Source organism: Salvelinus namaycush, chromosome 10, assembly GCF_016432855.1.
Source record: "Salvelinus namaycush isolate Seneca chromosome 10, SaNama_1.0, whole genome shotgun sequence".
NCBI lineage: Eukaryota > Metazoa > Chordata > Actinopteri > Salmoniformes > Salmonidae > Salvelinus > Salvelinus namaycush.
In genome coordinates, this window is record NC_052316.1 from 32,968,710 (window position 1) to 33,040,798 (window position 72,089).

Here is a 72,089-nt window from a genome sequence, read left to right on the forward strand (position 1 = left end):
AAGAACCACCAGCAGCGAGAGCGACATCATTGATGTATACAGAGAAGAGAGGCGGCCCGAGAATTGAACCCTGTGGCACCCCCATAGAGACTGCCAGAGGTCCGGACAACAGGCCCTCAGATTTGACATACTGAACTCTATCGGAGAAGTAGTTGGTGAACCAAGCGAGGCAATCATTTGAGAAACCAAGGCTGTTGAGTCTGACAATAAGAAAGTTGTGATTGACAGAGTCAAAAGCCTTAGCCAGGTCGATGAATACGGCTGCACAGTAATGTCTCTTATCGATGGCGGTTACGATATTGTTTAGGACCTTGAGCGTGGCTGAGGTGCACCCATGACCAGCTCTGAAACCAGATTATATAGCGGAGAAGGTACGGTGAGATTCGAAATGGTCGGTAATCTGTTTGTTAACTTGGCTTTCAAAGACCTTAGAAAAGCAGGGTAGAATAGATATAGGTCTGTAGCAGTTTGGGTCTAGAGTGTCTCCCCCTTTGGAGAGGGGGATGACCACGGCAGCTTTCCAATCTATGGGAATCTCAGACGATACGAAAGAGAGGTTGAACAGGCTAGTAATAGGGGTTGCAACAATTTCGGCAGATCATTTTAGAAAGAGAGAGTCCAGATTGTCTAGCCCGGCTGATTTAACAGGGGTCCAGATTTTGCAGCTCTTTCAGAACATCAGCTATCTGGATTTGGGTGAAGGAGAAGTGGGGCAGGTTTGGGCGAGTTGCTGTGGGGAGCGCAGGGCTGTTGACCGGGGTAGGGGTAACCAGGTGGAAAGCATGGTCAGCCGTAGAAAAATGCTTATTGAAATTCTCAATTATTGTGGATTTATCGGTAGTGACAGTGTTTCCTAGCCTCAGTGCAGTGGGCAGCTGGGAGGAGGTGCTCTTATTCTCCATGGACTTTACAGTGTCCCAGAACTTTTGAGTTTGTACTACAGGATGCAAATTTCTGTTTGAAAAAGCTAGCCTTAGCTTTCCTAACTGCCTGTGTATATTGGTTCCTAACTTTCCTGAAATGTTGCATATCACGGGGGCTATTCTATGCTAATGCAGAACGCCACGGGATGTTTTTGTGCTGGTCAGGGGCAGACAGGTCTGGAGAGAACCAAGGGCTATATCTATTCCTGGTTCTACATTTTTTTGAATGGAGCATGCTTATTTAAGATGGTGAGGAAGGCACTTTTAAAGAATAACCAGGAATCCTCTACTGACGGGATGAGGTCAATGTCATTCCAGGATACCCCGGCCAGGTCGATTAGAAAGGCCTGTACGCTGAAGTGTTTTAGGGAGCGTTTTACAGTGATGATGGGTGGTAGTTTGACCGCAGTCCCATTACAGATGCAGGCAATGAGGCAGTGATTGCTGAGATCTTGGATGAAAACAGCAGAGGTGTATTTGGAGGGCGAGTTAGTTAGGATGGTGTCGTGTCTTTGGCATCATTAAAACTGAAGACTTATTTATCAAATAACTCTCTGTAATTATTATTACGCAATTAAACTGATTAATCATGTAACTGTAATTAACTAGGAAGTCGGGGCACCAAGGAAAATATTCAGATTACAAAGTTATAAGTTTCCTAATATAACTTTCAGATATTTTAATATCTGATCAATTAATCTTCGAACTAATAAATTATTCTTTACCTCACGTTAGTCTCATTCCAAACGTCGTAAATTGTTGGTTATCTGCACAAACCCAGTCTTCACTATGAGTCATCCATATATCAATTGTCTTAAATTATTTATTTACTAAGTAATTAATCACAGAAATGCACACACAAACAAAGTACATATAGTTACAAGGAAATGATAGGGGAATGTGCCCTAGTGGGCTAAACCGGTATGGCGGCTTGGTGGACAAAAGACTGAGGGGCGCGAAAGATAAGACACAACAAAGTTGATAATTATAACAATTGAAATGCTAATCCTTTGCACATGAACGCTCACTCATTCGGGAATAATTGCAATCAATATATATATTTACGCTGAGTGTGTCACGTGATCTCTGTTGGAATCGTCCTTCTTTCTGTTTGAAGTTCATCCGCCCGTCTTTCGTGGTTAGAATGGATACTTCAGAGTCCCATTCAGAAATGTTGTATGAGAATAGATGTTTCGGTGGTTGTCGGTATTCGCGTTCAATGATACCGTATTCCTAGCTGCAGACTAGTAATTAATATCAAAGACTTGTTCTTATTCTGTCGGTATCGATAGTCTAAGAGTTTAACCACGTGGGATGGTTAAAAGATTCAGCAATCTACTTGAACCTTATTTCCCTCTGTGATAGAGGTACTGGTCTGGTCTCTAACCTTGGCCCTCTCATTTTCGAGGTAAGCTGGTCTGAAGATAAATTCCAAAGGTGGGGGTTTTATTCGGAGGAGCAGAAAGGGCCGGTACCATGACGCCAGATCATAGCTGTGCTCATGGGCCGGTCCTCTGGTTTAGTTAAACTCCAAAGGGAATTGGAGTTTCCTTCATTAAACAGTTTAAAATCACATTACATAATTTCACATAGTTTCATATTTACTCATTCATTTTATACAACAATTAGATGTAAGCCTCATAAGTGAGACTATTGTATAAACAGGGTTATGGTAATGTGGCTGTATTGTCTCTCATGAGTTCCACAAAATTGTACCAAATGGACCAGTTCGTAGCTCGTTACTTCACCGATCTTTTATACATTCTCCAGAACATGAATGTCGTTCGGTTCTCCAGTTCTGTGAGGTGGAAGAAATTCCTTTGTTCTCTCTATGAAAACTCACTCTGTCTTATACTCTGGCCATGAGGAGAGGATCTCCTCCAGGAATTTATGACCTGTCTAACAGAGCCTGGTGTAAGGAGTAGGGAGAGGGGGATGGTGCTCTCTGTACCCAAATAGGGCAACGTCATGACAATGGTATCTATGAGGGTGCCCTTGTTTATGGATTCTGGGTTGTACCTGGTAGGTTCATTGATAATTTGTGTGAGATTGAGGGCATCAAGCTGAGATTGTAGGATGGCCGGGGTGTTAAGCATGTCCCAGTTTAGGTCACCTAGCAGCACGAACTCAGAAGATAGATGGGGGGCAATCAATTCACATATGTGTCCAGGGCACAGCTGGGGGCAGAGGGTGGTCTATAGCAAGTGGCAACGGTGAGAGACTTGTTTCAGGAAAGGTGAATTTTTAGAAGTAGAAGCTCGAATTTTGGTGAAGACCTGGATAGTAAGACAGAACTATGCAGGCTATCTCTGCAGTAGATTGCAACACCGCCCCCTTTGGCAGTTCTATGTTGGCGGGAAAATGTTAGAGTTAGGGATGGAAATTTCTGGGTTTTTGGTGGTTTACCTAAGCCAGGATTCAGACACGGCTAAGACATCCGGGTTGGCAGAATGTGCTAGAGCAGTGAATAAAGCAAACTTAGTGAGTAGGCTTCTAATGTTAACATGCATGAAACCAAGGCTTTTACGGTTACAGAAGTCAACAAATGAGAGCACCTGGGGAGTAGGAGTGGAGCTAGGCACTGCAGGTCCTGGATTAACCTCTACATCACCAGAGGAACAGAGGAGAAGTAGGATAAGGGTACGGCTAAAGGCTATAAGAACTGGCCGTCTAGCACATTCGGAACAGAGAGTAAAAGGAGCAGGTTTCTGGGCACGATAGCATAGATTCAAGGCATAATGTACAAAGGTATGGTAGGAAAAGAGTACATTGGAGGTAAACCTAGGCATTGAGTAATGATGAGAGAGATATTGTCTCTTGAGACATTTAAACCAGGTGATGTCATCGCATATGTGGGAGGTGGAACAACATGGTTGGTTAATGCATATTGAGCAGGGCTAGAGGCTCTACAGTGAAATAAGACAGTAATCACTAACCAGGACAGTAATGGACAAGGCATATTGATATTAGGGAGAGGCATGCGCAGCCAAGTGAATAGTATGGGTCCAGTGAGTGGTTGGGCTGGCTGGGGACACGGCGATTCAGACAGTTAGCAGGGCTAGCAAGCTAGCAGTTAGCAGGCTGGGGGTAGCAAGTTAGCAGAAGGGCCTTAGAGGGACATCGCGATGGGGGAAAGTCTGTTTTTGCCTCCTCGTGCGGTGACGTCGATAGACCAGTCGTGGAATTAGTAGGGTTCCAAGTAGCAGAGGGGTCCAAGTCCAATTGGCAAAATGGGTATAGTGGTCCAAGAAACTGGCCGATGGATCAGCTAACAGTCCAATATGCTCTAGATAGCTAGAAGGCCGCGGTTAGCAGAATGGGCCTTCAGGGGACGTCACGCCTGAGGGGCCTGTTGAAATCCTCGGGCAGATTATGTCGGTACTCCAGTCGTGAAGGATCGGCGGGGTTCCGTGCCCCGTACCGGCAGTAGAAGGGGTCCGGATATTGTAGCCGAGGAGTGGGCTTCAGGAGTAGCCCAGGAGCCCTCGCCGGGAGATGGGCATAGCATGGGCTAGCTCCAGGCTTATTGGTGCTTGCTCCGGGACGGAAACGTTATCCAGGAGTAGTCAACCCGGGTTGCGGTTAGCTAGCTGCGATGGTCCAGATGAAAAGGTTCAGAGTTTGCGGTAGGAATCCGGGGATATGGAGAGAAAAATAGGTCCGGTATGCTCTGGTTTTAAACGCCTTGTACGAACTGGCGAGAGCTTTCCGAGCTAAAGGTTAGCTGATGATCGCTAGCAGTGGTTAGATGACTGATAGCTGGTAGCTTGTAGCTAGTTAGCTAGCTAGCTTCAGTTGAGGAATTCCAGTTCCGATTTTAAGTAGAAATACTTTAGAAAAAAACAGATCCACACCACATTAGGTGAGGCGGATTGCAGGAGAGTATTTAAGTTGATGTTTAGGAAAAATATTAAAAAGAATGCGAATAAAAGATATAAAAAGATATGTACATGGGACAAGACAAAGACGTCTGACTGCTATGCCATCTTGAAACCTACTTGGAACCACAACACTAGACCTGTCCCTCTCTCCCAGTTAGAACCACAACACCACACCTGTCCCTCTCTCCCAGTTAGAACCACAACACTAGACCTGTCCCTCTCTCCCAGTTAGAACCACAACACTACACCAGTCCCTCTCTCCCAGTTAGAACCACAACACTACACCAGTCCCTCTCTCCCAGTTAGAACCACAACACCACACCTGTCCCTCTCTCCCAGTTAGAACCACAACACTAGACCAGTCCTCCTCTCCCAGTTAGAACCACAACACTACACCTGTCCCTCTCTCCCAGTTAGAACCACAACACTAGACCTGTCCCTCTCTCCCAGTTAGAACCACAACACCACACCTGTCCCTCTCTCCCAGTTAGAACCACAACACTAGACCAGTCCTCCTCTCCCAATTAGAACCACAACACTAGACATGTCCCTCTGTTACGTGAATTATGTTATCAATGTTCATAAACTGAATTTCAATTAAACTGCTCAGACTGCAACCCAGAATTTGTAAGATTATAGTTGAATGAAACAGACAGAGTCCCAGCTACAATAGCCAAAATGTTTATTCACGAGGACGTCCCCCTCCGTTGTACAAAACCATCCATTTTATACTGGCTCCTTACGCACATACCTTCACACACAAACAGCAGGTATCCTACGCACATACTGTATCACTACCCAGCCGACAAAGATTAGGGAGACCGTGAGAAGTACTCCCTGTCCTCCCCCAAGATTAGGGAGACCGTGAGAAGTACTCCCTGTCCTCCCCCAAGATTAGGGACCGTGAGAAGTACTCCCTGTCCTCCCCCAAGATTAGGGACCGTGAGAAGTACTCCCTGCCCTCTCCCAAATCTCTCATAGCCAGGTCGGCACCAAATTTTGCTCAGGCAGTCTGTGTAAGATACTATAAAGATATATTGTACAGATATATTGTTTTACCCTAATTCTGACTAAAACTACACACATCATTAATTATAATTTTACGGACTATAATCAATTTCATACAATTATATGGTTTCAGGGTGGAATATTCTAATCATTAATTTAAACATAAATTCCATTATCACCCTCACTCCCAGTTAGAACCACAGCACTATACCAGTCCCCCTCTCCCAGTTAGAACCAAAACACTAGACCTGTCCCTCTCTCCCAGTTAGAACCACAACACTACACCAGTCCCTCTCTCCCAGTTAGAACCAAAATACTAGACCTGTCCCTCTCTCCTAGTTAGAACCACAACACCACACCTGTTCCTCTCTCCCAGTCAGAACCAAAACACTAGACCTGTCCCTCTCTCCCAGTTAGAACCACAACACTAGACCAGTCCTCCTCTCCCAATTAGAACCACAACACTAGACATGTCCCTCTGTTACGTGAATTATGTTATCAATGTTCATAAACTGAATTTCAATTAAACTGCTCAGACTGCAACCCAGAATTTGTAAGATTATAGTTGAATGAAACAGACAGAGTCCCAGCTACAATAGCCAAAATGTTTATTCACGAGGACGTCCCCCTCCGTTGTACAAAACCATCCATTTTATACTGGCTCCTTACGCACATACCTTCACACACAAACAGCAGGTATCCTACGCACATACTGTATCACTACCCAGCCGACAAAGATTAGGGAGACCGTGAGAAGTACTCCCTGTCCTCCCCCAAGATTAGGGAGACCGTGAGAAGTACTCCCTGTTCTCCCCCAAGATTAGGGAGACCGTGAGAAGTACTCCCTGTCCTCCCCCAAGATTAGGGACCGTGAGAAGTACTCCCTGTCCTCCCCCAAGATTAGGGACCGTGAGAAGTACTCCCTGTCCTCCCCCAAGATTAGGGAGACCGTGAGAAGTACTCCCTGTCCTCCCCCAAGATTAGGGACCGTGAGAAGTACTCCCTGTCCTCCCCCAAGATTAGGGACCGTGAGAAGTACTCCCTGCCCTCTCCCAAATCTCTCATAGCCAGGTCGGCACCAAATTTTGCTCAGGCAGTCTGTGTAAGATACTATAAAGATATATTGTACAGATATATTGTTTTACCCTAATTCTGACTAAAACTACACACATCATTAATTATAATTTTACGGACTATAATCAATTTCATACAATTATATGGTTTCAGGGTGGAATATTCTAATCATTAATTTAAACATAAATTCCATTATCACCCTCACTCCCAGTTAGAACCACAGCACTATACCAGTCCCCCTCTCCCAGTTAGAACCAAAACACTAGACCTGTCCCTCTCTCCCAGTTAGAACCACAACACTACACCAGTCCCTCTCTCCCAGTTAGAACCAAAATACTAGACCTGTCCCTCTCTCCTAGTTAGAACCACAACACCACACCTGTTCCTCTCTCCCAGTCAGAACCAAAACACTAGACCTGTCCCTCTCTCCCAGTTAGAACCACAACACTAGACCAGTCCTCCTCTCCCAATTAGAACCACAACACTAGACATGTCCCTCTGTTACGTGAATTATGTTATCAATGTTCATAAACTGAATTTCAATTAAACTGCTCAGACTGCAACCCAGAATTTGTAAGATTATAGTTGAATGAAACAGACAGAGTCCCAGCTACAATAGCCAAAATGTTTATTCACGAGGACGTCCCCCTCCGTTGTACAAAACCATCCATTTTATACTGGCTCCTTACGCACATACCTTCACACACAAACAGCAGGTATCCTACGCACATACTGTATCACTACCCAGCCGACAAAGATTAGGGAGACCGTGAGAAGTACTCCCTGTCCTCCCCCAAGATTAGGGAGACCGTGAGAAGTACTCCCTGTTCTCCCCCAAGATTAGGGAGACCGTGAGAAGTACTCCCTGTCCTCCCCCAAGATTAGGGACCGTGAGAAGTACTCCCTGTCCTCCCCCAAGATTAGGGACCGTGAGAAGTACTCCCTGTCCTCCCCCAAGATTAGGGAGACCGTGAGAAGTACTCCCTGTCCTCCCCCAAGATTAGGGACCGTGAGAAGTACTCCCTGTCCTCCCCCAAGATTAGGGACCGTGAGAAGTACTCCCTGCCCTCTCCCAAATCTCTCATAGCCAGGTCGGCACCAAATTTTGCTCAGGCAGTCTGTGTAAGATACTATAAAGATATATTGTACAGATATATTGTTTTACCCTAATTCTGACTAAAACTACACACATCATTAATTATAATTTTACGGACTATAATCAATTTCATACAATTATATGGTTTCAGGGTGGAATATTCTAATCATTAATTTAAACATAAATTCCATTATCACCCTCTCTCCCAGTTAGAACCACAGCACTATACCAGTCCCCCTCTCCCAGTTAGAACCAAAACACTAGACCTGTCCCTCTCTCCCAGTTAGAACCACAACACTACACCAGTCCCTCTCTCCCAGTTAGAACCAAAATACTAGACCTGTCCCTCTCTCCTAGTTAGAACCACAACACCACACCTGTTCCTCTCTCCCAGTCAGAACCAAAACACTAGACCTGTCCCTCTCTCCCAGTTAGAACCACAACACTAGACCTGTCCCTCTCTCCCAGTTAGAACCACAACACTAGACCTGTCCCTCTCTCCCAATTAGAACCACAACACTAGATATGTCCCTATCTCCCAGCCCTCTCTCCCAGTCAGAGCCACAACCCAACCTCACCCAAGCCTTTCTCCCAGTCAGAACCACAACTCAACCTCACCCAGCCCTCTCTCCCACACAGAACCACAACCCAACCTCACCCAGGCCTCTCTCCCACACAGAACCACAACCCAACCTCACCCAGCCCTATCTAGCAGCAGACATGTTGAGTCTGGAGGGACTGAAGGACGTGATTGAGATGGGTTTGACTAGAGACTATTGCCGCTGCTTCCCTGAAGGAAGGTTAGCTAGGTTACTGAACATGTATGTTTGGTAGCCCCCCCCCCCCCCCCCCCCCACACACACACACACACACATACACAAACACACACACCACACACATACACAAACACACAATACATGTTTGGTTTTTTGTATTTTATATGGCTCTCTTGTGGAGTGTTTTAGGTTTCTTAACATTTCAATGCTTTTTTGATCTGCCCTAGCTTGGTCCCAGATCTGTTTGTGCTCTCTTGCCAACTTCGTAGGAATTACCTATACAGCACAAACAGATCTGGGACCAGGCTCTATCAATCCTACATCTGCAAAAAGAGATCCCAGTAGTCTCAGCTCCGTCTGTGTCAGGAGGAAAGCCATCTCCAAGAACAGATTTAGCTGCTCAAAACAAAAGATAGAACAGCCTTCTGTTTTGGTACCTTACCTGCCTGTACAGTTTTTTACCTCGCAGGCATCCCTGCACCCATTCCTGTCCCGCTGTGTTTTCAGTTCTCTGAACAGCCTCTGTTTCATCACTCCTACCTCATCATTTGCCTCTGATACAGCTGATATCTCTTATCTCTTTTCACTCCTATTACAAAACAATATTCCTGTGACCAGTGTCGGACATATTACCCATCTGTGTGTCAACTGCAAACAGTCTAACACTGTTTTTGTAACTAGTTTATTAAGGCTTTTATTGCAGATAATTGTTTTTGTAACTAGTTTATTAAGGCTTTTATTCCAGATAACTGTTTTTACAAATAGTTTATTGAGGCTTTTATTCCAGATAACTGTTTTTACAAATAGTTTATTGAGGCTTTTATTCCAGATCACTGTTTTTGTAACTAGTTCATTGAGACTTTTTTATTGCAGATAATTGTTTTTGTTTGTTTTTGTAAGTTTATTAACCTCTCTAGGGTACGTGAGACGGTAGCATCCCACCTCTTCAACAGCCAGTGAAACTGCAGGGCGCCAAATTCAAAACAGAAATCCCATACTTAAAATTCCTCAAACATACATGTATTTTACACCATTTTAAAGATACACTTGTTGTAAATCCAGCCACAGTGTCCGATTTCAAATAGGCTTTACGACGAAAGCAAACCAAACGATTATGTTAGGTGAGTGCCTATTCACAGAATAACACAGCCATTTTTCCAGCCAAAGAGAGGATTCACAAAAAGCATAAATATAGATAAAATGAATCACTAACCTTTGATGATCTTCATCAGATGACACTCATAGGACTTCATGTTACACAATACATGTATGTTTTGTTCGGTAAAGTTCTTATTTATATCCAAAAATCTGAGTTTACATTGGCGCCTTACGTTCAGAAGTTCCAAAACATTCTTTGATTTTGCAGAGAGCCACATCAATTTACAGGAATACTCATAATAAACATTGCTAAAAGATACAACTGTTATGCATGGAATTTTAGATGCACTTCTCCTTAATGCAACCGCTGTGTCAGATTTCAAAAAATCTTTACGAAAAAAGCAAACCATGCAATAATCTGAGTCGGCGCTCAGAGCCCAATCAAGACACAAATATATCCGCCATATTATGCAGTCAACAGAAGTCAGAAGTAACATTATAAACATTCCCTTACCTTTGATGATCTTCATCAGAATGCACTCCCAGGAATCCCAGTTCCACAATAAATGTTGTTTTGTTCGATAATGTCCATTTTTGTCCAAATTCCTCCTTGTTGTTCTAGTGTTCAGTACACTTTCCAAACTCACAACGCGCGGGCAAGTCCAGCGGAAAGTACGGACGAAAAGTTTAAAGTTATATTACAGTCCGTAAAAACATGACAAACGAAGTATTGAATCAATCTTTAGGATTTTTTAAACATAATTCTTCAATAATGTTCCAACCGGAGTATTCCATTGTCTTCAGAAGTGCGATGGAACAGAGCTCGCTCTCACGTGAACGCGCATGGTCAGGGCATGTTCAGGTCATGATAGACCTGACTCATTCCTCTCTCCTTCGGCCCCACTTCACAGTAGACGCATCAGACAAAGTTCTAACGAGTGTTGACATCTAGTGAAAGCCTTAGGAAGTGCAACATTATCAATATCCCACTGTATCTTCAATAGGAGCTGAGTTGAATATCGACCAACCTCAATTTCCCACTTCCTGGTTGGATTTTTTCAGGCTTTTGCCTGCCATATGAGTTCAGTTATACTCACAGACATCATTCAAACAGTTTTAGAAACTTCAGAGTGTTTTCCATCCAAATCTACTAATAATATGCATATTCTAGCTTTTATGGCTTTGTAGCAGGCCGTTTACTCTGGGCATGCTTTTCATCCGGACGTGAAAATACTGCCCCCTACCCCAAAGAAGTTTAAGGCTTTTATTCCAGATAACTGTTTTTGTAACTAGTTTATTAAGGCTTTTATTCCAGATCCTTTACTTGCAAGTAAAGAAGAATCAATTTCCAATTTGAAAAGACAGCCTATCATTAAATGTCCTGTCACTCATACATGAGTATGAGTACATTTTTTCCTCTTTTTTTCTACCTGCAGCCTGTAGATGGGGTTCAGAAGATCATCCTCTAGTACCTCTCGCTCACCCTCACCCATAACCTAGGTCTCCAGAGCCTCCACAGCTTGTGTATGAGGTGAGTGTGTATAAGGCAGTTTAGAATGTATTTATATTGTACATTATATTTCAGCTAGGACTGTTTGGGGTTTATTCTTAGTTTGACAGATCTTCATCATCAAGGTTGGGGTCAACTCTCTACTACCGCATGGCAAGCGGTACCGGAGTGCCAAGTCTAGGTCCAAAAGGCTCCTTAACAGCTTCTACCCCCAAGCCATACGACTGCTGAACAATTAATCAAATGCCCACCCGGATTATTTACATTGACACCCCACCCCTTTGTTTTTACACTGCTGCTACTCGCTGTTTATTATCTATGCATAGTCACTTTACCCCTACCTACATGTACAAATGACCTTGACTGACCTTTACCCCTGCACATTGACCCGGTACCGGTACCCCCTGTATATAGCCTCGTGATTGTTATTTTATTGTTACTTTTTATTTAATTTTTTACTTTTGTTTATTTAGTAAATATTTTCTTAACTCTATTTCTTGAACTGCGTTGTTGGTTAAGGGCTTGTAAGTAAGCATTTCACGGTAAGGTAATACCATTTGTATTCGGCGCATGTGACAAATACAATTTGATTTGATTCCATTGCAATTCAGTCATTCGGTAAACTGAAATCCCAATTTAGTGTAATTGACCCCAACCCGATTTATCACCTTCAACATTCTATATACGTCTCTGAGAATCTAACAAAAATGGTATTAATGCCCAAAAAAATAAGTCACCACCGCCATGGGCACTGTGTAAATTGTGACGGCCTTGTTAGTTTTTCAGTCTGGTCATTCAGGCCTAACTCTAACTTCACCATCTGTGTGTGGATTTAATCTGGCAGAAACATACACACAACAAAACAACTAAAACCCCAATGGGAAGTTTACATTACAGTATAACTTTTTAATAATCCTTTAGTTTTGGTATAGTATGCTTTCAAATGAGCTGCTGTGTCAGATGTCAGACAGGCCCAGGTTCATTTTGTCCATTGTTTGAAGCAGGAGTCAGTTGGAGTACTAATTGTGAGAATTATCTGAACAGATCAATAATTTGCAGCTCAGCAGAGGCTTTTTCCTTGTGGGACTTCCACAGCCTCTCCATTCATTCACTACTCCTGACACTTCAGCATGGTGGTTACAAGCGTTGTTGTTGAGGACTAGGCCAACTGAGGTTATGCTTTCCTTTCCTTCCTCCTTACCACAAATTGCCTTAAGCAGAGATCTGTATATAATGATGAGATGCTCATGTCTCCACCCAAACAATTGGAGTCGTTGTCCTAAAGGCGGGAAGACAGGCGACAAGCTTAGGTTGCATATTAAGCCCATAGAAATGCATACTTTGGACCGATTTTGGCGAGAGTGAAGCCTCTCACTTCGTCTTCCTCTCTGCCTTAAATCACATTTCCCTTTACCTCAGACCACCCCTACCTAGACCCACTTTCTGCCCACAAAGTAACTGTCTGGTGAGGATCGGATTGGCATTGCGGTAAACACAGAGAAATGTGGGAATGTAGATCAGAAGGATAGTATTTTTACTATGAAAGTTGTGGGTGCGTGGGCTGGGATGTGCTGCCTGCCTCCACTCCGCTGTGGGCGAAGCGTTTGAGTCACGTGTGTCTGTGTGGAGGCGCTGACATTCTCACCCCTCAGGCCTCTGGAGCTAACCAACCATCTCTGGCCACTACCCTGAAAATGGGACTAAGAATCTGAGTTCAGTTTCACTCCATTTCAGCGACCATACTGGATTTCATCACTTCTCTCAGTGCCACTGCCTTAACTAAAAGTTGTTAAACAGTCCTAGGATGCGTCTCAAATGGCACCCTGTTTCCTGTAGTGCACTACTAAGAGCCCTGGTCAAAAGTAGTCCACTATAGGGAATAGTGCCATTTGGGACTCACACAGATACACACAGATACACACACACACACACACACACACACACACACACACACACACACACACACACACACAGACACACACACACACACACACACACACACACACACACACACACACACACACACACACACAAACACACACACACACACTGTGTCTTGTACAGAGTGTGGCAGCTCTCTCAGATGGATGTCAGGCTGGATAAGTGGTTATGGACACAGACCTGACCATTCATCTCCTCAGACCTTAAAGAGACAGTAACGGTGCACACTGAATCTCATCACACACAGTAGACAGTCACTGAGCCTCATTGGCCAGTCAGTGGATGGTTACTGTATATCAATGGATTTGCCATGCTAATAATCATGAAGTTTAATGAGTGCCTGGTCTTGGTCTTGTGATTAAGGCTGCTATCTACAGAACAGGTACAATCCCCAGCTGGCGTCAAATATCTCCTTCGTTCATACCTGTCTCCATAAAAACAAGATAAAAAGGTGTTTAACAAGCAATAAGTGGGCAGCAGTGGAATGTGTAGTGACAGGCTCTCTATCTCTAACACTCGTTTGTACTGTATGTTCCTGGTGGGCTCAGCACTATGTGAAGAGCTGGTAAGAGAGAAACTTTGCCATGTTGCCTTGTGATGTTCAGAGAGCTTGTCTAACTGCTGTGACTGGAGCCATGGTGGGTTACACACAGACACACACACACACCAACATCCTCAACTCATTTTCTATTTCAGTGCCTGACAGGAAGTCCCAACAGGAAGTCAATCCAAACATGATGAAATGAGCGGGTCATCTTTATTGAATAACAGTCCTTTATGGAAGGCGTGTTCAGGAGGACAGTGTGGATACAGACAGATGTAGCAGTGTAATCAGGTCTGGTAATTGAGTGAGTGGCTGCATCCCTATTCTCTACCCGTCTCCTGACGTGTGTACTTGCAGTCCACATCATGGATTTAAAAGCATTGGATTAGTATAGTGTTGGCTGGAAGGAGTTTCCACCATTGTAAATCCATGACAGGGAGTGTGCAAGGGCACACTTCGAGAATAGGGTCAAAAGTGGGACAAAGCCAGTGTCTTTCCCTCCTGCCCCCCTCAAGGAGGGGACAGCTAGCTGAAGCTGGTTCTCCTGGGCTGGGCTATGTGTGACTCCAGGGCTGCTCTCGAGTTGCCTCCCCTGAGTACACCACTCTGGAGCGCAGCCTACTAACATTACTGTTGGTGCTGCTGTTCTGGAGCACCTGGCTGCTGCCAAAATCTGTTGCATAATTTGGGGTTCCCCCTCCATCGATAGCCAAGTAGTGGTGTAAGGAACAGTAGTAGTCTACACACACTAGATTTGATCAAAGGTGTAAATGTCTTAACACATTTTGAAGATAATAAACAGTGTTCCATTGTCCATAATGTCATTATGAAACTGAATCGTGAAATTATGAATGACAAGATGTACAGTGTTTTAGGAACTATGTGGCTGTATGCGTTGTGAGAGAAAGACGAATGGCTCACAAATAACATGTCTCATAAGAGCTGCAATAACTGTTGTTCCACAGACTGTGATTTTGAATGATGAGATAGTTGGTGAAACACTGTATGTGTTGAGAAAGAGAAGTAGACAGAAAGAGAAAGGACTAAAATAAGAGATCATAAGATCTATAATAAATATTGTTTTTAAGTGTGTGTGTGTGTGTGTGTGTGTGTGTGTGTGTGTGTGTGTGTGTGTGTGTGTGTGTGTGTGTGTGTGTGTGTGTGTTGATGCGCAGATTGATTAATAGCCCGCAGTCCCCGCAGATACCGTGGGATGGATGGGTTTATGGTCATTAAATATTGTGTGGATGAAGGGCAGGTTTAGGGTCATTAAATATTGTGTGGATGAAGGGCAGGTTTAGGGTCATTAAATATTGTGTGGATGAAGGGCAGGTTTAGGGTCATTAAATATTGTGTGGATGAAGGGCAGGTTTACGGTCATTAAATATTGTGTGGATGAAGGGCAGGTTTAGGGTCATTAAATATTGTGTGGATGAAGGGCAGGTGGTTTGAATAAAGAGAAAACAAAACCTTTAGAAAATCCATAAATGTAGCCTATCATTTTTGTGCAATTTATAGTTATAGGCTGCATTGAGGTTTTGCTTTCATTATTTTAGGCTATCTGGTATTAGTGCATAAGCCTAAACTTCAGTGTACTTGTGCCAAATAGCCTACAGGCCAATTGACAAATAATGCTTTTGGGAACAGGCAGAAATAGTTAATGTCAATCCGCGTAGGCAAAAAGGATATTGTCAAAGTTTAATTCAATAAGACAAAAGCTGCAAAGGAGAGTTGAAAAAGAGAAGGGAGGGACAGAAAAGTCATGTTTGGGAAAAATTTGCTGAAGTGGTAAAAGAGGATGATAGCAGTGCTGGCAATGTTGTGTGGGATGATTGTGAGGCGCTATACAAATTCCACAGTCACAAGACGGACTTCAAATAGGCCTATGGCACGTCAAGGGAACTGTAGCCTACTGTTTAGATGGGTTAAATAGAAACTGAAATCTGGACACTGACTGTAGGTCTATAACCTCTCACATAGACTTAATATTAATTAACTCCTGCAGAATAAAGCATTTCTTGCAGTAAAATGATAGTACAAATGATACACCAAATTTGCACTTCGGAACAGGAGCGGAGAAATATGATTTATTTATTTCTGCATCTTGAGATGCTGTCAGCATCATAAAAGCGAATAGTATTTTAACTACATAAAATATGCATCGAAGCTGAACTGGAATCAGAAACATTTTGGGTCATTTTCACAGGTTTCTATTTCCTTAACTAGTCAAACTGATTTCATTTGGACAATTTTCAAAGAATCTTTCCCGTTTTTTTTTGTTGCCGTTATTGCATTTTCTCCACAGTCCCTAAACGTCTTTGCTCCGCGAAAGAAGATGACAGAGAACTTTACAGATGTCAACTAGATTGAAGCATTCATTCTATTGATCTATTACATTATTTTGTAATATAATTGTCACGCCCTGGCCTTAGTTATCTTTGTTTTCTTTATTATTTTAGTTAGGTCAGGGTGTGACATGGGGGATGTATGTGTTTTTGTATTGTCTAGGGGTTTTTGTATGTTTATGGGGGCAGTGTCTAGTATAGGTGTTTGTATGTCTATGGCTGCCTAGATTGGTTCTCAATTAGAGGCAGCTGTTGTTCATTGTCTCTGATTGAGAGCCATATTTAGGCAGCCATATTCATTGGGTATTTCGTGGGTAATTGTCTATGTCTATGTTGCATGTTAGCACTTAGTTTGTATAGCTTCACGTTCGTCGGTTTGTTGTTTTGTTAGTTTGTATAAGTATTTGTTTCCTCTTCATTTTATTAAAGAAGATGTATTTATATCACGCTGCGCCTTGGTCCACTCTTTCACGTAACGACGATCGTGACAGAATTACCCACCATACCAGGACCAAGCAGCGTGATAAGCAGCAGCAGGAGCAGCGAACACAGGATTCATGGACTTGGGAAGAAATACTGGACGGTAAGGGACCTTGGGCACAACCGGGAGAATATCGCCGCCCTCGTGAAGAGCTGGAGGCAGCTAAAGCCGAGAGGCGGCGGTATGAGGAGGCAGCACGGAAGCGAGGCTGGAAGCCTGAGAGTCAAGCCCAAAAATGTCTTGGGGGGGGCTACAAGGGAGTGTGGCGAAGTCAGGTAGGAGACTAGCGCCAACTCCCCGTGCTTACCGTGGAGAGCGAGAGTACGGGCAGACACCGTGTTATGCGGTAGAGCGCACGGTGTCTCCTGTACGTGTGCATAGCCCGGTGCGGTACATTCCAGCTCCTCGTATCGGCCGGGCTAGATTGGGCATTGAGCCAGGTGCCATGAAGCCGGCTCAACGCGTCTGATCTCCAGTGCGTCTCCTCGGGCCGGCATACATGGCACCAGCCTTACGCATGGTGTCCCCGGTTCGCCAACACAGCCCAGTGCGGGTTATTCCACCTCCCCGCACTGGTCGGGCTACGGGGAGCATTCAACCAGGTAAGGTTGGGCAGGCTCGATGCTCAAGGGAGCCAGTACGCCTGCACGGTCCGGTATATCCGGCGCCACCTCCCCGCCCCAGCCCAGTACCACCAGTGCCAACACCACGCACCAGGCTTCCAATGTGTCTCCAGAGCCCTGTTCCTCCTCCACGCATTCGCCCTATGGTGCGTGTCTCCAGCCCAGTACCACCAGTTCCGGCACCACGCACCAAGCCTCCTGTGCGTCTCCAGAGTCCTGTGCGCCCTGTTGCTGCTCCCCGCACTAGCCTTGAGGTGCGTGTCCTTAGCCCGGTACCTCCAGTTCCGGCACCACGCACCAGGCCTACTGTGCGCCTCAGCCGGCCAGAGTCTGCCGTCTGCCCAGCGCTATCTGAGCTGCCTGCCTGCCCAGAGCCATCTGAGCTGCCTGCCTGCCCAGAGCCATCTGAGCTGCCTGCCTGCCCAGAGCCATCTGAGCTGCCTGCCTGCCAAGCGCCGCCTGCGCTGCCCGTCTGCCCAGCACCGTCTGAGCTGCCCGTCTGTCCTGAGCCTTCAAAGCCGCCCGTCTGTCCTGAGCCTTAAAAGCCGCCCGTCTGTCCTGAGCCTTAAAAGCCGCCCGTCTGTCCTGAGCCGCTAGAGCCGTCCGTCAGTCAGGAGCCGCTAGAGCCGCCCGCCAGTCAGGAGCAGCCAGAGCCGCCCGCCAGTCAGGAGCAGCCAGAGCCGCCCGCCAGTCAGGAGCAGCCAGAGCCGCCCGCCAGTCAGGATCTGCCAGAGCCGCTCCCGCCAGTCAGGATCTGCCAGAGCCGCTCCCGCCAGTCAGGATCTGCCAGAGCCGCTCCCGCCAGTCAGGATCTGCCAGAGCCGCTCCCGCCAGTCAGGATCTGCCAGAGCCGCTCCCGCCAGTCAGGATCTGCCAGAGCCGCCCGCCAGTCAGGATCTGCCAGAGCCGCCCGCCAGCCAGGATCTGCCAGAGCCGCTCGCCAGCCAGGATCTGCCAGAGCCCGCCCGCCAGCCAGGATCTGCCAGAGCCGCCCGCCAGCCAGGATCTGCCAGAGCCCGCCCGCCAGCCAGGATCTGCCAGAGCCCGCCCGCCAGTCAGGATCTGCCAGAGCCCGCCCGCCAGCCAGGATCTGCCAGAGCCCGCCCGCCAGCCAGGATCTGCCAGAGCCCGCCCGCCAGCCAGGATCTGCCAGAGCCCGCCCGCCAGCCAGGATCTGCCAGAGCCCGCCCGCCAGCCAGGATCTGCCAGAGCCGCCCGTCAGCCAGGATCTGCCAGAGCCCGCCCGCCAGCCAGGATCTGCCAGAGCCCGCCCGCCAGCCAGGATCTGCCAGAGCCGCCCGCCAGCCAGGATCTGCCAGAGCCGTCAGTCAGCCAGGAGCCGCCCGCCAGTCAGGAGCTGCCAGAGCCGCCCGCCAGTCAGGAGCTGCCAGAGCCGCCCCTCAGTCCGGAGCTGCCCCTCAGTCCGGAGCTACCCCTCAGTCCGGAGCTGCCCCTCAGTCCAGTGGCGCCCTCTAGGATGGTCTTCAGTCCGGGACTCGCTGAAAGGGTCGCCGCTCCAGAGGCGCCACCAAAGCGGGTTTTGACTATGGTGGAGTGGGGTCCACGTCCCGCACCCGAGCCGCCGCCGTAAGAAGGCCCACCCGGACCCTCCCCTTCTGTGTCAGGTTTTGCGGCCGGAGTCCGCACCTTTGGGGGGGGGGGGGGTACTGTCACGCCCTGGCCTTAGTTATCTTTGTTTTCTTTATTATTTTAGTTAGGGTGTGACATGGGGGATGTATGTGTTTTTGTATTGTCTAGGGGTTTTTGTATGTTTATGGGGGCAGTGTCTAGTATAGGTGTTTGTATGTCTATGGCTGCCTAGATTGGTTCTCAATTAGAGGCAGCTGTTGTTCATTGTCTCTGATTGAGAGCCATATTTAGGCAGCCATATTCATTGGGTATTTCGTGGGTAATTGTCTATGTCTATGTTGCATGTTAGCACTTAGTTTGTATAGCTTCACGTTCGTCGGTTTGTTGTTTTGTTAGTTTGTATAAGTATTTGTTTCCTCTTCATTTTATTAAAGAAGATGTATTTATATCACGCTGCGCCTTGGTCCACTCTTTCACGTAACGACGATCGTGACAATAATGACAAAAGAGAAGCAGCATGTATCTAATTATAGGCAAGTTGACTAATAAATAGCCAACCAAAATGTCAGAAATTATAAGCAGAAACATATCTAAATCAGGGAACCAAAGAAATCCTGCACCCCTGTGAAAAAAACCCTCTGTAGTCTTTGACTGTAGCCTGTGGTGCATTTTCTATATTTTCGGTTTATGGGTGCGGGCCTCAGATTGAAACTTTATCCCATATCAAGTCAAATCAAATTTTATTGGTCACATACACATGTTTAGCAGATGTTATTGCGGGTGTAGCGAAATGCTTGTGTTCCTAGCTCCAACAGTGCAGTAATATCTCATTCACAACAATACACACACATCTAAAGTAAAATAATATATAAATATTAGGACGAGCAATGTCGGAGTGGCATTGACAAAAAATACAGTAGAATAGAATACAGTATATACAGATGAGATGAGTAAAGCAGTATAAACATTATTAAAGTGACTAGTGTTCTATTATAAAAGTGACTAGTGATTCCATGCATATGTATATAGGGCAGCAGCCTCTAAGGTGAAGGGTTGAGTAGCCGCCTAGTGATGGCTATATAACAGTCTGATGGTCTTGAGATAGAAGATGATTTTCAGTCTCTCGGTTGCAGCTTAGATGCACCTTTACTGACCTCGCCTTCTGGATGGTAGCAGTCAGGCGGTTGCAGCTTAGATGCACCTTTACTGACCTCGCCTTCTGGACGGTAGCAGTCAGGCGGTTGCAGCTTAGATGCACCTTTACTGCCTCGCCTTCTGGATGGTAGCAGTCAGGCGGTTGCAGCTTAGATGCACCTTTACTGACCTCACCTTCTGGATGGTAGCAGTCAGGCGGTTGCAGCTTAGATGCACCTTTACTGACCTCGCCTTCTGGATGGTAGCAGTCAGGCGGTTGCAGCTTAGATGCACCTTTACTGACCTCACCTTCTGGATGGTAGCAGTCAGGCGGTTGCAGCTTAGATGCACCTTTACTGACCTCACCTTCTGGATGGTAGCAGTCAGGCGGTTGCAGCTTAGATGCACCTTTACTGCCTCGCCTTCTGGATGGTAGCAGTCAGGCGGTTGCAGCTTAGATGCACCTTTACTGACCTCACCTTCTGGATGGTAGCAGTCAGGCGGTTGCAGCTTAGATGCACCTTTACTGACCTCGCCTTCTGGATGGTAGCAGTCAGGCGGTTGCAGCTTAGATGCACCTTTACTGACCTCGCCTTCTGGACGGTAGCAGTCAGGCGGTTGCAGCTTAGATGCACCTTTACTGACCTCGCCTTCTGGATGGTAGCAGTCAGGCGGTTGCAGCTTAGATGCACCTTTACTGACCTCGCCTTCTGGATGGTAGCAGTCAGGCGGTTGCAGATGTGTTATTAGCAATTGCGTGCGGGTGACACAGCTGACCTGCGCAGCAATAGTGTGTCTGTCTGTGTGTGTGATGTGAGGGAGAGGAAAGAGAAAAGTCTCTAAAAGAAGAGAACAGTTAATAATCTTGTTCTATCCAGACTGTACAGAATGCTGTGACTCTGCTGTGTGGCAGTGAACAGTTGCAGGGCAGTCTCCCGGAGGTCAAGTGGGCTAACCAGACGGTGGTGCTGGCTACAGAGCTGCAAGACCAGTGTCTGTCTGTCACACCCACAGCCTTAAATGGGTAAGAGAAGAGGACACACACAACATACGACACACACACACATGACAGACACACACAACATACGATACATACACACACAACATATGACAGACACACACAAAATATGACCGGCACACACAACGTACGACAGACACACACAACGTACGACAGACACACACACAGCATCCGACAGACAAACACACACCATACGACACACACACACACCATATGACACACACACACACCATATGACAGACACACACAACATACGATACATACACACACAACATACGATACATACACACACAACATACGATACATACACACACAACATACGACACGCACACAGACAACATGCAACAGACACACACAACATATGACCGACACACACACCATAAGGCAGACACACACACACAATATACAACACACACAACATATGACACACACAACATACGATACATACACACACAACATATGACAGACACACACAACATACGACACGCACACAGACAGCATACAACAGACACACACAACATACGACCGACACACACATCCTATGACAGACACACACACAACATACGACAGACACAACATACGACAGACACAACATACGACAGACACAACATACGACAGACACAGCATGCGACAGACACAGCATGCGACAGACACAGCATGCGACAGACACAGCATGCGACAGACACACACACACCATACGACAGACACACACACAACATGCGACAGACACACACACAACATGCGACAGACACACACACAACATGCGACAGACGCACACACAACATACGACAGACGCACACACAACATACGACAGACGCACACACAGCATACGACAGGCGCACACACAGCATACGACAGACGCACACACAGCATACGACAGGCGCACACACAGCATACGACAGGCGCACACACAGCATACGACAGGCGCACACACAGCATACGACAGGCGCACACACAGCATACGACAGGCGCACACACAACATACGACAGGCGCACACACAGCATACGACAGGCGCACACACAGCATACGACAGGCGCACACACAGCATACGACAGGCGCACACACAACATACGACAGGCGCACACACAACATACGACAGACATATACGCAAACACACACAGAGACAGAAAGAGAGAAATGACTCTCGTTCTATCAGTTGTAGACGGTCCATTGAGGCTAATGCTATGCATGAAAACTTCCCAGTAAACATCCTGCTGCATGCTGAGACAGCACTAGATGTTCTAGGTGCAGTCCCAGTCACAGATATTTGTATCATTGGTATCTGCATATATGATTTAAGTGTTCTATTTAATTCAGTGGGTGTCTGTCCTCATAATATGCCAACTTACTGTGTCTGACTGCCCTGATAGGAATACACATTACAATCCCTTTGCCTCTAGAATCATTCCACACTGTTATAACAGTCACAGTTCATGTATACAGCTGTGGTGACAATGAGTTTCCTAAAGGATGATCCTAATCAGCCTCTGAAATTGGTCTGATTTAGTTAATGTGGGAGTCTGAGATGTGATTATAATCTAGCTGAATGCAGTGTTGCCCCTAGGAGTTTTTTCAGCAGTGGTGGCAAGGGTAGTGGGGGTAACGCTAGTAACGCTAGTGCGTTACTACTAGCATTGACTGATTGATAATAATTGTTGGTTATAGTTGTTTTTCAAGATTTGTTATGATCTGCATGGTGTAAAAAGTGTTCTACTTAATCAATTTAATAGAAATAAGGCACCTCAGGGGTTTGTGGTATATCGCCTATATACCACGGCTAAGGGCTGTGCCTATGTACAGTCCTTAGCAGTGGTATATTGGCCATATACCACACCTCCTCGGGCCTTATTGCTTAATTATAAACTGGCTACCAACGTAATTAGAGCAGTAATAATACATGTTTTGTCATACCCGTGGTATACGCTCTGATATACCACGGCTGTCAGCCAATCAGCATTCAGGGCTCGAACCACCCAGTTTGTCACGCCCTGACCTGAGATATCTCTGTTTTCTTTATATTTTGGTTAGGTCAGGGTGTGACTAGGGTGGATACGCTAGTTTTTGTATTGTCTAGGGGTTTTGTATTGTCTAGGGGTTTTGTATTGTCTAGGGGTTTTGTATTGTCTAGGGGTTTTGTATTGTCTAGTGGTTTTGTATGTTTATGGTGGCCTGATATGGTTCCCAATCAGAGGCAGCTGTTTATCGTTGTCTCTGATTGGGGATCATATTTAGGTAGCCATTTCCCTTTGGTGTTTGTGGGTTCTTGTCTATGTGTAGTTGCCTGTCAGCATTTATTTGTATAGCTTCACGTGTCGTTTTGTTATTTTGGTTAGTTTGTTCAGTGTTCATTCTTATTATAATAAAGAATGTACGCATACCACGCTGCGCCTTGGTCCGATTCATACGACGAATGTGACAGTTTATAATGTGTAATAATTGTTGTTTGTAGCTGGGGGTTTCTCTGCCTCTGGCCAGTATTCACAAAGAGTCTCGGAGTATGAATACTGATATAGGATAAGTTTTGCCTTCTAGAGATCATAATGAAAAATTATATATGGAAAGGGAACCTTATCCTAGATCAGTTATCTTTTGAATACAGGTGTAAGGCCATGATCATTAAAAAAAACATTGTCCTCTTTCATCTTAAACGGCACCGACCCCCATTGCCTGCTATGCTCTCTTCCAAATCTCACACATACATTGGGTAAAAGGGAGGTGATTCTTACGCTATATATACAAACGTATGTGAACACCCCTTCAAATTAGTGGATTCGGCTATTTCAGCCACCCGTTACTGACAGGTGTATAAAATCGAGCACAAAGCCATGCAATCTCCATAGACAAACATTGGCAGTAGAATGACCTTACTGAAGAGCTCAGTGATTTTCAACGTGGCACCGTCATAGGATGCCACCTTTCCAACAAGTCAGTTTGTAAAATTTCTGCCCTGCCAGAGCTGCCCCCAGTCAGTAAGTGCTGTTATTGTGAAGTGGAAACATCTAGGAGCAACAACGGCTCAGCTGTTAAGCGGTAGGCCACACAAGCTCACAGAACGAGACCCCCGAGTGCTGAAGCTGGTAGCATGTAAAAAATAGTCTGTCCTCAGTTGCAACCCTCACTACCGAGTTCCAAACTGCATCTGGAAGCAACGTCAGCACAAGAACTGTTCGTCGGGAGCTTCATGAAATGGGTTTCAATGGCCGAGCAGCTGCACACATGCCTAAGATCCCCATGCGCAATGCCAAGCGTCGGCTGGAGTGGTGTAAAGCTTGCCGCCATTGAATTCTGGAGCAGTGGAAACTCGTTCTCTGGAGTGATGACTCATGCTTCACTGTCTGGCAGTCTGACGGACGAATCTGGGTTTGGCGGATGCCAGGAGAACGCTTCCTGCCCGAATGCATTGTGCCAACTGTAAAGTTTGGTGGAGGACGAATAACAGTCTGGGGCTGTTTTTCATGGTTCGGGCTAGGCCCCTTCCAGCGAAGGGAAATCATAACGGTACAGCATACAATAACATTCTAGATGATTCTATGCTTCCAACTTTGTGGCAACAGTTTGGGGAAGGCCCTTTCCTGTTTCAGCATGACAATGCCCCTGTGCACAAAGAGAGGGCCATACAAAAATGGTTTGTTGAGATTGGTGTGGAAGAACTTGACTGGCCTTCACAGAGCCCTGACCTCAACCACATCGAACACCTTTGGAATGAATTAGAACGCCAACTGCGAGCCAGGTCTAATCGCCCAACATCGGGGCCCGACCTCACTAATGCTCTTGTGGCTAAATGGAAACAAGTCCCTGCAGCAATGTTCCAACATCTAGTGAAAAGCCTTCCCAGAAGAGTGGAGGCTGTTATAGCAGCAAAGGGGGGACCAACTCCATATTAATGGCCATGATTTTGGAATGAGATGTTCGGCGAGCAGGTGTCCAAATACTTTTGGTCATGTAGTGTAGTTCCAGAGCCCCGTTATGCCTATGTAATTACTCCCAGGGGAGTGTGACACCGCTAAAGGCTGCAGACTGTAGACAGCATGGCTTGGTTAGAGCTGTATAGGCTGCAGGCAGGGTTAGGCAGTCTGGGTTAAATCATACATCCCTACAGGGAATATGGGAGGATGGATTAGAGAGAGAGAGACAGACAGAGAGAGAAAGCATGATGAGGCATGGGAGTGGCCTTCTCTAATCTGTCTCTGTGTTACTTGTGGCCAGTAGTCAGAGGGGATGAGAGCCAGAGAGTGGGAGAGGAAGGGAGAGAGTGAGTGAGCGTAATGTTTACTGTTCATTTTGTTTATTTCACTTTTGTATATAATCTACTTCACTTGCGTTGGCAATGTTAACATATGTTTCCCATGCAAATAAAGCGCCTTGAAGTGAATTGAGTGAGGACGGGAGGGAGGATTTGTGTATGAAAAAGAGCTTCTCCCTACCCTCCAGCTCTGTTTTTTTTATAAACATTGAGGCGATGTGGAGGTAGGAGTAGCCTCAGCTGATGACATCATCCATTTAGCTCAAGGGAGCTCAAGTGGATTCTGCAAGAGAGCGGGAGAGTGATAGGGGAAGGAGGGGTGGTTACCATGGTGATGGGTCCTTTTAAGCAGCTGCTGATTTGCTCGAGCTCTCTCCCTCTCTTCCCCCTCCCTCCCTCCCTCTCCTCCTCCTCTCTCTCCTCTCCTCTCTCAACCAGCCATTTAGGCGAGAGATTGGTACTCTGCGCGCTAGGCTGTGGACCTTCCTGCTCCAGTCATTCTACTCTGTCTGCCACATGCGGGGATGGGAGACCCTGCCCTCCAAGCACAGAGAGAGGATACTGGCAGGTAAGAGAAGGGAGGACATCTTTATTCTACGGGGCTTTAGCTGTAGTTGGGAGGTGATCTGATCTGTCTCTCACTGCAGAAGACAGCCAGAGCTCTGTTTCTCTAAGCTCAGATGGGATATTACAGATATGTTCAATGTGTTTGATCTTGCTTGGCATGACAATGACCATAGGAAATGGCAAGAGACAGCACAAACAGATCTGGGACCGGGCTACAGTGATGAAGCACAGGCTCTGTCTCTGCATGATTCGAGAGGAAGGAACCAAAGCCCATGAAGCATATGTTACTGCTGCTGCCTCTGGGTAACATCAGACATTAAATGGCTGCTTTCAGCACAGCTGCAGAACAAAACAGAGCACAAACAGACACGACCTGAGGTCCATCTGTTTGGACGAGGAAGAGGGTCAGTCAGTCACTCATCCCATTTTCAGCCAATTTGTAACTAGCAACTAGGCTAAAACTGCACCATGTTCTCTTCTGTATTGTAATAAAGGGCTGGGGTGGAGGGTTGAATTTGTGGATTTTACACATAATTAGATACATTTGCTGAGAAACAAATAATGCACTGCTTTGTTTTGACTGTATAGCTTTGATCCATTGAAATGCACAGCATGAATTATTTATTGAACTTGGTTTTAAAATTTCACTGACATTCCAAACTGAAATCTCTCTCTGTCACTAACATAGCTCACACGTACGCATGCACATACTCACGACAAGGCACATAGAATGAATATGCATAGTTGCATAAGGTAATGTAGTCACACATACACATCCAACACAGTCACACAGTCACACACACACTCAACTACATTCCGGTGCATCGGTTTGGTCTTTATTTGGAGTATCTCTGGGGAAATGGAAGGATGTGCTGTGAAGTCTTTTCTTGGTCAGAAGTCAGTTGACTGATGTTTCATTGATTTAAATGAAAGCCTCTCCACGTTGTTTCACCTTCTGTATCTCATTTAAATCAAAATCAGGAAGCCTTAGGTGGAATAGCCTCGTTGCAGTATCGTCTCTTCAATGGACATGTCATGGATTTGATATCTTAGGGACATGTTGGTACAATTCACATGGAAAATACCCATCAAATTGAATGCTCCTTGTGTTGAGAATGCAAGACAGAACCAGGTCAATGTGTCTTGAAAGATGTTTGTGGAGACCTGTTTTTTGGATGAGTACTGTGCTTTGAAGGTTTTTGAATGTGATTATAATTTAACCAAATTGTGTTAATTTAATTATGCCTCTCCCATAGCTTGTCACGTTCCTGACCTGTTTTCCTTTTTTCTTGTATTTATTTAGTTGGTCAGGGCGTGAGTTGGGTGGGTTGGTCTATGTGTGTTTTTCTATGTTGGGGTTTTTGTGTTCGGCCTGGTATGATTCTCAGTCAGAGGCAGCTGTAGATCGTTTGTCCCTGATTGAGAATCATACTAAGGCAGCCGGGGTTTCACGTGTGTTTTGTGGGTGGTTGTGTCGCTGTGTCTGTGTTTATTGCACCACACGGTACTGTCTCGTCTCATTCGTTCGTTCGTTCTTTCCTGTTCGTGCGTTCTTCATTTTATGTAGTTTGCATGTTCAGGTCAGTCTACGTTGTCTGTTTGTTATTTTGTATTTATCAAGTATAGTTCGGTTCAGTGTTCGTCTTGTCTAATAAATTCATGATGTCTACATACCTCGCTGCACATTGGTCTTCTGATCCCTCTCTCCTCTCCTCGTCTGAGGAGGAGGAATATGACGACTATCGTTACATAGCTGCTCTTGATAAAAGAGACAGTAGAAGACTGTATTCACCAGCTCACAGGTAATGCATGATAAAAGCTTATTTATTATTTAATTTACTAGCTATTGTTTTATTACTCTCTTGTATTGTAAAAACTTGTGTGACATGTTCCCATCTATAACAGATACACCTATGTAATGATTATGATATGTGGTTATGATGCCTATTTAGTTGCATGCACTGATTATACTTTACTCTGGATGAGAGCATCTAAGTGCTCAATGACTCAAATGTAAATGTAACGGTGTGATTATGATCTAGGATGGTGACTTTTAAAAGCCTGTAATTACTGCACACTGACTCAGAAATGTGAATGGTCGAAACACTGGAGTGGGCCTCACGCACACGCACACACACACTGATTCTGCTGCTGATGACTGTAGTTTCATCCTTGACACAGAAAGCAATTACCTTTCAGCCCCTCAGAGTGATAAACACACAGACCTTGTGCTGTATCAGACTTATGAACAGTAACACAAGGCAGACAGAACCTAGAAAGATGTGATGAGGGTTGCTTTTGTTTTACAAGCCTGGGTGTACAGTACAGCTCAGTCACATGCAGGCATCCTCACCAGTATTATTCAATCCTATTGAATTAACATTTGCTTTTGGGAATTTAGAAGATGCTCTTATTGCAATTAACTTACATTAGTTGAATCAATGCACTAATTGTATGTAAACCAACATCATGAAAAACCTTTTTAGCCGCTATCTGCAAAATCAGTGCATCACTTTCTCTCACAGGTTAATTATAGGTAATTACAGGTTAGATCGAACTTGCTTCATCCCAGTCTTTAGTTGTTGAATCAAGTATGTAGGCTACTACTAAATGATGTTGTGTGATCTGATCTTTCCATTCAAACCTCTCCCCTCTCTCTCTCTAGCAGCCGAGGGGTGTAAGATGCCCTTGAGTTCCTGCAGCTCCTTGTGAGAGACCTCTTGTCCACAGGACCATTTGGGTCATCAGGAACACAGGGAAAGGAAGTTGCACTGCAGTTACATCATCAGCCACTATGAAGTCAGACGGTCTGGGGACGCCAGGCCTCCCATCCACCGCAGGGAGAGGGACTGGTGCTACCAAGCCTGGAGACACTGGCCCATTCAGGGCAAAGAACGTCAAGACCAAGCAGCCAGGCGACCACCAGAGCACCACGGCTAAAGCCAAGACTACAACCTCCGCATCAGCCAAACCAGTGCTCAACGGTACGGCTGGCCCAGGGGGGGCTAGGAAGGAGGTAGCCACCCCTAACGGACCCAGGGGGTCCCCAACAGGGGGGAAGGGGACTAAGGACCAGGACAGGAGGCCTAACCCAAACCCTGGAGCCAGGCCCAAGACCTCTCCCCCAGGCACCACCTCCACAGCTCAGGCCAGGCCAGGGAAACTGCAGAAGAATACAGCAGGGAAGGGTGACTCTCTTCAGGGGGCAGACAGCAGCACGGCCCACCCAGCCACTACCACCCCCTCCACATCAGGCAGTGCCTCTCCTGACAACAGTTCCGGAAGCCCACGCAACTGCCCCACCATGCCAGGTCTGGTCTAACATCCAACATAATTAACTTGCTCCCCAGTGGGCAAAACTGGTTGAAAATATATTATAATGACTTTGTAATGATTATTCAACTCATTTTGCCAGCTGGGAAACTGTATTTCCCTTGTCTAACATCCAATGTTATTAAGTTGCCTCCCAGTAGGGAAAAAACTGTTGAAAAGACATAATGATGTTGTAATTACATTGTAATGACGTTGTGATAATGACGCTGTAATGACGTCATTCTAAACAGTTTTGACGCTGGGTTAATTCACTCATTGTTATGATGACATTAATTTGATTTTATGGCAGAAAGTTAGTGTCTGAAAAATTTGCTTGATTCAGAAATGAATGGTAGCAGGTTTTATGAAGAATAAGTAGCAGAGTGATTTACATGAGTTATGCTTTATCCCAGAGGGGCGGCAGGTAGCCTAGTGGTTAGAGCATTGGACTAGTAACCGAAAGGTTGCAAGATCAAATCCCTGAGCTGACAAGGTAAAAATCTGTTGTTCTGCCCCTGAACAAGGCAGTTAACCCACTGTTCCTAGGCCGTCATTGAAAATAAGAATTTGTTCTTAACTGACTTGCCTAGTTAAATAAAGGTAAAATAAATAAAATAGGGAGACGGGAGAGAATACATTGAAGTAGAAACGCATTGCAGTAGTGGTGTGTATAAAGATGAATCAGAAAGCACTCCTTTCTTTCATACGTATTAATCAGTTCAATGGTAGCACCACGGAAATGAACATCCATATAGGTAGCACAGCCTGTGTGGCAACAGACACCCAAAAAAGCCTCACACACAGGGGTGTGACCAATTGTTTCTCCACCGCAAGTCTGGTCCTAGCTCCTGTAGTGACGGTGTATGCTAGTTTGTAGACGAAAATCTAAGTTTATTGGTTGTATACACAGTTACACAAATGTTATATCAGGTGCAGCGAAAGTCAAAATATTTTTTTTAATCTAGAAAAATCGGAAACAAATCCAAATTACAATCCAAATAACACTATAACAATAATCCCAAAAACTATCTGTGCGTATGTGCATGGGATTAATGTACACAAAGATATACTATGAATGATATGTACAACAATATATATATTAGTGCGCTATGTCAAGTATACAATATATACATACACAGTGGGTCTAAACAGTAGAGAAATGGGAAGCATTGATTGTTCAATGTGTACATGCATGGGACAGCAGCGTAGTGTGTGTGTGGGTGTACAGTGCCTTGGGAAAGTAATCAGACAACTTGACTTTTTCCATATTCTGTTACGTTACAGGCTTATTTTAATATGTATTAAATAAAACTTTTCCCTCAATCTATACACAATTACCTGTCAATTACAAAGCGAAAACAGATTTTTTTAGATTTTTTTTGTAACGTATTAAAAATAAAAAACAGAAATACCTTATTTACATGAATATTCAGACCCTTTGCTATTAGCATCAAAATTGAGCTCAGGTACATCCTGTTTAAATGTACCATCCTTTAGATGGTTCTACAACTTGATTGGAGTCCACCTGTGGTAAATTCAATTGATTGGACATGATTTGGAAAGGCACACACCTGTCTATATAAGGTCCCACAGTTGACAGTGCATGTCAGAGCAAAAACCAAGCCATGAGGTCGAAGGAATTGTCCGTAGAGCTCCGAGACAGGATTGTGTCAAGGAACAGATCTGGGGAAGGGTACCAAAACATTTCTGCAGCATTGAAGCTCCCCAGGTACACAGAGTCCTCCATCATTCTTAATTGGAAGAAGTTTGGAACCCCCAAGACTCTTCCTAGAGCTGACCACCCGGCCAAACTGAGCAATCGGGGGACAAGGGCCTTGGTCAGGGAGGTGACCAAGAACCCGATGGTCACTCTGAAATACCTCCAGAGTTCCTCTATGGAGATGGGACAACTTTCCAGAAGGACAACCATCTCTGCAGCACTCCACCAATCAGGCCTTTATGGTAGAGTGGCCAGACGGGAGCCACTCCTCAGTAAAAGGCACATGACAGCCCGCTTGGAGTTTGCCAAAAGGCACCTGAAGACTCTCACACCATGAGAAACCAGATTCTCTGGTCTGATGAAACCAAAATTGATCTCTTTGGCCTGAATGCCAAGTGTCACAACTGGAGGAAACCTGGCACCATCCCTACGATGAAACATGGTGGTGGCAGCATCACCGGACTTGACCCCGTTCTAACATTTCGGGAGAGACCTGAAAATAGCTGTGCAGCGATGCTCCCCATCCAACCTGACAGAGCTTGACAGAATCTGCAGAGTAAAATAGGAGAAACTCCCTAAATACAGGTGTGCCAAGTTTGTAGTGTTATACCCAAGAAGACTTGAGGCTGCAATCGCTTCCAAAGGTGCTTCAACAAAGTACTGAGTAAAGGGTCAGAATTTTTATTTTTAATACATTTGCAAACATTTCTAAAAACATGTTTTTGCTTTGTCATTATGGGGTATTTATTGTGTGTAGATTGATGAGGGAAGAAAACTATTTAACCCATTTTAGAATAAGGCTGTAACGTAACAAAATGTATAAAAACTTTCCGAATGCACTGTATGTGTGCGAAAAGGACTCAAGGTGCAGATCAGAGTATAGGGCCTCAGCCGGTCTGTCCCTCCTTTTCATGCAACAGAGAAAGGGAGAGACTCAGGGTGCCATATTCTCTCCCTCTCTCTAACCAGCCCAGTCATCCCATTTATCTACTCCAGCTCTATGTTATTGGCTCTGATTGTGCAATATTTTGGCTTTGTGCAGTACTATTATCAGTTCCTAGCCTCTAGCTCTCACATCCTTGTTAGCTCTCCTTATAATGGAATCATCTCTGTACTTTGTTTGAGGATTTCATGAATTCAATTAGTATTTCTCCCCTCAAAACTGTCTGTTTATTGTTGCTCTATTTGTCCCCAGTAAGCTGTATAAATTAATTCTGCCCCTTAATCCCTCATTCTAAGTGAGCAGTTTCCAACAATAAATATCAGTGTTTGGTTAAACACACTATAACGATCCTCTGTGTTTTAGATCTTAAGACAAAAACCCAGGCTAAAGTTCTGACCAAATCTCCACTGACCAAACCCCCCCAGGAAACAGACACCACAAAGACCAACAGGTAAGCAGCACTGCACCCGAAATCAGAACATCCAATTTAGGTAGACCATCCCTGAGAAATGCGAGAAATAACTCTGCTGCCCCCCACTGTTATATAGTGGTAATTGCTAGTCCATACAGAGATGGGTGAAACGATACATTGCAGTACTTGTTAATGCCATGGTCTTTTGAGGTTTATGCGCTTTCATCCCTTAGTGTTATCAGACCCTGTGATTTTGTATCCATTATTGAATGATTGTTGTTATTGTCCTAAATTAAACATATTTTTAAGCAATTAAAATGGCTTTCATTTTGTGAGTGTCAGGATTAATTTTCTGTTCTCCGGTGCTGTTCTTTTGATTTGATGTTTTTTTCATCTCCCTGATCAGCCCTACCAATAAGCCCAGCACCAGAGAGGCCAATAAAGCCAAGCTCCCCACTACAGGAAGAACAACAACTGTAGGAACAGGAGCCAGAGCAGACACAAAGGGGATGAGCACACCAACAGGCTCAGCTGAGAACCATGGTGAGAGGCAGAACCGTGTGTGTGCAGGTGCGTGTGTGTGGACATGTGTGTTTCTTCCAATACAAATCCTAACATCTCACTGTGGGCCAAAGTATTGAAATATGTTTCTCCTCTCATGCAGTCTCTAGATCTGGGTCATCCCTGAGTGCCAGAAAGCCTGCGTCTCCCAGGAAAGAGGAGGATAAGGATGGCTCCAAAGTCTCAGCAGACAAAGCAGCCAGGAAGACCACAAAAACCACCCCAGCTACCGCAGCCACGGCCAAATCTACTTCTAAACCAGTCAAAGCCATCTCCAGCTCCTCTCCTTCCAAACAGCCTCCACTAGCAACGGCCAAACCTGGACCAAAGCAGAATGCTACCTCTGAATCTCCTACAGAGAAAGACTCACCCAAGTCAGCGGGGCCAGTTAAAAACGTATCCTCTGTCGTTTCATCCAAAAAGCCTGCAGCTAAAGAGAAAGAGGGATCTAATGGTAAAACCTCTGCAGAGACCCAGCAGGCTAATGACACTGGTTCTGGAGCAGAGAGGGTCTCCTCACATTCAGATCCCAGAGAGGCCTCAGAGCCAGTAGCAACATCCACAGAGCAGAGTCCAGCTCATAACATCCCACTACCACCAGGCCCCCAGGGCCACAGTGGAGGAGGGGACTCCCTCTCCTTACCCCTGAACGCCAGCCCTACGCTAAGTCCTCAGAAGTCTGCCAAACAACCAGGTAAACCTAACTGCACAAGAGGAGTCAGGGCTCTGTCCAGTCAGCCACCAGCAATCAACCACATATTTAATGGGAATGACCTCGTAAATGGAGAGCCTGCTAAGCACACAGAGGGGACACACACATGTAAACACACTCCTGGCTCAGCCACAGACCTTCCGCTGGACACCCCAACCCCAGGCAGCCCTATGGAGGACTCGTGGAGCAGCCTGCACCACCAGGTCAGCCCCGAGTCAGAATCCGGCAGTGCCACCACCTCATCAGACGACATCAAGCCTCGCTCTGAGGACTACGACGCCGGGGGCTCCCAGGACGATGTGGATGACTGCTGTTCCAACGACCGCGGCGAATCCAAGGGGGGCGGCACCATGCGTTGCCATGACTTCCTGGGTCGCAGTAGTAGTGACACGAGTACGCCTGAGGAGCTGAAGATGCTGGATGGTGGGCTGCGGGTCGAGGTGAGGCTGAAGGGGTGCGAGGTAGAGACCACCAGCGAGGAGGAAGGGGTGAAGCAACGGCCGCGCTCCTGGCTGAGTAGGGACAGAGACGAGGTCCCTGTTGAGGAGGAGGTGCAGGCCAATATTACGGTGAAGCAGGTCCCCGACAGCCAGCTCTTCTCCTCTGAGGAGTCCGAGGAGTCTGAGGAAGAGGATGAGAGGTCAGAGGTGGAGGTTCTTCCTGTTCATCAGGCCCCTCTGCCTCCTGCCGACCCCTCTTCTCAGTTCCAGGGCATTGTGAACATGGCCTTCGAGGATGGAGGTGACCCTGGTCAAGACAACAAACAGCAGCAGCAACTGGACTACCAATCAGCCTCTAACTTCCGCCGCTCTGTTCTGATCTCTGTTGACGAGTGTGAGGAGCTGGGATCAGAGGAGTGCGGGGTGCAGACTCCGCCCCAGCAACAGCCTGATGACCCCCTCATGCCCTGCGACGTCTTCGGGAGCGACCCTTCTCCGGCCCCTCAGTCAGTCCCCAACTTTGTCTCTCACTCTGGGGGGCACCTGGCATCGGACTTTCCCAAAAGCACACCTCAGCAGCAGCAGGAACAAGGCAAAGAGCACGAGTCCAACAACAACAAACCCAACAAACCCATTGTTTTTCTCACTGAGATCCAGGATCCTCTGGTAGATGACCATAACCCCACCAAAGTGGAGGAAGTAGAGCCCAGCCCTGGTTGCCCTTCTCTGGACCATGACCCCACTGTCCTGCCTCCCCAGGAGCGAGAGAGACCCTGCCACCTAGACCTTCGGCCTGCTGAACAGTACAGCAATGGAGGATCACCACGCAAGAACCCCTCAACCAAGCCTAGCCAAGCATCTGTACCTGTGCATATAGACAACAAGAGATCAGACTTACATACATACTTAAATGACCCTCAGCAGAAAGGGGGCTCTCCTGTACATGCAGCTATCCCACAATCCCCAGCAGGTAATGTATAATGATCTACATCTAGGAACCCACCTAATTTAAACCCTGTAGGCAAACCCCTCACCAATTCTCCCTCCCCACCCAGCCAAACTCCATTAGTCAAGGCATAGTTAGTTAATTAGTTCTCCCTTTGTATCTTGCAATCTCCTCTGTCTGATATAACATGATGCTCAGACTATTCATTTGCATTATGACACGTACACTTATCCCCTTCCTCTCAAAATGAATATAATACAGATTACTTAACTAGTTCAAATTCAAATTGGATAAGGGGGTCGTTTTTTGATATGCCCATATACTGTAGCCGAAAGCTTGTTATAAATACACAAAACATCTGTGTACCAGTCCCTTGATTTTAATTGGTAACACCAATATCCGTTTAAAAAATGGAGATTGGTCAATCAAGAAACGTGCAGAAATAGCTTAGCTATAATCCTCTTATAACAACTCAACTACCTTTTTTCAGAGGCATTCTGACCTTGACTACTTAGATTACTTATGGAGAAAAAAAAAGCAATGTTGATTTCAATGAGAACTGATTCTAAAGTATTAAGTTTGAGTCCTAAATGGCACCCTATTCCCTTTTATAAGGCACTACTTTTGACCACGGCCAATAGGGTCAAAAGTAGTGCACTGTAAGGAATAGGGTTCCATTTGGAATGCAAACTTAGTGTGTCATGTGTTGGTTAGAAACCCCCTGCCTTCTGACAAGGTGTGGCGGACTGATGTAGGCCTAGTTGTATGAATGCACTTTGATGTACATAAAAATGCAAATATTCAATGATTTTTCATTGTTTCTTTTAGTGAATGCAACAAAATCCAACACGAAATCCAACAGCTCCTGGCCATTTTTAAGCCACAGCTGATGATATTATTTATTAGATTGATGTTTCCATAATTTGTATTTCATGCAGAAGACGTGCAACCAAGATATGATTTTTTAAAATCAAATTACACAATAATATGCAAAGTGGCCAGTTGATTTGGAGGGTAAATCCACAAATACTAAGCTGTCATTACGACCAGATTGCTTTTGAGAAAGATGTCAATCTTTGTTTTACTTACCTACAGGGACTCTTGCCTACCCAGGATCGGCTTGTTTTTGTTATTTATTGTCAGACCCTTCTAACATGTATCTTCTCATCAGTCTGCTTATCTATAAAGACTGCATGATAGTAGTACATGCCATTTGTTGTGTATTTTTATTTATTCCACCCAATATGTTTGTTTTTACTTCATTATTTTTTTTACCTTGTTTTGGTTTGGTTCAATAGACGCCTGGTAGTTTTCTGTATGTGGTGTGTCTAGAACAATCTTTATATTCCATGTCTCTCTTTTTTCACTCTCATGTGATACAGCAAAGCTATTACTTAGTTAGGGGTCACGTCTGAAATGGCACCCTATTCCTCATATAGTGCACTACACAGGGGATATGGTGGCATTTGGGATGCATCCTAGTTAGGGTCTATCCCAGTGCAAAACATATCAATCTTGTTTTTGCTGTCAACAGCAATAAGTGGTCAATTGTATTATCCATTGCCAGCATGGATCTGTTATTTACAGGGATATGGAAGCAGTGTTAATAACAGAAAGAAACTGTACATAAAACCAGATGGGAAATGTTAGATTAACCTATGTACTTCCCTTTTTGCTGCAAAGTAAATCATTTCTGCCTGAATTTAGGTTTTTGTGACAGTATTATAATCATATCTGTACAATACAATAGTTATATTCATTAGTTAAAGATACCTGCACGGTTATATTTCCTCAAACATATCACTGGTGCCTGAGCAAACTGAGTTATGCAGAGTTAACTAACCAGCGCTGGCAATGCAATGGAATGAATGGCTTCCTGTGTTTTTTACTGCTGGATAAAAGAGACACATCCAGACAACTACATCCCTCTGTGCTTGACCTTTAAGGCAGCTGTCCATCCTATCTGTCACCCACAGTCCAGGTCAGTGACTACTCATGACTTATGCATATGATAGAATTCTACATTATATCAACAATTTCATATTATAATCCATTGGTCTGTAACTAGGTACCAACAATGGTGAAATGAGGGCCTCCCGCCTCTCTCCTAGTGGAATAGAGGACAGGTTATTGACTCAACATCCATTAATAATCAAATGACAGGATAAGAGGACACAGTTGCATTAAGGGTGAAAATGTAGTAATCTAAATGTTGGGATAATAACGGAAAGAAGTGACCTGCAGGATACCTTTGTAATGACTATGGACTTATGGAAAGATGAATCGTTATGTCATTGTCAACTGTTTTTAGGGGACATTGAAGGACAATGAGACAGACTGGATCAAACAACAACCCCAACCTGTACACATGACTTGACGCCCTTCCAAAGCCCTCTCTACCAACTACGAACTGAACGTGAGACAAGCTTTTGAGCACCTCAGCTCCTCTGACAACAGGAGCAGGAGGAGCACAGTGGGGCAGGAGGAGGAGAACGACAAAGAGGAAGATTACAATGAAGAGAGTGGTAAGTTTGCGGAGCATGCTGAAGCAACTCCTCTCGGACCAGGAGTCCAGTCTTGGCGTCATAAACCCAGTCCCTGAGGACCTAAACCTAGCCCAGTATCTCATCAAGTAGACCCTGTCCGTCTCCCGGGACTGCCTGGACACCCAGCAAACCTTCCTGCTCCACTAGAAGGAGACATTTAAACGCTGGGCAGAGCTCATATCACCCCTGGAGGACTCCACAACCAGCATCACTGTGACCAGCTTCTCGCCCGAGGATGCTGCCTCTCCACAGGGGTAGTGGACCATCGTGGAGCTAGAAACGTATCACTGACAAAGCCTATACAGAATTAAGGACTAATGAATCATCTTGGAGTTAGAAACACATCACTTGATTGACAGTGTCTCGTTAGTCCTTAACATAGGTTTAACTTCTTTCTGGATTAATCAACCTTCTATCTGGATTCATTAACTAAACAACACTTCTTCTGAGACAGACACTACAACAGTACTATCTATCAGCAGGACCTGTTACACTTTCTCTCTGGACTTCTGCAACATGTCTTCAGTTTACTGACATCTACAGTACCACAATTATTCTGTCTTTTTTAATTTTTTAATTTTTATTTATTTTATCAATTATTCTGTCTTGATGTTTGAGTCATCCTCTATTTATTGGTTGACTGTCTCATGCTTTTTATGCTACTTTTTATGAGTTTTTTCGGGCTCTCAAACTGAGCTTGTTTGTTTGCATTCAGTCCCCTTCACAGTGCTTGACTTGGACTGAAATAGGTTCCAGTACTAATTTTGGGTGCCGGTACTGTTTATTTTTAGGTAAAGGAGCTCCACAATACCTTTCGATAAGAGGAACAGGAGCTCAAGCCGTAGAACATTTTAGGTGCCGGAACTCAGCTCCAGTGAGCTCCTGCCCAGTCAAGCACTGCCACTTCATCATCTTCAGTTATATCCTTAATACTTAATGGACTGAGAGTTTAAACACAAATTAGCTGTTGTGCATGTGGACATTTGTGTATGTTTAACTGTTTACTTGGTGTTTGCAACCTTTTAGAAAGAAGAAAATAAAAATAAAATGTCTTTCTCATGGCTCTCTACTCATGATGATGGTTAAACAGTGGAGTTTCACAGAAACTAGAGAACATGTTGGTATGTTGGCTTTATATTCATTGTGTATATGAAAATTAAAATGTTTGGTTCTAAATACAATGGTTTAATATTTTGGGGGGTTTGGTGATAGTGAATACAATAGTAGATAATTTTTTTAAATAAACAGAATTTGTGAAATGATATAGATTTTTATTGTACATGTCAGGTTAAAATGAGGGATACACTTGGGCGTTTGTTGCTGTACGTGAAATGACCTAAATGGCGTCACCTTTTAAGGGTCCCGTGACGTCATTGCTCACACCTCCTTCGCGTGCCTCCTTGATCTCGTTAGATTCCATTCAACTCAGCACCGCTCATTCGGGCAAACAGACTTGTTTTGTTATCCAACTTCGCACCCTATCTTATTTTGGGTGAATACAGTTAGCTACATACCATCACCTATAATGACTACCAACGGTAATGACAGGACAACTCAATGGAAAACAACAATTATAGTCAGCACATCACTTCAGGTAACACCACAAATGGCTAGCCAAAGAAGTTGCTAGCTAGCTAGCTTGGGCAGAAATTGACAATTTCTGTTGTATAATTGAGTTCTTCCCGATATTGATATGAAGTCACAATATTGACAATTTGATTATGACAGCTTATTAGATTTCATCAAGAAATTAACGTTACCCATCTAAAACATTACCCTACTAAAACACAGAATCATGACACATCCAGGATGCTTCTTGCACAGCACCATCGGATCCGATTCTCAGACGCTGTCAAGTCGGGATCCATTGTTTTCCCGCAGTCAGGTAATCATCAATTTGACATTACGTTATTTGATTCACGCTTCAAAGGTACAGTATATATGCCTATACTAGAGATCCGCAGTTGGTGTCTTTAGGCTATCACATTGCCGATGCCAAGAAGACCATGTCACAGTGCCATCTACCACTTGTTGTAAGGGGGTTCCCGCCATACACACTGTCCCCTGGGCCTGTCATGACATCAGATACCTTTCAGCTAATGTGGTCGTAACTTCAAAAACTGCAGGATTTTGCTCCCATTAAAAGGCTGCAGAAGACTTCTGTAGGGTATTACCTAGATATTTTGTGATAGCCCATTGACTCCCTCAGAATCTAGCAAATAAAGCACATAAGCCCAAGGCCAGTCTGCAAAACCAAAGTTGTGTTATAAATGTATGTATATGTGGGTTGTCCAGGTATTGCATTCCTCATAATAAACCCACAAGAACTACCAGAGAACCTTGAGGAAGCAGGACTGTTTGACAAGATCAAGAAGTTTGTGACGGTTCACCGCAATAGTTTCCTTCTCCTGCAAGCCCCTTTTTATGGGAAGAAGGAACTGGACATCATGTCAGTGATACAGCACAGGTATAGTTATTTTATTATACTTTATAGCAGACCATTTTATTCCTGTCTGGAACAATTCTAACATGTGCAAATGTTATACATTATAGGCCAATGTGGACTAGTGTAGTTTCACAGTAATGATCACTCCTCTAAACGATTATCCTACTGTACTGACCCAAATACATTCAAATGACCAGTAGTTTTGAATGATGCAACAATATTTCCGGTCACATGGATATGTTAGTGCTGTGCTTTCATTGTAACTGAGGGATCCTGTGGTCTATTGCAGATTCCTTGGCAGCAATCTCAGAGTTCTACCTGTACGTAACAACACAGAGATAGTCAAGGGGATGCTGACTATAGCCAAAGTAAGGATGAAAGAAGACAGACACCCCTAAGTCCTCACACATTATATTGACATGGATATTAAGTAATAATAATACTGAAAAACAAAAATTAAGATACTTGGCATTAGTTGATAAAAAATCGAATCAAAATCAAATGTTATTTTGTAACATGCGCCGAATACAACAGGTGTACCGTGTACCTTACCGTGAAATGCTTACTTACAGGCCCTTAACCAACAATGCAGTTCAAGAAATTAAAAATATTTACTAAATAAAATAAAGTAAAAAATAAAATAAAAAGTAACACAATAAAATAACAATACCAAGGCTATATACAGGGGAAACTGGTACTGAGTCAATGTGCGGGGGTAAAGGTCAGTCAAGGTCATTTGTACATGTAGGTAGGGGTAAAGTGACTATGCATAGATAAGATATAGTCAATACAAATATTGTTTAAAATGATAAAGTTGATACAAAGTTAGGCTACTTTACTTTGCTAGGTTCATCAGGGACAATGCACATTAATAAACATTTCTGTCAATGTGCCAGGTTTTTGCCAGCCGGCTAAAGTTGAGAGTTCATCAAGTTTTCCCCCTGTGATAATGAAAGTGATCTCATCTTCCAGGCCACCAGTAAGCCCCATGTTGACAGCGTGCGGGATCGGATGTCTCTGGCCAGGGCCCACATTATAGAGAGCAGCTCTGTCTGGGAGATGCTCAGGGACATAAAGCTGGGGTGAGCAGCTGGTGCAGAGTGGGGATGCCAGGTCCCCTCAAACCTACCTGTTCATGATAGGTTAGTGACTCTAATGATTGATTTATGCTAGGTCTGGCATCCGCTGTGTTTACGGTCACAAGCACAGAATGGCTTTAACCCAACTGGCATGTGTTTAGTGTGCTTGATATACTGAATGCATCCAATCCTGTATCCAGCAGAATACTATTACTGTATAGATTCAGTAGAAAGTCAATAGAAAATCCAGCATTGCAAATAAGTGAAATGAGGCTTAAATAAAGAAAAAGAAAAATGTAGATTGTGTATTTATTATTTATTATTAGCCTGAAACAATAATTTTTAAAAGCATAAGACTGAGCCATCTCTGTTGTTAGACAGCAGTCCCAGTTCTCACTTTCTCCTCTGATATCTCCTCAATATGGATCACTAGACTCTCCATCAGGTCAAAGGTCACCAGAGCACACTGCAGTACCTGTGAAGTCCAAATAACTCAGTGCCAATTCAAATTATTAAATTCAATGTGACAAGCAAGCAAAAACAGCAGGGGTAACGTGGCTGTCGTTACCTGATACTGCATCTCTGGGGTCATATCTGATACCATCTTGTTCTTCACAGTCATAGTCTGAACTAATGCACCTCTAGCCTCTCTGGCTTCTGTTAGTGGATGAGAATCACAATAATACATTGATTTGTGTACACAGTATATCACATGTTGTACATTGTTCCCAGAATAATACACAGTATTTACATATAATACATTTTAATAGATGGAGTACTGTAGTGTAGAGAGATCTGCTTTCTTACCCTGTGCTTGAATCTTCTTGTCCTCTCTCATGTTCTTAACCTGCCCTGCGTAGTAGGCTCTAGAGAGGGCCAGACACACCCTCAGCATCTTCAGGTAGTCCTCTTTGATCTTGAACAGCTCCGGCCATATACTTGACTGAAAACATCAGCGTTAGACCATCACCATGCTGTCTTGTCTTAACCACGTCAACTGACTAGTAGCGAGGTTTAATCTTCTGAGTTATATGAATGTGTCAAAAACACTCACTGTCTGCTGCCAGTCCATGTCCCGCATATGCAGGTATCGTAACAGATTGAGAGACTCCATTACTCTAAGGTAGAGATGGACAAAGAATACTATACTGAACAAAAATATAAACGCAACATACAACAATTTCAAAGATTTTACTGCATTACAGTTCATATAAGGAAATCAGTGAATTTAAATAAATTCATTAGGCTCTAATATATGGATTTCACATGACTGGGAAAACAGAAATGCATCTGTTGGTCACAGATACCTTCTCGTCACAGATCTCGTCACGGTATCTCTGTGTATTCAAATTACCATCGATAAAATGCAGTTGTGTTCGTTGTCCTTAGTTTATGCCTGCCCATACCATAACCCTTCCGCCACCATGGGGCGCTCTGTTCACAACGATGACATCAGCAAACCGCTCGCCCACACAACGCCATACACATGGTATGAGGTTGTGAGGCCGTGGTCGTGGATTCTCTAAAACGACGTTGGAGGCAGCTTATGGTAGATACATTTACATAAAATTCTCTGGCAACAGCTCTGGTGGACATTCCTGCCGGCAGCATGCCAATTGCACGCTGCCTCAAAACTTGACACATCTGTGGCATTGTGTTGTGTGACAAAACTGAGCATTTTAGAGTGGCCTTTTATTGTCCCCGGCACAAGGTGCACCTGTGGAATGATCGTGCTGTTTAATCAGCTTCTTGATATGCCACAACTTTCAGGTGGATGGATTATCTTGGCAAAGGAGAAATGCTCACTAACAGGGATTTAAACAAATTTGTGCACAACATTTTTTATAAATAAGCTTTTTGTGCGTATGGTACATTTCTGGGGTCTTTTTATTTCAGCTCATGAAACATGGGACCAACATTAAATAAATAAAAATGTTACATGTTGCGTTTATATTTTTGTTCAGTGTATATTATATTGTCTGTGTTTCAATCGGGCATTACAAGTTGACAACAGTCAGCTGATGTTGACCTGTTTACTACTGTCTATGTTTTAAACTGGATGGAGAGTTGATTAATCAATTATATCTTGTTGGCTAAGAATGCTATCTCCATTGTTAGAAAGAAAGGGATTCTAGGAATGAAACCTGAACTTCATTAGAGAATAGATCTGTGCCGTAGTCCATGTTCCATCTGCCTTATGCTGGGCACCAGATATATGTGCTCTCTACTGCAGTATTAATGACCAGATAAGGGAACAGTCACAGCTTGTAGAGGGGCAAGGCAGGCTCACCAGTCCAGGGTTTGTATTTTAGACTACAGAGAGGTATCAGGATTGCTTAGACAGATCCTATGGGCCAGTTTCCCAGACACAGATTAAGCCTAGTCCTAGAAAAAGTATGCACACTGCTCTCCATTGACAGTGTTTTTTATTCTAGGACTAGGTTTAATCTGTATCCAGGTAACCGGCCATAAATTTAGGGAGAGGACAAACGGTACTAACCTGTCCATACTGTTCAGCAGGTCTGTTTCTGGGCCCCGTGGGAAACAGAGAACCAGTCTCAGTAGGGGCAGAACCTGGGTTCCCATAAACCATTCATTCTCATGACCTGGCTAGAGATAACAAGGAGAATAACACAATTATAGGTTGCACTGTATACACCTTTTCTAATGCAATGAAATGGAGCTACTGTCCTGTTTATCAAAATGTCTCCTACTACGGTGCATTCAAAAAGTATTCAGACCCCTTGACTTTTTCCACATTTTATTACATTACAGACTTATTCTAAAATGGATTCAATTGTTTTTTCCCCCCTCATCAATCTACACACAATACCTCATAATGACAAAGCAAAAACAGGTTTTTAGAAATAAAAAAAACTGAAATATTATATTTACCTAAGTATTCAGACCCTTTACTCAGTACTTTGTTGAAGCACCTTTTGCAGTGATTACAGCCTTGAGTCTTCTTGGGTATGACGCTACAAGCTTGGCACACCTGTATTTGGGGAGTTTCTCCCATTCTTCTCTGCAGATCCTCTCAAACTTTGTCAGGTTAGATGGGGAGCGTCGCTGCACAGATATTTTCAGGTCTCCAGAGATGTTCGATCGGGTTTAAGTCTGGGCTCTGGCTGGGTCACTCAAGAACATTCAGAAACTTGTCCTAAATGCTCCAGAGCATTTTTCATCAAGGATCTCTCTGTACTTTGATCCATTCATCTTTCCCTCGATCCTGACTAGTCTTCCAGTACCTGCCGCTGAAAAACATCCCCACAGCATGATGCTGCCACCACCATGCTTCACCGTAGGGATGGTACCAGGTTTCCTCCAGACGTGACGCTCTGCATTCAATCTTGGTTTCATCAGACCAGAGAATCTTGTTTCTCATGGTCTGAGAGTCTTTAGGTGCCTTTTGGCGAACTCCAAGCGGGATGTCATGTGCCTTTTACTGAGGAGTGGCTTCCGTCTGGCCACTCTACTATAAAGGCCTGATTGGTGGAGTGCTGCAGAGATGGTTGTCCTTCTGGAAGGTTCTTCCATCTCCACAGAGGAACTTTGGATCTCTGTCAGCATGACCATCGGGTTCTTGGTCACCTCCCTGACCAAGGCCCTTCTCCCCCAATTGCTGAGTTTGGCCTTGCGGCCAGCTTTAGGAAGAGTCTTGGTGGTTTCAAACTTCTTCCATTTAAAAATGTTGGAAGCCACTGTGTTCCTGGGGACCTTCAATGCTGCAGAAATGTTTTGGTACCCTTCCCCAGATCTGTGCCTCGACACAATCCTGTCTCGGAGTTCTACGGATAATTCCTTCAACCTCATGGCTTGGTTTTTGCTCTGACATGCACTGTCAAATCAAATCCAATTGTAATTGTCACGTGCGCCGAATACAACAGGTGTAGACCTTACAGTGAAATGCTTACTTACAAGCCCTTAACCAACAATGCTTTGAGAAGTTAAGAAAAAAAGGTATTTCGTAAAAAAATTGAAAATAGAAAATAAAAGTAACAAATAATTAAACAGCAGCAGTAAAATAACAAGCGAGGCTATATACAGGGGGTACCGGTACAGAGTCAATATGTGGGGACACCGGTTAGTTGAGGTAATATAGGTAATATGTACATGTAGGTAGAGTTAAAGTGACTATGCATAGATTATAACAGAGAGTAGCAGCAGTGTAAAAGAGGGGTCTGGATAGCCCTTTGATTAGCTGTTCAGGAGTATTATGGCTTGGGGGTAGAAGCTGTTAAGAAACCTTTTGGACCTTGACTTGGCCCTCCGGGACCGCTTGCCGTGCGGTAGCAGAGAGAACACTCTATGACTAGGTCCTCTTCCTAGGTTTTGGCCTTTCTAGGGAGTTTTTCCTAGCCACCGTGCTTCTACACCTGCATTGCTTGCTGTTTGGGGTTTTAGGCTGGGTGTCTGTACAGCACTTTGAGATATCAGCTGATGTAAGAAGGGCTATATACAGTGGGGCAAAAAAGTATTTAGTCAGCCACCAATTGTGCAAGTTCTCCCACTTAAAAAGATGAGAGAGGCCTGTAATTTTCATCATAGGTACACTTCAACTATGACAGACAAAATGAGGGGGAAAAATCCAGAAAATCACATTGTAGGATTTTTTATGAATTTATTTGCAAATTATGGTGGAAAATAAGTATTTGGTCACCTACAAACAAGCAAGATGTCTGGCTCTCACAGACCTGTAACTTCTTCTTTAAGAGGCTCCTCTGTCCTCCACTCGTTACCTGTATTAATGGCACCTGTTTGAACTTGTTATCAGTATAAAAGACACCTGTCCACAACCTCAAACAGTCACACTCCAAACTCCACTATGGCCAAGACCAAAGAGCTGTCAAAGGACACCAGAAACAAAATTGTAGACCTGCAACAGGCTGGGAAGACTGAATCTGCAATAGGTAAGCAGCTTGGTTTGAAGAAATCAACTGTGGGAGCAATTATTAGGAAATGGAAAACATACAAGACCACTGATAATCTCCCTCGATCTGGGGCTCCACGCAAGATCTCACCCCGTGGGGTCAAAATGATCACAAGAACGGTGAGCAAAAATCCCAGAACCACACGGGGGGACCTAGTGAATGACCTGCAGAGAGCTGGGACCAAAGTAACAAAGCCTACCATCAGTAACACACTACGCCGCCAGGGACTCAAATCCTGCAGTGCCAGACGTGTCCCCCTGCTTAAGCCAGTACATGTCCAGGCCCGTCTGAAGTTTGCTAGAGAGCATTTGGATGATCCAGAAGAAGATTGGGAGAATGTCATATGGTCAGATGAAACCAAAATAGAACTTTTTGGTAAAAACTCAACTCGTCGTGTTTGGAGGACAAAGAATGCTGAGTTGCATCCAAAGAACACCATACCTACTGTGAAGCATGGGGGTGGAAACATCATGCTTTGGGGCTGTTTTTCTGCAAAGGGACCAGGACGACTGATCCGTGTAAAGGAAAGAATGAATGGGGCCATGTATCGTGAGATTTTGAGTGAAAACCTCCTTCCATCAGCAAGGGCATTGAAGATGAAACGTGGCTGGGTCTTTCAGCATGACAATGATCCCAAACACACCGCCCGGGCAACGAAGGAGTGGCTTCGTAAGAAGCATTTCAAGGTCCTGGAGTGGCCTAGCCAGTCTCCAGATCTCAACCCCATAGAAAATCTTTGGAGGGAGTTGAAAGTCCGTGTTGCCCAGCAACAGCCCCAAAACATCACTGCTCTAGAGGAGATCTGCATGGAGGAATGGGCCAAAATACCAGCAACAGTGTGTGAAAACCTTGTGAAGACTTACAGAAAACGTTTGACCTCTGTCATTGCCAACAAAGGGTATATAACAAAGTATTGAGATAAACTTTTGTTATTGACCAAATACTTATTTTCCACCATAATTTGCAAATAAATTAATTGAAAATCCTACAATGTGATTTTCTGGATTTTTTTTTCTAATTTTGTCTGTCATAGTTGAAGTGTACCTATGATGAAAATTACAGGCCTCTCTCATATTTTTAAGTGGGAGAACTTGCACAATTGGTGGCTGACTAAATACTTTTTTGCCCCACTGTAAATACATTTGATTTGATTTGGCTGGAGTCTTTGACAATTTTTAGGGCCTTCCTCTGACACTGCCTGATATAGAGGTCCTGGATGGCAGGAAGCTTGGCCCCAGTGATGTACTGAGCCGTACTCACTACCCTCTGTCGTGCCTTGCGGTCGGAGGCCGAGCAGTTGCCATACCAGGCAGTGATGCAACCAGTCAGGATGCTCTCGATGGTGCAGCTGTAGAACCTTTTGAGGATCTGAGGACCCATGACAAATCATTTCAGTCTCCTGAGGGAGAATAGGCTTTGTCGTGCCCTCTTCACGACTGTCTTAGTGTGTTTGGACCATGATAGTTTGTTGGTGATGTGGACACCAAGGAATTTGAAGCTCTCAACCTGTTCCACTACAGCCCCGTCGATGAGAATGGGGGCGTGCTCGGTCCTCCTTTTCCTGTAGTCCACAATCATCTCCTTTGTCTTGATCATGTTGAGGGAGTGGGACCTCTTCAACTGTGGGACCTTATATAGACAGGTGTGTGCCTTTCCAAATCACATCCAATCAATTGAATATACCACATGTGGACTCCAATCAAGTTTAGAAACATCTCAAGGATGATCAATGGAAACAGGATGCACCTGAACTCAATTTAGAGTCTCATTGCAAAGGGTCTGAATACGTATGTAAATAAGGTATTTCAGTTTTTTATTTTTAATAAATTAGCAAAAAACTCTAAACCTGTTTTCACTTTGTCATTATTGGGTATTGTGTGTAGATTGAGGAATAGTTCTTAATTAATCCATTTTAGAATAAGGCTGCAACGTAACAAAATGTGGAAAAATGGAAGGGGTCTGAATACTTTCCGAATGCACTGTATATCTTACCTTTAAGGAGAGCTCAATCTGATTTTTGATGTTCTTTATAATGTAACCCTCTACTCCGGCATGGCAACTGGTTTTTATCATACACCTATGATAAGAAATCAGGATATTCAAGTTGTTTGTAATACCATGTGGTCCTGAGGCCCTCCCTGGATGCACGTTTTGGTTTTTGCCCTAGCACTACACAGCTGATTCAAATAAACAAAGCTTGATGATGAGTTGGTTAATTAAATCAGCTGTGTAGTGCTAGGGCAAAAAACAAACATGCACGGGGGGTACTGCTATAGAGTACTACAGATTAATCCATTGCGGACGACATATAGGCTATACAGTATTCTCACCTGAAGAATTTGTGCTTAGCCTCAGGTCCCAATTTATCTATGAAGAGCTGTAACACTTTAAACCCTCGTTCTCTCTGGTAATGGGAGAAAGGAGTTATTAGGCTAGCAGGTACATAGACCCAAAATTATTTCAATTGGTTTTATTCATTCAGGAGTTTTATTCAATTACCAAACGCTGAATTGGACACACAGTCAGGATCTGCACCAAATGCTGCATTTCCACACAACAACAAAAACACAAATCACAAATTATTATTATTACGTTTGTTACATATGCATCTGTTTAGCTGTTTCTGGTATGTAGTTAGACTCACCTGTGGAACACTGTAAAATGACTTTAGGTCCTGCAGTTCAACTGGGAGGCTGTTATCCTCCACTCTCTCCAAGCTTTTTGTATATAATTCCTGAATGATAGAGCATGGAGAAGAATACTTAGCAATACTTACTACTCAGAGATTTCACTCAATATAGTATTGGGAAGATTTGAAATCAATTTATCCTTACCAGGCCTTTGAGTAGGAACGATTCTTCCTTTCTATTTTAGGAAAGCAAACATCTTGTTTAGAGGAACACACTATATCTTAAACCAATGTTTTATTATCATGTAAGAACAGTATAGCTCTGAAAACATACCTACTCAGGAGGAGGTCAATATATTCCATATTACACTGCAGGACAAACACAGGGCTGAGAGATCAACAAAATAATATTAATACTATTATATGTTTCAAATATAGTTATCACCCCATATCTTCAATGATACGGTTATTCAGAACCTTTCTACTGTGTTTCACCTGAAAACTGCTGGAAAGCTCTCGATGGTGATGAGCTGGACAAAGAGCAGGTATGCCAGACAGGCCCGTGACTCCTGGGCTTCAGTACTGTCTGTCAGGAGGCCAGACTCCTCCCTCTTCTTCAGAGCCTTGTAGAACAGGAGGCCTGGGAGAGGCTCCTGGATGGCTGGTAGGGTGGCCTAGGATCAAAAACACAATGTAGTCTTGTTTTAGCTAGGTTCTTATTAAAATTGTCTCTATGAGGTTGATTGCCTTGTTTGGTAGTCTCGCTGGACTTGCTGGAAGATGCAGTAGAAAAAGAGCTAACCCTTAGTGTAGTGTGCAGAGCCATTTCAAAAGGCCATCCCTCAACCAAGTAGGCCCGGATTACTTACCAGTATGTCTGTAGCAAAGTGCCATAGGGGAGACTGTTTATGGATGTCTATAGCCTGGTCAAGCTGTGCCTGAAGGAGTGGCTCCCTCAAGCTCCCCATGCAACTGTAGAGAGAAGAATAATATGCATTACAGATCAACAAGCCGGTGTCAGTATCTTCTACTCTCCTGATTATAACCTGGCCAATAACTACATCTGATTGATACATGTTGGTGCTCCTTTTAGCAACATTAATATCCAACAAAGCACACAGTCAGGCAGACAGACACCTACAACTTGAGAAGCTCAGTCTTTAGCTGATTGTCTGAAGCAGTGCCACCATCCTCGCTGTTGTCCCTCCTCTTCACTTCCTCCACGAATGGCTCCATGAACCTGGCCAGGGCTGAGCAGCAACGACACAGACCATACGCATCCTCCACTTCTTGCTCCTTGGTGTAAGGCACTGGCAGCCTGGACAACTGCTTCTGTAGGGCAGCCAGAGCCAGGCCTACCCAGGGAGCCTTCTCCTCACCCAGACGCAGCAGCACTAGGAGATGGACGGAGACATTCAAAAGTCACCAACATGAATAGCACTAGGAGAGGCAAGGATACATTATTAAAAAGTAATTGAAGGAATGCATTATGTATAGGTTGTTTTACTGCATTCTGATTTGCTTTGAGGTAATGTATTAATAAATATTTGGAAAGGATTGTATTATAATGGCTCTCTACTGTCATTCAATCAATTACAAGAAAAATGTGGGTTATCTAAGACTACTTAAGAAATCTTATTCAATCGCTTCAACAGAATCTGGATTAACCTAAAGCATCTAACAGTAGCATAGAACAAATACTGAAAGAAGCTGCAACGCCAAAGAAGTTGATTGCCAAGTTATATCGAGGGTTGACTGAATTTTTACCTGATGGTTCAGAAACTAAGGTAAAAATGGGAAACAGATCTCAAAGAAGAAATTGATGAGAACTATTGGTCACAGATACAGTTGAAGTTGGAAGTTTACATACACCTTAGCCAAATACATTTAAACTCAGTTTTTACAATTCTTGACATTTAATCCTAGTAAAAATTCCCTGTCTTAGGTCAGTTAGGATGACCACTTTATTTTAAGAATGTGAAATGTCAGAATAATAGTAGAGAGAATGATTTATTTCAGCTTTTATTTCTTTCATCACATTCCCAGTGGGTCAGAAGTTTACATACACTCAATTAGTATTTGGTAGCATTGCCTTAAACAATTTAAACTTGGGTCAAACGTTTCGGGTAGCCTTCCACAAGCTTCCCACAATAAGTTGGGTGAATTTTAGGCCCATTCCTCCTGACAGAGCTGGTGTAACTGAGTCAGGTTTGTAGGCCTCCTTGCTCGCACACGCTTTTTCAGTTCTGCCCACACATTTTCTATAGGAATGAGGTCAGGGCTTTGTGATGGCCACTCCAATACCTTGACTTTGTTGTCCTTACGCCATTTTGCCACAACTTTGGAAGTATGCTTGGGGTCATTGTCCATTTGGAAGACCCATTTGTGACCAAGCTTTAACTTCCTGACTGATGTCTTGAGATGTTGCTTCAATATATCCAAATAATTTTCCTACCTCATGATGCCATCTATTTTGTGACGTGCACCAGTCCCTCCTGCAGCAAAGCACCCCCACAACATAATGCTGCCACCCCCGTGCTTCACGGTTGGGATGGTGTTCTTCGTCTTGCAAGCCTCCCCCTATTTCCTCCAAACATAACGATGGTCATTATGGCCAAACAGTTCTATTTTTGTTTCATCAGACCAGAGGACATTTCTCCGAAAAGTACGATCTTTGTCCCCATGTGCAGTTGCAAACCATAGTCTGGCTTTTTTATGCCGGTTTTGGAGCAGTGGCTTCTTCCTTGCTGAGCGGCCTTTCAGGTTATGTCGATATAGGACTCATTTTACTGTGGATATAGATACTTTTGTACCTGTTTCCTCCAGCATCTACACAAGGTCCTTTGCTGTTGTTCTGGGATTGATTTGCAATTTTCGCACCAAAGTATGTTCATCTCTAGGAGACAGAACACTTCTTCTTCCAGAGCGGTATGGCGGCTGCGTGGTCCCATGGTGTTTATACTTGCATACTATTGTTTGTACAGATGAACGTGGTACCTTCAGGTGTTTGGAAATTGCTCCCAAGGATGAACCAGACTTGTGGAGGTCTACAATAATTTTTCTGAAGTCTTGGCTGATTTCTTTTGATTTTCCCATGATGTCAAGCAAAGAGGCACTGAGTTTGAAGGTAGGCCTTGAAATACATCCACAGGTACACCTCCAATTGACTTAAATTATGTCAATTAGCCTATCAGAAGCTTCTAAAGCCATGACATAATTTTCTGGAATATTCCAAGCTGTTTAAAGGCACAGTCAACTTAGCGTATGTAAACTTCTGACCCACTGGAATTGTGATACAGTGAATTATAAATTAAATAATCTGTCTGTAAACAATTGTTGGAAAAATTACTTGTGTCATGCACAAAGTATATGTCCTAACCGACTTGCCAAAACTATAGTTTGTTAACAAGAAATTTGTGGAGTGGTTGAAAAACTAGTTTTAATGACTCCAACCTAAGTGTATGTGATTTGATTTGATGTAAACTTCCGACTTCAACGGTATGTGAAAATGTTCATATTTGCTCCTACAATCTTAGCCATAAATTATTGCAATTGAAGATAATCCATAGGATTTACTACACTCCTGCTAGGATGCATGTAATGTACCCAGAAATGTCATATCACTGTTGGAGATGCAAAAAACTAAAACGAACCCTATTACATATGCTGTTGTCCTGTGAGAAATGGACACCATTTTGGGATAATGTCTGTGCCATCATATCATTGTGTCAAGGATTTTACATCCATCCATCTCCATGATTATGTCTGTTGCGGAATGTAAATATTCTTGACCAATATCACAGAAGGTTTTGTAATTTAGATCTAATTGCTGCAAAAATATGTGTAGCTATCAATTGGAAAGCATCATACACACGCATCGTCAATAACGAACTGAAGGTAGTTACATTCCATTAGATTGTGTTTTATGAAATTAAGCAAAAAAAAGACATGTTTGATATAATCTGGAAACCTCACATTGGCAATCTTGAGGAGTGTAAGATTTCCCAACATACATAACTGTGTTTGAATTTGATGTACATGTATATGTGTATTGAAATGGAAGGCTACTGTGTTTTTGTACGTTTATGGACAGGTCTGGGAATGTTGTGTTGTTTTTGTGCTCTGTTTGCATTTATAAATAAATAAAATATTGGTATAAAAAAATGAAGGGGAACGTCATCAAGATTAAGTTACAGTAAGTGTCCAGTAGAGGGAAGCAAACAACATCTGCAGGAGATAGCCTTCGCAATACCACTGCTAAGTATTACCTGTTTGAAGATGCGGGACCATAAGTTCGATGGTATCAGCGATGAGGTCCGGATGAAGGTCATCCACTTGGCCGAGAAAAATCAGCATGAGTTCCATCGGGCTGCATGTCTGAGAGACAAGATTTATACATTACTGTTAACTATGATGCCATGTCATGTGAATCTACCTGCTGTTTAGCCTCCTGCCATCCAATTCTGTCAAGGGTAATTCATAATGCTTATAGTTTACCTCGGCCAGGTGTGTGATAACGGCCTGACAGGTAGAGGTACTCTTCTTCTTCTTCAGTACCTCGGCCACCAGGGACGCAAGGAGGCCACAGCCCATAGACTCCACTATTCCCTGGGTCAGATAAAATAACCAAAAACTTCTGTGTCATGTCTACTTTTTACATTTAGAAAGAAAGCAGCAACTGATGATAAAAAACAGTTGTGCAAGTTTATGGGAGGTATACAAATTGTTGGTTGCATGTGGGCTATCTTGCAAATGACCACCTTGACTACCACCTCACGTCGGTCAAAAAAGCTAAGTTGATATCCTAGCGAGGTTGCTATAGACCCTGTTATGACTCCATGACATCCCAGCGTGGTAGCTGTAGACCCTGTTATGACTCCATGATGTCCTACCGAGGTAGGTATAGATCCTTGTATGACTCCATGACATCCTAGCGAGGTAGCTAGAGACACTTGTATGAGTCCATGATGTCCTAGCGAGTTAGCTATAGATCCTGTTATGACTCCATGACATCCTAGCATGGTAGCTATAGACCCTTGTATGACTCCATGACATCCTAGCGAGGTAGCTATAGACCGTTTTATGTCTCCATGATGTTCTAGTGAGGTAGCTATAGACCGTTTTATGACTCCATGATGTCCTAGCGAGGTAGCTATAGACCCTGTTATGACTCCATGACATCCTAGCGAGGTAGCTATAGACCCTTGTATGACTCCATGACATCCTAGCGAGGTAGCTATAGACCCTGTTATGACTCCATGATGTCCTAGCGTGGTAGCTATAGACCCTGTTATGACTCCATGACATCCTAGCGAGGTAGCTATAGACCCTTGTATGACTCCATGACATCCTAGCGAGGTAGCTTTAGACCGTGTTATGACTCCATGATGTCCTAGCGTGGTAGCTATAGACCCTGTTATGACTCCATGACATCCTAGCGAGGTAGCTATAGACCCTTGTATGACTCCATGACGGCCTAGCGAGGTGGCTATAAACCCTGGTATGACTCCATGACATCCTAGCGAGGTAGCTATAGACCCTTGTATGACTCCATGACATCCTAGCGTGGTAGCTATAGACCCTGTTATGACTCCATGACGTGCGAGCGAAGTAGCTATAGACCCTGTTATGATTCCATGACATCCTAGCGAGGTAGATATAGACCCTGTTATGACTCCATGACGTCCTACCGAGGTAGATATAGACCCTGTTATGACTCCATGACATCCTAGCGAGGTAGCTATAGACCCTGTTATGACTCCATGACATCCTAGCGAGGTAGCTATAGACCCTGTTATGACTCCATGACATCCTAGCGATGTAGCTACAGACCCTGTTATGACTCCATGACATCCTAGCGATGTAGCTACAGACCCTTGTCTGACTCCATGAAGTCCTAGCGAGGTACCTATAGACCCTTGTATGACTCCATGATGTCCTAGTGAGGTAAGTATAGATCCTGTTATGACTCTATGATGTCCTAGCGAGGTAGCTATGGACCCTGTTATTACTCCATGATGTCCTAGCAAGCTAGCTATGGACCCTTGTATGACTCCATGATGTCCTTGCAATGTAGCTATAGACCCTGTTATGACTCTATGATGTCCTAGCGAGGTAGATATAGACCCTGTTATGACTCCATGACATCCTAGCGTGGTAGCTGTAGACCCTTGTCTGACTCCATGACGTCCTAGCAAGGTAGATATAGACCCTGTTATGACTCCATGACATCCTAGCGAGGTAGCTATAGACCCTGTTATGACTCCATGACATTCTAGCGTGGTAGCTGTAGACCCTTGTATGACTCCATGATGTCCTAGCGAGTTAGCTATAGATCCTGTTATGACTCCATGACATCCTAGCGATGTAGCTACAGACCCTGTTATGACTCCATGACATCCTAGCGATGTAGCTACAGACCCTTGTCTGACTCCATGAAGTCCTAGCGAGGTACCTATAGACCCTTGTATGACTCCATGATGTCCTAGTGAGGTAAGTATAGACCCTGTTATGACTCTATGATGTCCTAGCGAGGTAGCTATGGACCCTGTTATTACTCCATGATGTCCTAGCAAGCTAGCTATGGACCCTGTTATGACTCCATGATGTCCTTGCAATGTAGCTATAGACCCTGTTATGACTCCATAATGTTCTAGCGAGGTAGCTATAGACCCTGTTATGACTCTATGATGTCCTAGCGAGGTAGTTATAAACCCTGTTATTACTCCATGATGTCCTAGCGAGCTAGCTATGGACCCTGTTATGACTCCATGACATCCTAGCGAGGTAGCAATAGACCCTTTTATGACTCCATGATATCCTAGCGAGGTAGCTATAAACACTTATATGACTCCGTGATGTCCTAGTGAGGTAGCTATAGACCCTAGTATGACTCCATGATGTTCTAGTGAGGTAGCTATAAACACTTATATGACTCCATGACATTCTTGCGAGGTAGCTATAGACCATTGTATGACTCCATGACATCCTAGCAAGGTAGCTATAGACCTTGTTATGACTCCATGACATCCTAGCGTGGTAGCTATAGACCCTGTTATGACTCCATGACCTCGTAGCGAGGTAGCTATAGATCCTTGTATCACTCAATGACGTCCTAACGAGGTAACTATAGACCCTGTTATGACTCCATGATGTCCTAGTGAGTTAGCTATAGACCCTTGTATGACTCCAGGTATCCTAGTGAGGTAGCTATAGACCCTTGTATGACTCCATGATGTTTTAGCGAGGTTGCTATATACCCTGTTATTACTCCATGATGTCCTAGCGAGGTAGCTATAGACCCTTGTATGACTCCATAAAGTCCTAGCGAGGTAGCTATAGACCCTTGTATGACTCCATAAAGTCCTAGCGAGGTAGCTATAGACCCTTGTATGACTCCATAAAGTCCTAGCGAGGTAGCTATAGACCCTGTTATGACTCCATGACATCCTAGTGAGGTAGCTATAGACCCTGTTATGACTCCATAAAGTCCTAGCGAGGTAGCTATAGACCCTGTTATGACTCCATGATGTCCTAGCGAGGTAGCTGTAGACCCTGTTATTACTCCATGATGTCCTAGCGAGGTAGCTATAGACCCTGTTATGACTCCATGACATCCTAGCGAGGTAGCTATAGACCCTTGTATGACTCCATGATGTCCTAGTGAGGTAGCTATAGACCCTGTTATGACTCCATGATGTCCTAGCGAGGTAGCTGTAGACCCTGTTATTACTCCATGACATCCTAGCATGGTAGCTATAGACCCTGTTATGACTCCATGACATCCTAGCGAGGTAGCTATAGACCCTTGTATGACTCCATGATGTCCTAGTGAGGTAGCTATATACCCTGTTTTGACTCCATATGTCCTAGCGAGGTAGCTATAGACCCTTGAATCACTCCATGACGTCCTAGCGAGGTAGCTATAGACTGTTGTATGACTCCATGATGTGCTAGAAAGGTAGCTATGGACCCTGTTATTACTCCATGATTTTCTAAAGATCTAGCTATGGATCCTTTTATGACTCCATGACATCCTAGTGAGGTAGCTATAGACCCTGTTATGACTCCATAAAGTCCTAGCGAGGTAGCTGTAGACCCTGTTATTACTCCATGATGTCCTAGCGAGGTAGCTATAAACCCTGTTATGACATCCTAGCATGGTAGCAATAGACCCTGTTATGACTCCATGACATCCTAGCGAGGTAGCTATAGACCCTTGTATGACTCCATGATGTCCTAGTGAGGTAGCTATATACCCTGTTTTGACTCCATATGTCCTAGCGAGGTAGCTATAGACCCTTGAATCACTCCATGACGTCCTAGCGAGGTAGCTATAGACTGTTGTATGACTCCATGATGTGCTAGAAAGGTAGCTATGGACCCTGTTATGGCATCATAGCGAGGTAGCTATAGGCCCTTGTATGACTCCATGATGTCCTAGCGAGGTAGCTATGGACCCTGTTATGGCTCCATGATGTCTTAGCGAGGTAGCTATAGACCCTTGTCTGACTCCATGATGTCCTAGCGAGGTAGCTATAGACCCTGTTATGACTCCATGACATCCTAGCGAGGTAGCTATAGACCCTTGTATGACTCCATGATATCCTAGTGAGGTAGCTATAGACCCTGTTATGATTCCATGATGTCTTACCGAGGTAGCACTGGACCCTGTTTTGACTCCATATGACCTAGCGAGGTAGCTATAGATCCTAGTATCACTCCATGACGTCCTAGCGAGGTAGCTATAGACCCTAGTATCACTCCATGATGTCCTAGCGTGGTAGCTATAGACCCTTTTATGACTCCAGGACATCCTAGCGAGGTAGTTACAGACCTTTGTCTGACTCCATGATGTCCTAGCAATGTAGCTATAAACCCTGTTATGACTCCATGACATCCTAGCGAGGTAGCTATAAACCCTGTTATGACTCCATGACATCCTATCGAGGCAGCTATAGACCCTTGTATGACTCCATGATGTCCTAGCGAGGTAGCTATGGACCCTGGTATGGCTCCATGATGTCCTAGCGAGGTAGCTATAGACCCTTGTCTGACTCCATGTCATCCTAGCGAGGTATCTATAGACCCTGTTATGACTCCATCAAAATTAACTACATTTCCATTCCATGTTTTCTTTAGTGAATATCCCTTCGCTACAGTTAGATAATACTTTTTGTCCAAGTTGAGGGTTTTCTCAGATTTTTCATTTGTGAGTCAATTCAATATCTTCCACCCATATACCTCCTGAGGCTCCTTTAGCTCCTTAAAGACTTTGAAAAACCACCCTGACACATGCTCCTGTAAGTGTAGGGTTTAGAGCAAAAGAAGGCGTGGGGAGCAGGGACAACCAAGGGCACTTAGAGAAGAGCCTTTCCAAACAGGGTCACCATCACTGGAGCGAGAAATCTGACTGAATATCGGCTGGTTCAGTCCTGACACCTTCAGGTCAACAGCCCAACAACAAGCTCTGGGTAATGGCAGAGAAGCGATCGTTATTTTATGTATACATCGCAAATGGCACCCTATTGTCTACATAGTGCACTACTTGGGATGCACACTATATGTCTATGGTGGCAATGTAGCAAAGTGGCCTGTACTGTTAGCTGTAGTAGTAGACTTGCTGATGTTGTCACAGAGGAGACTGGAGTGTGCATGTGTCTGTCATCACCATTATCGGCCTCTGGGACTGGAATCTACTACACTACACTGTCAATGTGTAAAAATGTGTCAACCACAAGGTATATTTTACAACAATTTTCACAAATAGAGCAGTGTAAAAGCACCCAATGTCCTCCCGGTTCACTCTGTAACAGTAAGGTGTGATTCTTCTTAGGATATCTTTGAATTGAATTACTCACTTAGCGGCGCATGAGAGGGGTTTTCATTGGAGGGCTTACGAATGTGATGGCGATCGATGCATTTACCTGGTTCTTCTCATCCTGAATGAAGTCTAGCAGTTGTGTCGTGTCACCCTGATTAATATACGCCAATCCAGCATTCTGGAACAGCTCATGGTCCTCTGGCCTTAAACCATCTTCCACCACGGCTTTTCGCTGTACAGATACAAGATGCCAACTGACACCACTCACAGAGACAGCTAGTTCAAAGTAATAATTCTGACAATATTATGCATCTGATTAGTCATATTATTGTTGAAAATGTCTTATCAATGATATTATATTAAGCGTAGCTAGTTCTTATCATTCTTATATGAGCCACTGTTAGCATGTTAGCTTACCCATCTCTGGATGACATCCTGCAGCTGATCAGCCATCCTCAGCGTTTGTCTTGAATAACAATCGTGGAGGGGTCCAAAAAATAAGAGTGTGAATATTCAGAATATAGATGAAATAATGATAATATCAAAATTTCTGCCAAAAATAGGACACCAGATAGTTACTGTTGCGGTTTGAAATTACTTGTGGTAAAGGTGGACTGTCCAGAGACCTCAGTCAGTAAACCTCTTATCAAGCCCTATGTGCCTGAGCTATAATCGGATTAAAGCAGTGCTACATAGTCACGGCAGACAACAGAACAGTCTGGAAGGCTCTAGCTGAGTCGAGGGAGACTCACTCAATCTTAAACCGCTAGAACTAACTGCATGCTGGTGACCTGGGTTTGTTTTGTTTTGTTTTAATAAACCACAAATGTAGGCTCCTGTAGGGAAGTAAAGTTCATATCTTGTACATCAAATGCATAACAGACTCTAAGAACCAGTACTGAGCACTGGCCTAAGCTGTATCAGTTTGCTGCCCCAGACAGACAGACAGACAGGAACACACACACACGGCTGTAGCTAGTTGAGATAAATAGATAGGGCGTTTGAACGGTAGGATTTAGCCAGCGGCTGCTGGTTAGGATAGGTTTGCTCTCTGTATTGGGCCGTGATGAAAGCAAAGCCCTGAACAAAAGCCACAAAGCAAATACACGCAGAGACAGTGTGCTGTGTTGACTCTGATTTAGTCATCTTTAATTGGAGACTGATGATTGTTGTGACGGTTACATGTAGCCTACTGTATGTCAAAGCTGCTTACAACAATATACGGTTGCAAGAAAAATTATGTGAACCCTTTGAAATTACCTAGATTTCTACATAAATTTGTCATGAAATTTGATCTGATCTTCATCTAAGTTACAACAATAGACCAACACAGTCTACTAAAAACACACAAACTATTATACGTGTTCATGTCTTTATTGAACACACCTTGTAAACACAGTGCAGGGTGGGAAAATGTGAACCCTTGGATTTAATAACTGGTAGACCCTGCTTTGGCAGCAATAACCTCAACCAAACATGTTCTGCAGTTGCGGATCAGACCTGCACAACGGTCAGGAGGAATTTTGGACCATTCCTCTTTACAAAACTGTTTCAGTTCAGCAATATTCTTGGGATGTCAGGTGTGAACCGCTCTCTTGAGGTCATGCCACAGCATCTCAATCGGGTTGAGGTCAGTACTCTGACTGGGCCACTCCAGAAGGCGTATTTTCTTCATTTGATTCATTGGTTCGTTGTCTTGTTGTTGTTTAGTGTTTTACATATCGTAGACTCGTCAACAGAGATGTTAGCATGTTCCAGAGATTTCTGTAAGTCTTTAGCTGACAGTGTAGGATTCTTCTTAACCTCATTGAGCATTTTGCGCTGTGCTCTTGCAATCATCTTTGCAGGACGGCCACTCCTAGAGAGAGTAGCAACAGTGCTTAACTTTCTCCATTTATAGACAATTTGTCTTACTGTGGACTGATGAACATCATGGCTTTTATAGATACTTCTGTAACCCTTTCCAGTTTTATGCAAGTCAACAATTCTTAATCTTAGGTCTTCTGAGATCTCTTTTGTTCGAGGCATGATTCACATCAGGCAATGCTTCTTGTGAATAGCAAACTCACATTTTATGAGTGTTTTTTATAGGGCAGGGCAGCTCTAACCAACATCTCCAATCTCGTCTCATTGATTGTTCTCCAGGTTAGCTTTTGGAGAAGTCATTAGCCTAGGGGTTCACATACTTTTTCCAACCTATACTGTGAATGTTTAAAATATGTATTTAATATAGACAAGAAAAATACAATAATTGTGTGTTATTTGTTTAAGCAAACTGTGTTTGTCTATCGTTGTGACTTAGATGAAGATCAGATCAAATATTACGACCAATTTATGCAGAAATCCAGGTAATTCCAAAGGGTTCTGTCACGTTCTGACCTTTATTTCCTTTGTTTTGTCTTTATTTAGTATGGTCAGAGCGTGAGTTGGGGTGGGCAGTCTATGTTTGTATTTCTATGTTTTGCTATTTCTGTGTTTGGCCTGATATGGTTCTCAATCAGAGGCAGCTGTCAATCGTTGTCCCTGATTGGGAACCATATTTAGGTAGCCTGTTTTGTGGGTGGTTGTCTTCAGTCTTTGTGTGTCTGCACCAGATAGAACTGTTTCGGTTTTCACGTTTTGTTGTTTTGTATTTTGGAAGTGTTCAGTTTATTGTCTTTTATTAAACATGATGAACACTAATCACGCTGCGCTTTGGTCCTCTCCTTCTTCCACAGAAGAAAACCGTTACAGGTTCACATACTTTTTCTTGCAACTGTATGAAAAATATCTGGAAAGGAGAGGGGAAAGAGGGAATTTGAAAATAATCAGTTGTAGAGGATAACTTTATAAAAGAAAGTAGCACTTATTTTTCAAGCACTGTACTCACTCGATATCAAAGACAACCACAATGATACATTGGGTCATTCGTTTTCACTATACATTGAGATGATGCAGACTGAGACAGCCAAATACTTATAAATGCAACATGCAACAATTTCAAAGATTGTACTGAGTTACAGGAAATCAGTCAATTGAAATAAATGAATTAGGCCCTAATCTATGGATTTCACATGACTGGGAATACAGATATTCATCTGTTGATCAGAGATACCTTTAAAAAAAGAAGTAGGGGTGACGATCAGAAAACCAGTCAGTATCTGGTGTGACCACCATTTGCCTCATGCAGCGCAACACATCTCCTTCGCATAGAGTTGATTAGATGGTTCATTGTTGCTTCTGGAATATTGTCCCACTCCTCTTCAATGACTGTGCGAAGTTGCTGGATATTGGCGGGAACTGGAACAGGCTGTCGTACACGTCGATCCAGAGCATCCCAAACATGCTCAATGGGTGACATGTCTGGTTAGTATGCAGGCCATGGAAGAACTGGGAGATTTCAGCTTCCAGGAATTGTGTACAGATCCTTGGGACATGGGGCCGTGCATTATCATGCTGAAACTTGAGGTGATGGAAGCGGATGAATGGCTCGACAATGGGCCCAGGGTGTCTCTGTGTATTCAACTTTCCATCGATAAAATGCAATTGTGTTCGTTGTCCGTAGCTTATGGCTGCCCATACCATAACCCCACCGCCACAATGGGGCACTCTGTTCACAATGTTGACATCAGCAAACCACTCACCCACATGATGCCATACATGCTGTCTGCTATCTACTCGGTAAAGTTGAAACCGGGATTCATCTATGAAGAGCACACTTCTCCAGCATGCCAGTGGCCATCGAAGGTGAGCATTTTCCCAATGAATTTGTTTACGACGCCGAACTGCAGTCAGGTCAAGAACCCGGTGAGGACGACCAGTACGCAGATGAGCTTCCGTGAGACGGTTTCTGACAGAAATTCTTTGGTTGTGCAAACCCACAGTTTCATAATCTGTCTGGGTGGCTCGTCTCAGACCACAGCTGAAGAAGCTGGATATGGAGGTCCTGGGCTGGCGTGGTTGCACGTAGTCTGCAGTTGTGAGGCAGGTTGGACGTGCTGCCAAATTCTCTAAAACGACGTTGGAGGCGGCTTAGATGAGAGAAATGAACATTCAAATCTTACCATTCAATTCTCTGGCAACCGCTTTGGTGGACATTACTGCAGTCCGCATGCCAATTGAACGCTCACTCAAAACTTGAGACATCTGTGGCATTGTGTTGTGTGACAAAACTGGACATTTTAGAGTGGCCTTTTATTGTCCCAAGCACAAGGTACACTTGTGTAATGATCATGCTGTTTAATCAGCTTCTTGATATGCCACACCTGTCAGGTGGATGGATTATCTTTGTAAAGAAATGCTCACTTACAGGGATGTAAACAAATGTGTGCACCAAATTTGAGAGAAATAAGCTTTTTGTGCATATGGACATTTTCTGGGATCTTTTATTTCAGCTCATGAAACATGGAAGCAAAATTTTACATGTTGCGTTGAGAAGTGGAGCCAAATTATGAATTATTTGCATTGAAATGCAATGCCCAGTATATTGGTGTCTTCACACTCCTGGACACAATAAAGATTGACACTGAAGAATTGTTCTCTTTTCCAAAGGGGAAATCATCTCAACTTCACATCAATAATTTATTGTACCAAAGTAAAAAGCCAGACTCTTTTCAGCTCAATAGAAACCTATGACTAAACTCCACCTGTAGAGGGCACTGTTTTCAAAAAATGTAAACTGGGGTTTCAAGTGGAGCTGAGGGTAAAGCCACAAGGGAGAAATATACAGTACCAATCAAAGTTTGGACACACCTACTCATTCAAGGGTTTTTCTTTATTTTTACTATTTTTTACATTGTAGAATAATAGTGAAGACATCAAAACTATGAAATAACACATGGAATCATGTAGTAACCAAAAAAGTGTCAAACAAATCAAAATATATTTTATATTTGAGATTCTTCAAAGTAGCCAGCCTTTGCCTTGATGACAGCTTTGCACACTCTTGGCATTCTCTCAACCAGCTTCATGAGGAATGCTTTTCCAACAGTCTTGAAGGAATTCCCACATATGCTGAGCACTCCGCGGTCCAACTCATCCCAAACCATCTCAATTGGCTTGAGGTCGGGTGATTGTGGAGGCCAGGTCATCTGATGCAGCACTCCATCACTCTCCTTCTTGGTCTAATAGCCCTCACACAGCCTGGAGGTGTGTTTTGGGTCATTGTCCTGTTGAAAAACAAATGATAGTCCCACTAAGCGCAAACCAGATGGGATGGCGTATCGCTGCAGAATGCTGTGGTTGCCATGCTGGTTAAGTGTGCCTTGAATTCTAAATAAATCACTGACAGTGTCACCAGCAAAGCACCCCCCATCATCCGCTTCCATGCTTCACGGTGGGAACCACACATGCGGAGATCATCCGTTCACCTACTCTGCGTCTCACAAAGACACGGCGGCTGGAACCAAAAATCTCAAATTTGGACAGATCAAAGGACAGATTTCCACCGGTCTAATGTCCATTGTTCGTGTTTCTTGGCCCAAGTCTCTTATTCTTATTGGTGTACTTTAGTAGTGGTTTCTTTGCAGCAATTCGACCATGAATGCCTGATTCATGCAGTCTCTTCTGAACAGTTGATGTTGAGATGTGTCTGTTTCTAGAACTCTGTGAAACATTTATTTGGGCTGCAATTTCTGAGGTGCAGTTAACTCTAATGAACGTTTCCTCTGCAGCAGAGGTAACTCTGGGTCTTCCTTTTCTGTGGCGGTCCTCATGAGAGCCAGTTTCATCATAGCGCTTGATTGTTTTTGCGACTGCACTTGAAGAAACTTTCAAAGTTCTTGAGATTTTCCCGGATTGACTGACCTTCATGTCTTAAAGTAATGATGGCTTGTCGTTTCTCTATGCTTATTTGAGCTGTTCTTGCCGTAATATCGACTTGGTATTTTACCAAATAGAGCTATCTTCTGTGTACCACCCCTACGTTGTCACAACACAACTGATTGGCTCAAACGCATTAAGAAGGAAAGAAATTCCACAAATGAACTTTTAACAAGTTAATTGAAATGCATTCCAGGTGACTACCTCATGAAGATGGTTGAGAGAATGCCAAGAGTGTGCAAAGCTGTCATCAAGGCAAAGGGTGGCTACTTTGAAGAATATCAAATATATTTTGATTTGTCTAACACTTTTTTGGTTACTACATGATTCCATATGTGTTATTTCATAGTTTTGATGTCTTCACAATTATTCTACAATGTAGAAAATAGTAAAAATAAAGAAAACTCTTAAATGAGTAGGTGTGTCCAAACTTTTGACTCGTGCTGTATGTGTAAGATAAATTCAGCTCGCGATTTAAGAATATAAATCAGTTTGTACAGTGATTTGAAGAGCTTGATGAGATATGTTAAAACACATAGACAATGTGTTCGTGACCAATGATTGTTCGTCTCAAGCAATCATATAAAGGTGACACATGGAATACACTGAGACAGACATAAGCAAGATGAGCTGCTGAAAGTTCAATTGTATTTGTAGTTCTGGTAAAGTGTTGGTTATCCACTTATGTAATAAACTGTAAATATTATTCACGTTATCATTATATCAACCAACTGTGTTATTGGAAACTTTATTGTTGTGACTGTCAAATCATATCATATGGCCTAGTGAAATGCGACAAACAGATTATCTGTCTTGAAAAGTGCCCTGAAACAGTCAAAGGATGGACTAGGTTTGGTTGCCATGGCTATTGCCATGATTGCCACTGTGTAGGCCTACTGTTAGGATTCTTCCCAGATGACAATGGACCAGTAGAGGAAAGTGATCCAGGCAGGGTCTCCCTGTGTCTCTGGCAGTGCAGTGACTCTACCATTCCCCCTCTGGCATGGCCTGAAACATTAATGATCACCAGGAGAATGTGATCTGCCTGGCCACCGCAACTCACAGCTCTCCTCCCAACCACCGCCCCACCCAGCTACAGCCTTCTCTTCTCACATCACTGCTTGGAAAGGAGGCCAGTGGATAGGAAGCCTGTGGGCCAGGATGAGCTGTACTGAAAATACAGCACTTTGTGTTGATGATAGACTTTTATTTAGAAAACTATGAATGACATCTGATATATTTACAAAATAGCAGGAAAGTTAATAAGCATAGTCATTTAAGTGTTTTGAAAAATAAAATGTTATTCTGTATTTTTAAGTTATATATTATAGATATAGGCATACATGCTCAAAATGCAGATTGTGATATTACTCACTAATACCTAAATGAAAGATATTTCAGAGTATGTAACTCTGCCACTCTCTCTCTCTCGCTCTCTCGCTCTGTCTGTCTGTCTGTCTGTCTGTCTGTCTGTCTGTCTGTCTGTCTGTCTGTCTGTCTGTCTGTCTGTCTGTCTGTCTGTCTGTCTGTCACATAGAGGAGATAGGAAGGGGCTGGAAAACGTCTGTGACAGGTCTAATAGATGTTTTAACACTTGAGCGAGCACTTAAACGGATAAAGAGTTTTTTTTCTGAAAGGCTAAAAGCCTCCATCACTTCCAACAAGACAGTGGAACCCCGAACATAGAGTGTCAGCATCTCAAAACACTGGAATTGTGATCCGGCTGTCAAAATTGCTTTGACAGCCGGATCACATGTAACATCTCCAATGCTTCCACCTTGGGGACATGCCGGGGAGACGGGACTGGTGTGCACTGTGCACGCCAAAGTTGCCGTGCACACCATAGCAGAGAGAGAGGCCGGTCTTGACTGTAGCCCCTGTCTATGAATCGAGACACACAGTAGATTATTGATCACAGCCAGACAGTGTGTCAGTCTCAGAGACACAGCCGACAGACAGCCGTGTGTCTATCCCTGTCAATTAAAGTCCCCTCTCTGTCTGTATTGATTGGGGAACAACTAAAAACTGGTCATTGTCATCAATATGCCGATTTACAAACAGGTGAGCAGAGCAGAGGCTGGTAGAGGAAGCGCAGTACAGTGACAGTGACAGTCAGTATGGATCTGTTGTTGTGTGTTACCTCCAGCGGCCCCAGACAACAAGCCAACAGGCAGATGCTAGTGTCCAGGTAACAGTGAGGCCTGCTTCATCATCTGGGCTTCCCTGTGCCTTCGGTGCTGTCTACTCTCTACTCTGCGGGATAAAGCAGCATTAAGGCCTGTTGAAAGATGTGGGGGAAAAAGGGTCCAGACAACATGCGCACCATGGCACGGTAGCCTTCACCAAAGTACACAGAAATGCGCACAAACACACTGACACACTTAGAGCTGTTTTCTGCTCCCTCACAGCAGCACAGCCCCTCCCTTTAATTGTTTGGTATGGGCCGTATGGGGGGCAAAGCTTTTACAAAATGGGCCCAGGGAAGGTCAGGGTGTTCCGTTGAGAGACCTGGAGCTCCATTAATTCAGTCCACTTGGGATTCTCTCTTTATCCCTGTCAAAACTAGTCCTGCCCTTCAAAACCCTATTCCTAAAACCTACCTTGACAGTGAAACTCACAATTCTTCCTACAGTGAGCTACAAAAGTATTGGGACAGTGACACATTTGTTGTTTTGGCTCTGCACTTTGGATTTGAAATGATACATATTGGATGAACTGTTTAGAAATTACGGCACTTTTTGTACGTATTTTGTGCCCAATAGAAATTAATGGTAGATAATGTATTGTGTCATTTGGAGTCACTTTTATTGTAAATAAGAATAGAATATGTTTCTGAACACTTCTACATTCATGTGGATGCTACCATGATTACGGATAATCCTGAATGAATCGTGAATAATGATGAGTGAGAAAGTTACAGAGGCATTAATATCATACCCACCCAAAAATGCTTACCTCTGCTGTTATTGTAATGGTGAGAGGTTAGCATGTCTTGGGAGTATGATACACTACATGACCAAAAGTATGGGGACATATTCTTGTCGAACATCTCATTTCAAAATCATTGGCAATAATATGGAGTTGGTCCCCCCTTTGCTGTTATAACAGCCTCCACTTTTCTTTGAAAGCTTTCCACTAGATGTTGTAACATTGCTGCGGAGACTTGCTTCCATTCAGCCACAAGAGCATTAGTCAGGTCGGGCAATGATGTTGGACGATTAGGCCTGGCTTGCAGTCAGCGTTCCAATTCATCCCAAAGGTGTTCGATGGGGTTGAGGTCAGGGCTCTGTCAAGTTCTTCCACACTGCTCTCAACAAACCATGTCTGTATGGACCTCTCTTTGTACACGGGGGCATTGTCATGCTGAAACAGGAAAGGGCCTTCCCCAAACTGTTGCCACAAAGTTGGAAGCACTGAATCGTCTAGAATGTCATTGTATGCTGTAGCGTTATGATTTCCCTTCGCTGGAACTAAGGGGCCTAGCCCGAACCATGAAAAACAGCCCAGACCATTATTCCTTCTCCACCAAACTTTACAGTTGGCTCTATGCATTGGGGCAGGTAGCGTTCTCCTGGCATCCGCTAAACCCAGATTCGTCCGTCGGACTGCCAGATGTTGAAGCGGGATTCATCACTACAGAGAACGCGTTTCCACTGCTCCAGAGCCCAATGGCGATGAGCTTTACACCATTCCAGCCGAATGGCATTGCGCATGGTGATCTTAGGCTTTTATGCGTCTGCTCGGCCATGGAAACCCATTTCATGAAGCTCCCAACGAACAGTTCTTGTGTTGACGTTGCTTCCAGAGGCAGTTTGGAGTGTTGCAGCCAAGGACAGACCATTTTTACACGCTACGCTCTTCAGCACTCGGCAGTCCTGTTCTGTGAGCTTGTGTGGCCTACCAATTTGCGGCTAAGCCGTTGTTGCTCCTAGACATTTCGACTTCACAATAACAGCACTTACAGTTGACCGGGGCAGCTCTAGCAGGGCAGAAATTTGACAAACTGACTTGTTGGAGAGGTGGCATCCTATGACGGTGCCACTTTGAAAGTCACTGAGCTCTTTAGTAAGGCCATTCTACTGCCAATGTTTGTCTATGGAGAGTTCATGGCTGTGTGCTTGACTTCATACCCCTGTCAGCAACGCGTGTGGCTGAAATAGTCAAATCCACTACTTTGAAGGGGTGTCCACATACTTTTGTATATATAGTGTATCATTATTCACGATTCATTCAGCACCATCTGTAATCATGGTAGCATCCACATTAATGTAGAAGTGTTTAGAAACATATTATATTCTTACACAATAAAAGTGACTCCAAAATGACACAATACATGAATGCATCCAACAAGTTTGTAGAGTCACAATCTTAATGTAATCATTGTTCGCTAGGAATAAGGGATCAAATGCTAAACTTTTGACTACTTTAATTTAAAATGGGGGAAGTATGTACAAAAATAGTGTAATTTCTAAACGGTTTCCCCGAAATGGATGAAAATACCCTAAAATGAAAGCTGACAGTCTGCACTTTAACCTCATAGTCATTGTATTATTTAAAATCCAAAGTGCTGGAGTACAGAGCCAAAACAACAAAATGTGACACTGTCCCAGGACTTTTTGAGCCCACTGTGCCTTCAGACCCCTTGACTTTTTCCACATTTTGTAACTTTACAGCCTTATTCTAAAATGGATAAAATAAAATAAAATCCTCAGCAATCTACACACAATACCCCATAATGTAACGCTCTGAGTGTCGGGAGGTGCGAAGTCAGACGCAGGAACAGCAGAGCTTCAATATGTTGAGTCTTTTAATACTCAACTTGCAAACACAATGTCCAACACGGACGTACTGGGTGTCACACACAACGGTCCAACGACACGATAAACAAACCCAGTCCACAATAATAACATCCACTCCCGAAATCCAAAAGCCACAATGAAACAATCCCGCACAAAGAAGCGTACGGGCTGGCTGACTAATAAAGCCACACTAATTAACAATTAACTGAACACAGGTGATACAAATAAACACATAAGGAGGGGGAGGAAAAAGAGTCAGTGGCAGCTAGTAGGCCGGTGACGACGACCGCCGAGCGCCACCCGAACGGGAAGGAGAGCCTGCCTCGGTTGAAGTCGTGACACATAATGACAAATCCAAAAAAAAATGTTTGTTTTTTTGCAAATGTATTTAAAATAAAAAACAAATAGCTTTTTACATAAGCTCAGGTGCATCCTGTTTGCATTTATTATCCTTGAGATGTTATTACAACTTGATTGGAGTCCACCTGTTGTAAATTCAATTGATTGGATATGATTTCGAAAGGCACACACCTGTCTATATAAGGTCCCACAGTTGACAGTGCATGTCAGAGCAAAAACCAAGCCATGAGGTCAAAGGAATTGTCTGTAGAATTGTCCGTAGAGCTCCGAGACAGGATTGTTTCGAGACACAGATCTGGGGAAGGATACCAAAACATTTCTGCAGCATTGAAGGTCCCCAAGAACACAGTAGCCTCCATCATTCTTAAACGGAAGAAGGTCTGAACCACCAAGACCCTTCCTAGAGGTGGCCGCCCGGCCAAACTGAGCAACCGGGGGAGAAGGCCCTAGGTCAGGGAGGTGACCAAGAACCGATGGTCACTGACAGAGCTCTAGAGTTCCTCTGTGGAGATGGGAGAACCATCCAGAAGGGCAACCATCTCTGCAGCACTCCACCAATCAGGCCTTTATGGTAGAGTGGCCAGAGGGGAAGCCACTCATCAGTAAAAGGCACATGACAGCCCTCTTGGAGTTTGCCAAAAGGCACCTAAAGACTCTCACACCATGAGAAACAAGATTCTCTGGTCTGATAAAACCAAGATTGAACTCTTTGGCCTGAATGCCAAGCGTCATGTCTGGAGGAAACCTGGCACCATCCCTACGGTGAAGCATGGTGGTGGCAGCATCATGGTGTGGGGTTGTTTTTCAGCGGCAGGGACTGGGAGACCAGAGATACTTGATGAAAACCTACTCCAGAGCACCCAGGACCTCAGACTGGGGTGAAGGTTCACCTTCCAACAGGACAAAAACCCTAAGCACACAGCCAAGGCAACGCAGGAGTGGCTTCGGGACAAGTCTCCGAATGTCCTTGAGTGGCCCAGCCAAAGCCCGGACTTGAACCCGATCTAACATATTTGAAGAGACCTGAAAATAGATGTGCAGCGATGCACCCCACCCAACCTGACAGAGCTTGAGAGGATCTGCAGAGAAGAATGGGAGAAACTCCCCAAATACAGTTGTGCCAAGCTTGTAGCGTCATACCCAAAAAGACTCAATGCTGTAATCGCTGCCAAAGGTGCTTCAACAAAGTACCGAGTAAAGGGTCTGAATACCTATGTAAATGTGATATTTCAGTTTTTTATTTTTAATACATTTGCAAAAATGTATAATAACCAGCTTTTGCTTTGTCATTGTGGGGTATTTATTGTGTGTAGATTGATGAGGGAAAAAAACTATTTAATCAATTTTAGAATAAGGCTGTAACATAACAAAATGTTGAAAAAGTCAAGGGGTCTGAATACTTTCCAAAGACACTGTATATCAGCACAATTTGGGAAGTACAAGAAGGCACTTCCGCCTACACAATTCTAAATAGCTATAAACCTACTGAAGCAGGGAGATTCTTGAGAAAATGTGATCTATGGGTTCATACTTGACTATGGAGAACTTCTCTCCTTTTAGTTGTGCAATAGGAAGAGCCTGTGGTATTCAACAAATTTCCAATTTACTCTGTGGGCAATTTCTACACATTATTTAGGTAATCAGTGCTAAAAAGGAACTACGAATTGAAGAGGAAACTGTGAGGTTCCTGCTAATTGACTCTGTGGTCAATTACTACACCTCTCCTTTAGGTTACAGTACTCTGAGATTAAATGGGAAACACCATCCAATCAAAGAAGCAAATCAAGACCAGCATATCAGAAGAATATCGGTTTGAAATCAGACGCATCATTCGGGGAGGGGTCGGTTTGGGGCAGGCAGGAGTGGTAGCAGAGGCAGTCTGTTAGGGGCCCCTATGAGCCTGCTCCTTCACACTGAGTTGGGCTGGGGTGGCTGGCTGGCTGGTAAATGGTCCACTGTGTGTACGTTCTCTAAGAGGTAAGTAAGGAGAAAGTAAGAAAAAGGGGGAATCTCTCCATGGAGAGATTATACTGTATATACAAATTAAATTCTGTTATAAACACCTTATAACTTCAACAATGTATTACTCATCTATATCACTGTAATTCCTTAATAAATCGCACATCCTAATAAAGAAATTGTTCTTTCAAATTTTTTAATTGTTATTTTCAGGAGAGATAAAAAATAAATCCTAGTCACACATCTTTGAGTGTAACCTTGCAGAGCCATGCTGAATCTGTTAGCTGCATGGCCAGGTTACACAACTGTTTATTGTTGTTGTTTCGCCTATTAAATATACATGGCTATACGATAGCAGTGACCTGAGATATGCCTCCTGTCCTGCAACACTGCTTTTGCTCCCCACATGCCTTCAGCTTTCAGCTGCCTTCAGTTCAGCTGCCTTCAGCTGAGCTGCCTTCAGCTGCCTTCAGTTCAGCTGCCTTCAGCTGCCTTCAGTTCAGCTGCCTTCAGTTCAGCTGCCTTCAGTTCAGCTGCCTTCAGGTTTCAGCTGCCTTCAGTTCAGCTGCCTTCAGTTCAGCTGCCTTCAGCTGCCTTCAGTTCAGCTGCCTTCAGCTGCCTTCAGTTCAGCTGCCTTCAGTTCAGCTGCCTTCAGCTGCCTTCAGTTCAGCTGCCTTCAGTTCAGCTGCCTTCAGCTGCCTTCAGTTCAGCTGCCTTCAGTTCAGCTGCCTTCAGTTCAGCTGCCTTCAGTTCAGCTGCCTTCAGCTGCCTTCAGTTCAGCTGCCTTCAGTTCAGCTGCCCCCTGAACGGCCATTAGAG

The 72,089-nt window shown here is 44.0% G+C and overlaps 3 protein-coding genes across 3 annotated transcripts; 2 read left to right on the forward strand and 1 right to left on the reverse strand.

Annotated features, from left to right (window-relative positions):
- Positions 1-28,647: 28,647 nt before the first annotated feature.
- Positions 28,648-37,736, forward strand: LOC120054309 (AP2-interacting clathrin-endocytosis protein-like). Its single transcript, XM_039001722.1, is given in 5 exon segments — positions 28,648-29,164; positions 32,192-32,279; positions 32,647-32,783; positions 32,905-34,923; positions 37,357-37,736. Coding segments are annotated over 5 exon segments (3,141 nt in total).
- A 1,234-nt stretch (positions 37,737-38,970) lies between these two features.
- Positions 38,971-40,977, forward strand: LOC120054310 (uncharacterized protein C1orf146 homolog). Its single transcript, XM_039001723.1, has 5 exons — positions 38,971-39,039; positions 39,237-39,330; positions 39,741-39,912; positions 40,181-40,259; positions 40,864-40,977. Exons 1-5 carry the CDS (start codon positions 38,971-38,973, stop codon positions 40,975-40,977), a joined length of 528 nt encoding a protein of 175 aa, XP_038857651.1.
- Positions 40,978-41,343: 366 nt separating this feature from the next.
- LOC120054311 (glomulin-like) lies at positions 41,344-58,806 on the reverse strand. Its single transcript, XM_039001724.1, has 18 exons — positions 58,771-58,806; positions 58,457-58,585; positions 53,028-53,138; positions 52,799-52,907; positions 49,672-49,924; positions 49,400-49,502; positions 49,026-49,204; positions 48,865-48,918; positions 48,736-48,766; positions 48,546-48,635; positions 48,401-48,442; positions 48,232-48,305; positions 47,894-47,978; positions 43,471-43,580; positions 42,025-42,088; positions 41,778-41,913; positions 41,539-41,618; positions 41,344-41,445 (listed from the first exon to the last, which is right to left on the reverse strand). The coding sequence occupies exons 1-18, from the start codon at positions 58,804-58,806 to the stop codon at positions 41,344-41,346; spliced, it is 1,788 nt and encodes a 595-aa protein (XP_038857652.1).
- Positions 58,807-72,089: the final 13,283 nt, after the last annotated feature.

Bases quoted from the DNA above. Each gene is read 5' to 3' on its own strand.
- LOC120054310 (XM_039001723.1), top strand. From the start codon at position 38,971: ATGACTACCAACGGTAATGACAGGACAACTCAATGGAAAACAACAATT. The intron at 39,331-39,740 runs GTAATCATCAAT...TGGGTTGTCCAG, and splicing joins CATTGTTTTCCCGCAGTCAG to GTATTGCATTCCTCATAATA. The intron at 39,913-40,180 runs GTATAGTTATTT...GGTCTATTGCAG, and splicing joins ATGTCAGTGATACAGCACAG to ATTCCTTGGCAGCAATCTCA.
- LOC120054311 (XM_039001724.1), bottom strand. From the start codon at position 58,806: ATGGCTGATCAGCTGCAGGATGTCATCCAGAGATGG. The intron at 48,306-48,400 runs GTAATTGAATAA...TCCCATTACCAG, and splicing joins TGTGTCCAATTCAGCGTTTG to AGAGAACGAGGGTTTAAAGT. The intron at 43,581-47,893 runs GTAAGATATACA...TGTTATCTCTAG, and splicing joins AGATTGAGCTCTCCTTAAAG to CCAGGTCATGAGAATGAATG.